Source organism: Zootoca vivipara, chromosome Z2 (genome assembly GCF_965207765.1).
Source record: "Zootoca vivipara chromosome Z2, rZooViv2.hap1.1, whole genome shotgun sequence".
NCBI classification, from domain to species: Eukaryota; Metazoa; Chordata; class Lepidosauria; order Squamata; family Lacertidae; genus Zootoca; species Zootoca vivipara.
The window spans coordinates 6,614,948-6,687,036 of record NC_142585.1 but is presented as its reverse complement, the minus strand read 5'-3'; the positions used below and the strand labels follow the sequence as shown (position 1 = coordinate 6,687,036).

At 43.9% G+C, this 72,089-nt stretch overlaps 1 pseudogene; it reads right to left on the bottom strand.

Moving 5' to 3' along the window:
- Nucleotides 1-42,426: 42,426 nt before the first annotated feature.
- LOC148686542 (uncharacterized) lies at nt 42,427-43,138 on the bottom strand (annotated as a pseudogene).
- Between the last annotated feature and the right edge of the window lie 28,951 nt (nt 43,139-72,089).

The following is a 72,089-nucleotide window of genomic DNA, read 5'->3' as shown; positions in this document are numbered from 1 at the left end:
GAGAATGCTCCCTGCACTGTTCCCAGGGCTGGAAAGCAGTTAGTTTAACCTTCAGTTTGCTAGTAAAGCAGGTTCTCCCCTTAAGGAGACCATGGGTTGCGGAAGGGTTAACAAGACCTTCCCTGGTCAGTAGGGGCGGGTCAGTTTGGATGCCCACTGAGGGATCGTTGCTGGGGAGAATGTTATGTTGCTAATTTTGATTGACAGCCACAGACTTTAAAAGGGTGCAAGCAGGTTGCGCTTTCGCTTTTGGGTGCTTGCAAATGGATCTCCCGCCTGTCCTCCCTATATTTAGTGGTGTTTTGCTGCGCTTGACGTTGCTGTGCCTCTCACGGGGTCATCCATATTCGGGGGGCTAGTAGGAATTTTGCCATCTGGCTGATTGGCTGGTGCCAGGTGGTTTTTGCCTACTACATAGCAAACTGTCACAACTTGTAAGTTTGGCGGTTAGGCATTGGTTCGAATTGGATGGTGGAGGGGTAAGGATTTGGCTGGGCCTGCCCCTCAAATTGCTGCTGCCTTTAGGGGTATTCCGTTAAAGGAATCCTGGGGCTCAACATGTTTGTCCGTACCCCTGCAAGGGGCTAGGACCGCGTATGGGTCTCGGGGAGCACCTGGGGGAGAGGTCATTGGGTGTGGTGCCCTGCCCCACCCTCTCTCAGGGGGTGCTTACCTATCCTGACATCCCCAGTTTGCTGGGGAGTCAGATCTGTCCCAGGCGGGGGACAGATGGCATGGGAACCAATGCCTAAGCAACCACTCACATTCAGTTGTATTTAAATGAAGTTGTGGCCAAAATTAATGCCAAAAAACAAAACTTAATTTCTGTGTGATGTGTGAAATTATTTGGTGGGAAGTTTTGGTACCTTGGCACACAAAACTGAATTGCTGTGTCACAAAATGATGCATGTCTAAAAAGTGTGTCAACAACATGAAAAGTTTGGAAAGTTCTGCATTAGGGTCTCAGATTTCAGTGGACCCTATGCAACGGCAAAAACCTCACCTCACTTCTCATGCTCCATTCTAACTAACAGTTGTGGTGCCCCCTGCAGCACTCCCAAGGCCCCATGCCCAGTGCAACTGAACTCTTTATATTGCCTCTGGTGGGAGACTCTCTGGGGGCCAAGGAGTCCTTATATGCGCCCCCCCCTGCAGCACCCCCAAGCATAGCTGCCAAGTTTTCCCTTTTCTCGCGAGGAAGCCTATTCAGCATAAGGGAAAATCCCTTTAAAAAAGGGATAACTTGGCAGCTATGCCCCCAAGGCCCCATGCCCAGTGCAACTGAACTCTTTATATTGCCTCTGGTGGGAGACTCTCTGGGGGCCAAGGAGTCCTTATATGCGCCCCCCCCCATTGAGCCCTTGCAGCACTGCTGCTCAGACCAACATTGAGGGAGTAGAGAATTACTCAGATGTGAATACAGAGTCTAGTACAAATGTTCTAAACCAATAAGATAAATGAAAATATACCAACAGATCTATAATTAAGAAGAATTTTAAAAAGAAATAAAAAGAATGTGACAGATTCCAGAGTCCTTTCCCAACAGGTACATTACCATTGATTTTCGGAGTTAAGCGTTTTGCGACCCAGAAGACAGAATAATCATTTATGAAATTCTTGATAAGAGAGAAGTGCCCAGTGAGACATGTTTTATACCACAAGGGGGGAGGGGAGGGGGGAGTGCAGAAGAATTGGAAAGATAACATTTTATTTACAGCTCTGTAATAGCTCAAGCAAATCTGAAATCAAATAAATGGAAGCCAAAGTGCCAGAAATTATTTGGCAGATGCACACTGGGTGAAATATTTGCCAGCATATAGAGTCAGCCAGGTGGGCATTAAAGAAAGAGAAATCCTAGCTTTGGAACATATGTTTCGTCAAATGCCACTTGGGTTTTGGTAAGAATCAATTTCCCTTATCAGCTCACCCGCCTTCTTCTCTTTCTATGCTGAGTTTCTAACCTGTCCTGTTCAACTAGCATCTCCTGAAAAAATCAGCAGCCCCAGAGAAAACTCTGCAGTAGAGCTGATATGGAAGGACCGTGAAGAACCTCAAAGACTCAAGAGAGATGTACTGAGTTTTAGCTTCAGCTAATACATTGTCTGCTGCCTATTTGGTTTAATTAATGGTGTGTGTGTGTGTGTGTGTGTGTGTGTGTGTGTGTGTGTGTTTATAGTGGTATGCAAAAATACAAGAAAAAACAGTAAAATGTTATCATTAAAAATAGAGTCAACGTAAAAACCAATATTTTTAAAAAGTGGATTTTTAAAAAACTACCCAGAAATGCAGTAATAACAGGGTCCAATCTTTTGGGTCAGGGAAAGCCTGGACAAAAGTATACAGTATACAAAATTCAACTTACGAATTTTTCGATTTACGAAGGTGCCTTCAGAACGGATTAAATTCGTAAGCCGAGGCACCACTGTGTTTAGTATTTTATTTTATTTTTTTTACATTTATATACCACCTTTCCTCCAATGACCAAGGTTATATATCATTCTTCTCTTCCCCATTTTATCCTTGCAATAGCCCTGTGAGTTAGGTTAGGCTGAAAACAATTTTTGGCTCAAGGTCATTCAGTGACGTTAATGGCTGAGAAGGGATTTGAACCTGGTCTCCCAGATGCTGGTCTAACTTTTAGGATTTTTACATATCCTCTGCTGCACAAGCAAGCAGCACATGTGTGACTGTTGTGTTTCTCACACTGAGTCTGAGATACTTCGTCAAACAGGAAGTTTATATTATGTTTTCTTCCTAGTCATGTGATGTTATTCTGTTCTTTTTCTTTGTTACTGCTCTCGATGGAGTAGGAAGCAAGATGCCTTACTCTGTTCCACTACAGCTTTGTGGACAGAGAAACTTTGTATATAGCCTGCAATAAAGTGGACTCAATTCTACTTTTTTGGCTCATTATTTCCTACTGCAAGCTAGAGAAGAATATGCATGCTTATCTCCACAGAGGAGGCAAGTCGCATATGGAGGCCTCTGGTCTACTTAAGGCATCGGCAGCCAGGGACGGCCACTTTTGGACTACAATTTCCATCTTCCCTGACCACTGGTCCTGTTAGCTAGGGATCATGGGAGTTGTAGGCCAAAACATCTGGAGGGCCGCAGTTTGGGGGTGCCTGCCCTAACTATTGGAAGCAACTGATGGGTGGTGATTCATATATGACGGGGAAAGGCATTCCGGAGTGCAGGGACAATGGTGGGAAATAAAAAAGACAGGCACTCCAAAACTTGTCCCGAATCAATTGGCCATTCAAAGCCAACCAAAGCATTAATGTCCCATACTTGGACAATTTCTGGACAGATTTTGCTGACTTGGTGAAAACAATTCCACAGATGTGGATCAGAGGTGATTCAGCCAGTGGTTGATGGGCTCTGATACCTTTCAAGTCTTGATATTTAGCCTCTTGGCGAAACCAGGCTTTGTTTCAGACATTATGTTAAGAAAATGCTTTTAGTTGTTTCCCTCTTTCAGCATCTTGTGAGAGAAAGCAATGCAGGATATGAGTTAATATCGCCCTTTGCAACAGTAATATTGTATGTCTATATTAGTCCTATTCACAAGAGCAATTTCCCTCATCCCAATAAATCTAACTGGAGAAATACAGCTGCTGTCAAGGAAATCTATTGCAGTAGAATAGTCTCTGTTACTGAAAGTGAAAAGGACCCCTTTTAAAAATGTTTATTACCCCAGTGTTGTTGTTGTGTTTTTTTAAAAAAATGTATTTTTAAATGTAAGCAGTGCCACTACTGGCATTAAATCATGCCAAGTCCGTTTTTGCTGATGGATAAGATAAGGTGCTTTACTTCAAGCTCTTTATCTGTGTTATGGGTGTTAAATATAGATTCATAGGCATTGCCTAGAGCAGGGCCAAAATCATTACACCCACTAGAAAAGGTACCCAGGCCTCTGCAAATCCATGGTTCTACAAGAGCAACCTTGAAAGTTCAGTACCATGGACAGAGGTTTTCCATTAAGGTAAATTCCAACCAGTGCTGGCACAGAGCTTTTTGTAGCACTACAAAATCTGAAACAAATGAGCATGTTCTATGGATTTAATGGTAAAGGAAGGCCATTGGTTCCAGTACAATACATGGGAGTCTTCACAGAGCAGCTGGGACTATACTTGCACAGACCTTTTTAAGAAGCAAAAAATACCACCAATAAGTCTTTTGTGTGGAAGGGGAGGGGATATAATCTAGTTCCCCTGATCCTCTCCCAAACTGCTTTGGTAAAAGAGCTGCACTCTTCCATGAACACGGTCTTAACAGTGATTCCATAAGTGACTGTGGAGGTCAATTCTGGATCCACATGTCCTTCCACAGTGGGGACATAGGTTTCTGGGTGGGAGTTGATCATGGTGAGGGTTTGCCAATTGTGCCTTCCTCTTAGCGTGTTTCTCCCTTTTGTCCTGAGTTCATGCTTCTTCAAAGTCAACACCTTTGCTAAAGGCTGTTCTCCAGCTGGAGCACTCGCAGGCCAGAGTTTCCCAGTTATCAGTGCTTATAATTTCTTTTTTCTTTTAGATTTGCCTTGAGAGCATCTTTAATAAACATCTTTGATAAACATCAGTTTGCCTATAGAAGAAATAGGTCCACAGATGATGTGACAGCTACCACCTTTCATCTTGCAGCAAGTCATTTAGAGAAACCGGAGAACTATGTCAGGATGTTGTTTATTGATTATAGCTCGGCTTTTAATACCATCCTTCTGGACATCCTCATTAAAAAGCTAACATGAACCTTTCTTCTATCATATGTGGCTGGATTAAGGACTTTCTGATAGATCGGACACAAACCATGAGGATTGGACAAGTAACATCTAATTACTTAAAAATCAGCACTGGCACTCCACAGGGATGTGTGCTAAGTCCCTACCTGTATTCATTGTATACATACGATTGTGTATCATCTGACCCATCTACGGCAATTATTAAGTTTGCAGATGACACCACCATAATGGGTTTAATAACAGGTGAAGACAAATCAGCATATAGAGGGGAGGCCCATCTACATGGTGCCTAGAGAACAACTTGCACCTTAATATCAGAAAGACAAAGGAGATGGTGTTGGACTCTTCCTCTGGAAGAGAGGAGAACTAGCCCTGATGTAAATCGGGGAGAGCTGTGTGGAGAGAGTCTCTTCCTTTAAATTCCTAGGAGTTTATCTCAGTGAAGACCTTACTTGGAAAATCAATACAACCCAGGTGGTTAAGAAAGCCCAACAGAGACTCAGTTTCCTTAAAGTATTGTGAAAGAACGATGTCAATCAACATTTGATGACCTCCTTCTACGAGTCCACAATAGAAAGTGTCCTTTCATACTGCATCACAGTGTGGTACGCTGACTTGACATCAATGGATAGGAAGTGCCTACAGAGAGTGGTGAATACAGCACAAGATATTATGGACGGGCCCGTGAATCCTCTGGATGACATTGCAGAAGACCGTTGCCTCAGGAGAGTGAGGAGAAAATTTTCCTCTCTCAGGAGATTTTGATCTCCTGCCCTCGGGCAGAAGATACAGAAGCATGATTAGTCGCACCAACAGGGTAAAGAATAGCTTCTATCCGTGGGCTGTTAGGCTGCTGAATGAAAAGATAACAACAGGGCAATTGACTTCCGGGTTTGGTGGGTGTGCGTCAGTAAACGAGGGGAATTAAGACTAAGAGAGCTGAGTGGGGGTGCTTGTGTAATCTCACTGTATACAAGTTGTACAAGTGACAATGAAGTATTTCAATATTTCAATATTACAAACTTCTTTTGTTGTCACTTCCCATTCTTAAGTTGGGAATAGAGTAATTGGTTTGAAAGATGATAATCAGGCATCCAAACAACATGACCAGTCTATCGAAGTTGATGTTGAAGAATCATTGCTTTGATACTGGTGATCTTTGCTTCCTCCAGTACACTGACATTAATTCGCCAAATGAAGTGTAATAATTTTTGGAGGCACTGTTGATAGAATCTTTCAAGAAGTTGGATAGGGCATTTATAAATGGTCCATGTTTCGCAAGGGTACAGTAAAGTTGGTAATACAAAATAGCTGTGTAAATGAGCATTTTGGTTTCCCTGTGAATGTTCTGGGCCTCAAACACTCTGCACTAAGACAGTATTGTCTACACTGATTGGCAGTGGCTTCCCAGAGTTTCAAGCAGGGTTCTTTCCTAGCCCTCCCTAAAGACACCAGGTATTAAACTTGAGGCTTTCTGCCCAGCCCTTAATTAAGGTCTCCTCCTTCCATTTGGCTGTCATTGTGCATGTTTCATTCTGGCGCCTGCATATAGATCACCTGAATCTATATAAGATCTAACCATGCAGCAAAGCAGCTGTTCTTTATATGTACAGGTATTGCTAGAATCTCCTCAGCAGATGGGCAGGACTTAATTTCTGCTCCGTTTGGCTGTGCAGGCTTGTTCCCTCTAGGGAAGTTCACACAGCCAAAGGAAGGCTTGTTAATGCAGGCTTCAAGAAGCACTGCCAGCCCTATGTTCAGCACTTCTGACAGCACTGAGCATAGGACTAGTAGTGCCATTTGTTATGATTCCCAGTTGCCCCCACCTGCCAGCCAGTTGTTGGGGGCATTAGAACCCCATACAAAGGAGTCACGCAGTTTGGGTGGCAGTGGAAAAGAGGAAGGGAGGAAATAAACAATCCTGGGGTGGGTGGAGCCCAGCACCCTGATAGGGATACAGATCTCTCCTCCCCAGTCATCATATCAATCATTTGAGTAGTGAGGGGGGGGAACCTCCCTCTTCAGTTGATCCACATGTCACACCTGAAGGGTGTTTGTTTGTTTGTGTTTGTGCCTCTGGCTCTCAGTGTACATGAGAGAGAGTGTGAGAGAGAATGTGGGCTGGTCATGCCCACTTTTTGCCCCAATCACCTGCTGACATGCAGCCCCTAGAGCAGTGATGGTGAACCTTTTAGAGACCGAGTGCCCAAACTGCAACCCAAAACCCATGGCAATTTAACCTGTATATCTCGTTTTTTTTTCTGGGTGTTTCACGTTTCTTCTTTATGACTGCTGTTGTAATAAATAATCCTTCATAAAAGTTATTCATTACTGTACATTCTTCATGAAATGATCTTTCCAATGATATATAATTTTATGGTATAACTCAGGCTCCACCACACTTTCTGTTGAGGGGTTTGCGGCTGCACGCCCCTCAAGGGAGAAGCTTAAAGGTGCCCCCATCTCTGCTGCCTTCAGGTGGTGCAGGGGCTCTCAGGTGCAGCTTCTGGGCTGCCTCCACCTGCAACCCCATGAAGGCAGCCAGGCTGAATACTTGCTGGGGTTGGGGAAGGTGAAAGTGGAGGGTCCTTTAAATTTCTCCCTTGAGGGGAGAGCAGCCAGATGCTCCTCAGTTCAGCTCAGCCTGCCCGATCCTGCTCCTACTTGCATGCAAGCAGGAGTGGAGGTGGGGAACTCTCAGCGTGAAGCCTCCACTCCACTTCTGAGAGATCCCCACCTCCACTCCTGCTTGCACAAGTCCTCATCTCCTCCTCCTCCTTTCCCACCCCCACCCCCAGCACGGAAGCTATGACCCTGCTGGGGTGACGGCACATGTGCCCACAGAGAGGGCTCTGAGTGCCCTCTCTGGCATGCGTGCCATTGGTTCGCCACCACTGCCTTAGAGGGTTGACCAAGGGTGACTGTCTCCCTCCAGGCAAAATACATTAACCATCCCTCATTTGTTGTTGTTGTTGTTGTTGTTGTTGTTGTTGTTGTTGTTGTTGTTGTTGTTGTTTTGTCATTTAGTCGTGTCCGACTCTTCGTGATCCCATGGACCAGAGCATGCCAGGCACTCCTGTCTTCCACTGCCTCCTGAAGCTTAGTCAGACTCAGCTTCGAGAACACTGTCCAACCATCTTGTCCTCTGTCATCCCCTTCTCATTGTGGCCTCCATCTTTCCCAACATCAGGGTCTTTTCCAGGGAGTCTTCTCTTCTCATGAGGTGGCCAAAGTATTGGAACTCAGCTTCATATACCCCTCATATATGCCATATTAATTCCTTATTGACCTTTTTTTTCTTTCCTGTTTCCCTCTGTGTATAGTAAATTTCTCTTCCCTTTGATAATAAAGATCTAACTAACTAACTAACTAACTAACTAACTAACTAACTGATTTTGACTTAGAGAAAACAATACAATGCAGAATGTCCCAATTGCCAGGGTATTAGTTATTATTATTTTTATGATTTTCTAATGTGGCACTTTGTATAATAACTGAATATAACAAAATAAATAGATTGGAATTTCCAGAATTGCTTGTCACAGTGGTTGTTGTATACTGAGGCTAATGGGGCTGCAACAGTGATGCATTACAACATTTCAGAGAACAACATTAGGCGTGGAACTCTTTAAGTAATCGGTCATGAAAATATAATACTCCTCTTATCCTAATGTAGAAAAACTCTCAGTATCTCTTTAATTGGTTCCTCCCAGTCACAGCACTGAGGGCAAGTGCATCACATCTAATGGAGTTTGTGGCATTAGAGAGGAGTGCCAACAACAGAACCTCTTGCAGTCTTAAAAAGGGAAAGAGTAACTCTCTATGCAAAAGCTAATGGATGGAGCAAAATAAATAAATAAGATGGTACCATTGATTTTAGAGTCATAAATATCTGAAATGCCCATTAGTGTCTACAGCAAATGAGGCTCCCCATTTTAAAAACAGTCCTGTATTGTTTGTGGCATTGTGTTAACATATAGGAGGGGGGGGTCATAATAACTTAGTGATGGAGTATATGTGCAATGTATCTGAATGCTTGAGTTCAGCATCTCAAACCAAAAAAAGAACTCAAAAATAGGAAGGGCTTGGGGGTATCTGCTGATGAATATGGAGAGCTGGGGGTGATCGGGCCAAGCTAGAGATAAAATCAATTTGCTTTCCAAAATACTCCTTTCTTAATTACAATGCTAACTATCTACCAGGTGTTCTTTGAAGCACCTTTGATAGAGGGTGACAACTTTTAAATTGGAACCAGTGAAGGCGGTGAAGGTCCTGTGTGAGTGCCTGGAGGCGGTTGGAGGATGGATGGCAGTTAACGGATTGAGGTTGAATCCTGACAAGACAGAAGTATTCTTGAGGGACAGGGGGTGAGCTGGTGTGGAGGACTCCCTGATCCTGAATGGGGTAATTGTGCCCCTGAAGGACCAGGTGCGCAGCCTGAGAGTCATTTTGGACTCGCAGCTGTCCATGGAGGCACAGGTCAGTTCTGTATCCAGGGCAGCTGTCTATCAGCTCTATCTGGTACGCAGGCTGAGACCCTACCTACCTGTGGACTGTCTCGCCATGCATGCATGCTCTAGTTATCTCCCGCTTGGACTACTGCAATGCGCTCTATGTGGGGCTACCTTTGAAGGTGACCCGGAAACTACAACTAACCCAGAATGCGGCCGTTAGACTGGTGACTGGGAGCGGCCACCGAGACCATATAACACCGGTCCTGAAAGACCTACCTTGGCTCCCAGTACATTTCTGAGCACAATTCAAAGTGCTGGTGCTGACCTTTAAAGCCCTAAATGGCCTCAATCCTGTATACCTGAAGGAGTGTCTCCACCCCCATCATTCTGCCCAGACACTGAGGTCCAGAGCTGAGGGCCTTCTGGCGGTTCCCTCTCTGCGAGAAGCCAAGTTACAGGGAACCAGGCAGAGGGCCTTCTCGGTAGTGGCACCTGCCCTGTGGAACACCCTCCCACCAGATGTCAAAGAGAAAAACAACTACTGTACCAGACTTTTAGAGGATATCTGAAGGCAGCCCTGTTTAGGGAAGCTTTTAATTTTTAAGAAATTAGTGTATTCTAATATTTCTGTTGGAAGCTGCCCAGAGCGGCTGGGGAAACCCAGCCAGATAGGTGGGGTATAAATAATAATATTATTATTATTATTATTATTATTATTATTATTATTATTATTATTATTATTATTCCACCCCACCCCCAGGCTGCATTTCAAATTCAGCAGAGGTACTGATGCAACATAGGTATTTGGGAAATGTTCAGAAATGGTTGACCAAAATGATCAAGTGGGTAGAGAAACTTCCCTATGCAGAAGGGCTAGAACATTTGCACCTTTTTAGTTTAGAAAAAAAGGCAAGTATGAGGCAACATGGTAGAAGCATACATAATTATGCATGGCATGGAGAAAGAAAAGTTTTTCTCCTTTACTCATAACACTCATAGACATTCAATGAAGCTGAATGTTGGAAGTTTCAGAACACACACACACAAAGAAAATGCCTCTGCACACCGCACATAGTTAAAACATGGAAAATGCTTCAACCAATGAATGGAGGATGGGGCAATCCATGGCTACTAAACTTGATGGCTATGTTCTACCTCCACTGTCAGAGGTTGCATGCTTCTGAATACTAGCTGCTGGAACTGCAAGAGGGGAGAGTGTTGTTATGCTCAAGTCTCATAACAAGCCACTGTGAGAACAGGATGTTGGATTTGATGGGCCACTGGCCTAATCCAGCAAGGGCATTATTATGTTTTTAAGCATGAACCAAGTGGCTTATGCTCTTGGGATAGGGTATACTAGTCTTATAAATTGGCAACGGTGCTTGATGACTCAACTGTCCAATTATATGTTTATGAAGATGAAAGAAGGCCAGAGAGACAACAAAAGGATGGAGAAGAATAGGGAAAATAAAGGGATCTTTTTCTCAAGTCTACCTCATACTGAACTAAACAGCTAGATGATCAGTTGCAGGTTTTTTCTGAAGGTTGATCAAGGACCCAAAAAGGAGGGACAAATGACTGTTTTTACAGTCCCTTCCTACAGTTCCATGTTACCTTTATATGGCAGATGTTACCCCTCAGCCACTGATATCCCATGTCATACTTGGCAGATAAGTCTGTAACCACCTTTAGGGTAGTTGAGGGGATGGCTATCTTAGTGTTAATTTTCACTAGGATTTATCGATGTTGCTGCCAGACAAAACCTATCCTGTGCTTGTGTAATTGGGAACTTGGCAGGAAATATGTGCTTGGCTCACTCTGGGAAAATAGAGGGAAAGGTCTTAAAACAGGGCATTTCTCCACACCCAGAGGCACAGAAAATAAGCATGTGTTTTAAGTGGTTGGGAGTTTTGAAACAGGCAGGATGGTGCAGTCATTATGTGTGAAATGCAAGTTCTGGGGAGTGGCCTATTGCTCAATGCAATTTAGAGTTCATTCTTACTTGCCATCCGTCCAGATGATCGAAGAGCAAATCAGCTACAGTAGATGAGATGGATGTTCCAAATGTCTTATTTCAGCATTGACTTGTGATAAACATCTAGTGGGAATAACGTCCAAGCAGAAATATTGGTCCCCGTCAATGCATTCACTTGAAACGTCTGGCAGAAAAGATATTTCTAATTCTGGAAATGACATTCTATCCAAGCTGTTCTTTAAAACCTCATGGGTAAGCAGGTATTTTGAGAGTAATGTGTGCTTGCCAGCTGGCTTATCTATGCACAAGACTTGGACCATATTGGTTTGTTATTGACTGAAATGCAATTATACATAAGGTATATCTGTGTGAACAACTCTGTAAATTAGCGAGAGAGGTTCTTAAAGTAATGGAAGCTGGAGCTTGCAATTTAATTAGTGGTATTTCTTCCAAACTGCCATTCACTGGGAATAATGATCCCATCCCATATTATTTCCACTAGGAAAGCAGCCTAGGATTTCAGTTCTTTCCAGTGTTTATTATGGAGTTCCTGATAACATTTTTAGGTATCTTCTATGAGGAGATCAGCTTCCTTGGAAGAGAGCTTGCCTTAGTCTACTAATGAATGCCCACTTCCAGAACTGGATTGAGGCCTCCTTAGAGTAGGAGGAAGGGAAAGGCCATAGCTCAGTGATAAAGTACTTTGCACGAAGAGCTCCCAGATTCAGACCCTGACATATCTAGATATTATTAATATTACTATTAATGTTAATTTAATTCCTGAACCATCCTTCATCTGAAAGGCATAGGGCTGTTTACAATATAAAAACACAAAAATACATACCAAATAACAAACAAAAAGAATACCCCTCATATACAGCTGTCTAATTAGCCTAAGGCCTGGGAGAAGAGGAATGTTTTGCCTGGCACCTAGAGATATGTAATGAAGGCATCAGGTAGGCCTCCCTGGGGGGAGCAATCCGCAAGCAGGAAGCTACCACAGAAAAGGCCCATTCTGGGTTGTCATCCTCCAGATGTCTTGTGGAATGAAGAAGCTAATGATGATTGTAGGGCCCAGATCAGTTCATATGAGGAGAGGCAGTCCTTGAGGTATCGGGGTCCAAAGCTGTGTGGGGCTTTATGGGTCAAAACTGTCACTTTGAACTGGGCCCAAAACTAATTGGCAGCCAGTGCAGTCAGACCATGATTGGCATTATATTCTCAAACTGTGCAGTGATCAACCTGGCTGCTGAATTCCACCAGCTGAAGTTTCCAAACCATTTTCTCAGGTAACCCCACATATAACACAGTGCAGTAATCCAGGCTAGAGGTTACTAGAGCATAGACAACAGAAGTTAGGATATCCCTGTCCATACAGGGGCACAGCTGGGTCACCACCCAATGCTGAGGGAAGGCACTCTGCACCACTGAGACTAACTGAGCCTCAAGTGACAGTCAAGGCTCAAGAAGTGCCCCCAAGCTGTGTACCCACTCTTTCAGAAGGAGTGTATCCCCATCAAGAGTAGGCAATCTCCCATCCAACCAGTCTAGGCAACCACCCACTAACACTGCCTTGGTCTCATTTTGAACTTCAGTTGACTGGTTCTCATCCAGTTATTACCAAGGCATACAACAGTCCAGCATATCCACTGCTACTCAGTGGTTTCATGTAGATGTCAAGCAGCATGGAGGATAAAATCGAACCCTGAGGAACCCCACATTGAAGCCCTCCATGGGGCACTCCCTAAGCATCATCCTTGGGAAACAACCATCCAAGTAGGACTAGAACCACCACAAAGCAGTGTTAGCCTTCCAATGTAAGACAGCAACTCTGGGCCAAAACCTCAAATGAAATGGAGAAAATCGGTTTCCTCCAAGATCGTCTGGAGCTAGTCTGCGACCACCCATGCAAGAACCTTGCTCAAGAAGAGGCAACTGGCCAGGAATTACTTAGATTTTCTGAGTCCAGGGAGGATTTTTGAGGAGTGGTTTTACCACTGTCTCCTTCAAGCAGGCAGGGATCACCTCTTCTCACAAGGAGGCATTAATTACCTCCCTGGCACAGACACCTGTTCCCTCTCTCCTAGTTTTTATCAGCCAAGAGGGACAAGAGTGCAAGTGGTTGCCCTGACAAATCCAAGTGCTTCGTCCACATCCTTGAGCCTTACTAATTCAAAGTAGACAGTACTCTGGGCACCTCTCAATATTTACTGTATCTGCTGTAGCAGTGGAGTCAAGATACTGGCAGATGCAAGCAATTTTACCTTCAAAACGCTTTGCAAACAAGACACCACAAGCTACCATCAGTTTTGCCACCTTCTTTGGGCCAGACTATAAAAGGCCCTACACTACCTCCTTTGCTGCCTTTACTGCTACTAGGTAGGCTCAATGATGAGTCCTCACCAGTGTTCAAATGCATTTGACTGGAGTTTTCACCTACTCACAGCTTATTTCCTTGTCCTAAGATCTGGAGTGTACCAGGGTGCCAAACACGCTCCATAAAATGGGATAGCGCACTCAGGATTGTGTCAACAGCCTGATGTCGTATGAAAGATCACATCCCAGCTCCACGTGTTCCATGGTTATTCTAGAGCAGAGGTGGCAACAAATCTAGGCTGAATACCAGAGCAGATAGCCCAGTGCAGATTTTCAGCACGCAACCACCCACCAAATCCTAGGAACTGTAGTTTGCCTTTCACAGAACTATACTGTAACTCCCAGAAGCCTTAGCAAACTGCAAATCCCATAATGGATCCATTGATGTTAATGAACATGACTACTTTAGGTTCATTAATTTCAATGGGTCTACTCTGAATAGGACTTCATTGAATACAACCCCAGGTGACTTCTCTGGGGAGACAATGCCAGGTACTCAGTGCATTTAAATTCAGGGGGTTGCTCTTAATTTCACCTGCCATTATTCTGATCTGACAGGATGCAATGGGATCAAAGCACAGACCTTTAGTGCAAAGGGACTGGTAATTACATGTGCTATGGATCATTTGTCTAGTGTTAAAACAATAGGGCACTCTGGGGGTCTGCAGTAATTATACAGGATTCAGTCACTCAGGAGCCAAACAGCAGCAGCTGCTGACCTTGAATATCTCCCAGTTCTTAGACCTGGGGGAATTAACACTGGTTTATATCTTAAAAAATAATTGGATTAAGCATAATTTCAGACACAGAAGTGTGCCTCTGTCCCTACACTGTCCTTATTTCTTGTAATTATACAAAAATTGCCTTGTGTGTTTTAAGCTTCTTTGGAGAAATGTAGATAGGCTCTGTTGCATCAAGTTGACTTCTACCAGGTCAAACTATTAAGAACCCCATTCTGCTGCATCAGGCCCATCTAGTCCAGAATCCTGTTCTCACATTGACAAACCAGATGCCTATGGGAAACCCACAAGCAGGACCCAACGACAAGAGCACACTGGCATTCAGAAGCATTACTGCCTCCAACCACCAAGGCAGAGAATAGCAATCCATAGGCAGCAGCCATTGATAGGCTTGTCCTTCGTGATAAGTGGGTGATAATTCCATGATGGCCCCCAAGTGCACCAGCTTGGACAACTCTGAACTTGGACACCCAATTTCATGTGACAGTTCCAACCTGGACTAATCAGGATGCCTCTGAAGGTATTATTGCCTAATTCAACATGAAGGTTTCTGAGGGGCAGGTGACAATTTTCATATATGCATGTTTGGGTGCTCAGGGTCATTTTGAATCAAGATGGCAAACTGAAACGTGACTTCATCCAATTTGGTGTTAAGGGTCCAAACTGCATTGAACTGTACCCCTCTGAAGATATCATCACCAGTCTGATGTGCTTTCCCCAAATTTGGTGTGACGGTTCCAACCAGTGCCAATTTGGATGGCTCTGAAGATATCGCTACTTGTTTTGGTAGGATGGCTCCAACCTGTGGCCACTTCAATGCTGCTGAGGATATCGTCATCTAACTCACCACAAGAGTTCCCAAGGTGGAAAATGTTATATTTGTCTGCGTCTGGATGCCAGATGTCATGTTGCATTAACAACATGACAAAATAAATCATAAGCAATCCACACACACAAAAATTGATTTGAGAACAGGTCAGGTATTAACTTGGTCAGGTCAGAGTCCTGGGTTGGTTTTTGCATGTGTGTGTGCTAGCACAGCCCTAATTGCTTGACCCATGAATGACATTATCCATGGTTTTTTTGAATTCCAGTGCAGCACCAGGCATGTCTCACTGAAGTTTTTTGTAACTTATTCTGCTTCTGATTGCCATGGGAAGGACCAAGGAGCTGTACTTCTGATGGACAAACTGCTGATGCAGTTTGATTCAGAATTCAGAATGGGCTCTGCTAAATTAACTGTTTATCCCCCCCTGCCACCCACCCTCATTTTCCCCCAAGACTAATTCTGATGTGCCTGCCTCATTGAATGTGTGAAGGCATCACTAGGAGATGATGATGATGATGATGATAATGATGAGTGACTTCTAACCCATCTGTTAAGTGCATAGCCCTCCTATGGCAGTATAGACCAGAAGAAGAAGAAGAAGAAGAAGAAGAAGAAGAAGAAGAAGAAGAAGAAGAAGAAGAAGAAGAAGAAGAAGAAGAAGAAGAAGAAATTGTACAACAAACCAATGGATTCGAATAAACAGGGCAAAGCATCTCACAACCCCCACATAAATCACCCAATCCTACTTCCTTTCCCACAAAACATTTTTGTTAGTGGCTGCAATTGAAAGACTTTTCATCATGGAAGTTGTATTCTTAATCAAATATTGCTCACTAACTTTCAAGCATGTCTCCAACTATGAGTACTAGTAAAACTGTTCTTTAAAAAAATAATATGAGTGGAAATTCTCATAATCTTGACATTATGCACCATATACAAATTATATGGTACAGAGATTCTTTATCAGTTCAGATTGGGAACATATTTTAATGTTCCCATCCATGCACAATGTTCATGTCCATGCACAAAGAAAGCTAGCATGTTGGGGGGGGGGATTAAACTAGAATCCTTGACATTTTAGCATTTCCAGGGACATTTTTATTTGAAAGAACATGAAAAATGTAAAATACTCCCTTTTCAAACCATTTAAACTGGCACAGTCCTTTTGATTTACAGTATCTGAATATGCAGATTGACCTTCAGTCTGCATTTGCATAGCATGAGAGTTCTGGGCTTTTAGAATGATAAATCATGGGGGAGAAAAAAGCATTAAACTTCAGTACAGAGTCCACAGGATCTTACTTTGCAATATAATTTTTGTTCTGGTGACAAAAGCCCCTTTGTTTTGCAGCCATTTATGTAATTTTTCTTATTTGTAGGAATGAAAGATAATAACATAGCTCTTAAACCCTTTATCATTATCTATTTTTCCTCTAATCCAATTATGTTTTACCTCTTTGAGCCCATTGAATTTCATAATAAACCATTGACAGGCAATGCTGCTGTCATAACAGAGCACTATTTTATAAATTACCTTAAATGCTAATTCATGACCTAAATTTTTAGTTTCATTTACTTTCGCATCCCAAATTTGTTTTCCAAGTGTGGACCTGTTGCCCTGATAATATTGTTATGAATGTCCCAGTTCTCTGAAAGATATTTCCCCTAATTTCCTAAACTGTGGAATTCCTTCTCCACAGAGGTAACAACCATTATAGAGTGCCTTCCGTATGCTGAAGATGTGCCTCTATATCCGGGCCCTTAACACAAACACACATCTGATTAAAAATTGTTTGAAACAATAGTGCAGTGGCAAATTCAGAGGTTCAGGCTCCCATCATGATAGTCATAGCCACACATTCCTCACAGACACATCCCCTTCTTAAATATATGAAATCTTTTAAGATTAAACCATAATCTTATAATTATACAATAATAATGAATAATGCATTGCAATGTTCCATGCAGATCTCTGTGTGTTGTCTTTCAGATAGATCTGCTATTTTCTGTGTGCCTACGTTGGCAACTGATTGGGAATGCTCCAAAATCTTCTTACATTAAGTCTTCCTTTCCATTGCATGTACCAGAATTTGCACACTGTTTTGAAACTGAAGCACCTTGTGTTCTCACTGTGCTCACTTAATCCTTGGGTTTGGAGCATACGGAACAAAAACATCTCAGTGTTCCTCCTGGGTGCCTCTTCCTGGGTGACCCTAGGAGCCCCTCCTCAGTGGCTGATTCACCTCCTTTCATTCTGATTGGCCCCAATCAGCACAAAGGGTGAGAAGACTTCTCTTCAGTAGCTAAAAGAAATTTGATTCAATTCACATTTAAAGCAGCAATACCTAAACCGCACTTCCCAATACGAGTCATCAAACACAGTCATCCTTCAGAATTCATTCTTAGCTGAACATTGTGGTCCAGTTTTCCAAACAATGCTTACCAAAACACATATAATGGGGTGGGGAGGTGTGCCTAAATATGTTCACGAAAATAGCATACAAAAATGCATTAAATTAGGGGAAATGGCTTGGGGAAATAAACACATTAGTCAGAACACATTCATGAAACGTGCTTATTAGGATAAATTGACACTAAAATGCAAAGCACGCTGTGGAGAGAGGGGTTGATATGTTAAACCACCCATTGAATTGTAAATCTAGAAGAGGAATAGGATCCTCCTAGCAACTCTCAGCACCCTTAACAAACTACAGTTCGCAAGATTGTTTTGGGGAAAACCATGGCTCTTCAAGTGGTATAATATGGATATAAATTGAAGGTGCAAGGTTGAGCCTCCTGCAGCACTGGTGATGGGCCAGCATCCTCCTCTGCACCTGAAGTAGGAGGCCAGGTTAGGGGAGCCAACCAGGACATGGTGTGACAACAAGAGGGAGTGACACTGTGGGGAGAGGCTCAGGAGGAACAAGGGGACTGTTGCTGCTACTGTCTAATGGCAGGGCCAGCCCTGTATGAAGCTGTTAGCTCTTACCATTACTTTTCTCTTGATGCCTCTAAATCTTAACCAAGCTCTGCAATCCTCACCTCATTCATCCCATTCTTGCCATTTTACAGATGGAAGCTGAGGTCAAGGAGTAACGGACTCATCCAAGTGCCTCTCCAAAAGTCCACAGCAGACTTTCATGTCATGATCACATCAAAGTCTTCTGTATACTACTCATCATTCATAAAGCATGTTACAACAACCAGTGGGGAGAAGGGGCAAGATTACAATGGAAATTTTCTATAACTAATAATCCAGAAAGACATAGAAAGCAATGGGCCCGTTCTGATGTGTAACTTTTGCTTCATTTAGCACAGTGAGATTACTGGCTTCCCAGCATGGGGTAATATGTTCCACATTTGGCAGCAGTGAGGAATATATGTATATATATACACACACACATGCACACATCCTGACATCTGTTAAGCATATTTGACAATGTGATTCTCTTGGTTTATCCAGCCACTTAGCAAGAAAGAAAAGGCAGCTGAGGACAGAGAAATAATGGAAGATGTCATTCAGAATGGATTCACTAGCTGCAGGGGAACATTTGATGGGAACTAACCAGGATGTCTTCCAGAAAGCAAATGAGCCTCCCAGATTAAAGAATCCAGTCATAATCCAGGAGAGTTGTTTTGCCACTCTCTTCCTTTCCTCTCTCTCTCTGTCTCTCTGATTCTCTCCCCTTCCTCCCAAATTTAGCTTGTAAGTGCTTAGGGGCAAAGGCTTTGTCATTTCCTAATGTTCTGCTGCAATGCAGATGCACAGATTTCGCATGTGATACATTTCAAGGCTGGGGTGTTAAGAGTGTTTTAGTGCAGAAGGGGTCAAGCCCTGAGATTAACACCTAGCTGCCTTATTAGATGAATTCTAAGTAGTTCTCTGCCATAGAACGGAAGCATTTGTTCAGAAATAAAATGGCACATAGTCCTCTTGGGATTTTGCCTTTCCAGAAAGCAGAAGAGGATGCACAATGGTCACTCACATACCCCTATACCCCACCTCACCCACACACACAATGTGCATAGGAGACTAGTGTATCTGTGAGAAGGTGAGCTCTTTGGCCTGTTTCATGCATTGCATGTTAGCAAATGTAGGATTGCTACTGAGTTGTAAGGTTCTTGGAGAGGTGTGTGTTTTGAACTGGATCACTAGTAGTCACCAGCACTCTGGTTCCATCAAAGGCTGGACACACTCAGCTATGTGAATCAGGGTCCCATATCAGTTTCAGTACCAGCATGCCAATTCCTGCCCACTAGGGTCTACAAAGCCCAAGCCTAAGAGCTTGCTCCTCAGTTTGCCCAATTTGCTGATGGGGTGAGGACACTGTCTAAATGCTTGCTGGTGGTTGGTTTGCATACATCAACTTTGGTACATCAACTACAGCTGTTCATGGTTCATGGTCAGGAACAGTATGGCCATAGTGATCCATGGACTTGAAATTTCTTGTCTTTTGTATGATCCTAAAAGTCAACCACCTGCCAAAATCCGCAAGACTCGAGGCACTTCCATTATATGGGGTGGTGAAACGATTGTGGAAGCCACTAGTTGCAACACACCAATAAGCAAGGATGAAAGGACAACACTCCCATATGAACAGCTGTTGTTTCATTCTGGTTTGTCTCCTGCCAAAGTCTGATTTACCTTACATTCCCTCCATCTGGCAGACTGTTAATCTGATTCTTTCTATTCAGAAATAGCTTTAGATATTGGAAACATTCATAATCTGACAATAGATTCTCCCTTCAACACAGTCGCTTTAACACATATAGTGATTGTGTAGATGTTGTTGTTTTGCAGTTTAAAAAACTATATCTTTTTAGTAGATTTTTTCCCCTTCTCTTTTCAGCATTTCTGCTGCCTGCAAAACTGTTTTGATCAGATTTGCATGCACTGCTCTGAATCAAGAGGATGGAATGATCCCAAACAGATTACTCTTTTACTTCCCTTTCTCTCCCTTTGCCTGACTTATGCATATAAGTTATTTGATTTTTAAACTCAATTACTTATTTCCCAGAGGTATCTGAAGATAGTTAATAACTTGCAAGTTAACACTGGTTTTATCAGGGTTCCTGATCATGGGATGGATTCTAAGCACGTTTATCTGAATGCATTTTAAATCCCCCTTTAGATGTGCTGAACCATGGGAAGATCTGCAGTGGAAATGGCATGAACTAAAATGTAGAGATAGAGGTTGTGCTTGCATCACTCACCAGTATAAGCCTACACACATTCATCACAAATGTATGAATAGTGCCCTAGAGGAGAAATTAATTGTGTTCCTGCATCTAACCCAGGCATGGGGAACATTTGTTGGTCCAGGGGCCATATTACCTTCTGGGGAACATTCTAAGGGCCATATACCAGTGGTGGAAGTGGCCAGAGAAAAAAGTGGGTTGAGCAAGGAATGTTACATTACAGTAGACAAGTTACTTCATACACTTACACATCCCTCTATATTGTTCATGCACACAAGCAAGAGGCATTCTCAGAGTTCAAAGGCACCTTCTGGCTAAGCAAAACCACTTGAGATGCAAAGCTAGGTAAGTGGAGGGGTGGCCTTGGGAGAGTTCTGAGGGTGAGATAGAGAGGACCACACCTGAGGGTCCCCACCCTGGATCTGACTCATTGTTCAGAGGTGGGTGGGTGGATCTGTCCATTTTTGTATCTCTGTCACTTGTCTTACCGATTTTTCTTTAAATTAACTCTCCACATTTCTGGATCAGTTTGCTTAAAAGGTCCTCATAAAATCTGTCACTATGCTTTCTATACATTTATCCTAATACATACTTTTTTCATGTACAAGCAATTGGCCCTAATATTGGCTTTTGCATTCAGGTGTGGACGATTTACTTAACCATTACCACCTGCCCAAGTCCTGATGAAAACAATGTGGACCCCCTCAACTATTATTGGTCTTCGGATAGAAGCTTCCATGTCTGCAAAAGCTAATATCAGTTTGGTTGTGGGGGGTGGGGTGGAAGGACTGTAATCAAAACTGTAGTGGTGAGGAAGGTTAATGTCCCTTCCACATACAATTTCTGATCTTGATTGCTGCTTAGTTGTTCTTTAGCAAACAAACCTAGACACACTAAATGCATTCACACATATAATGCCCCATCAAGCCTGACCCTTAACTTTAAACAGAGAAAACTCCAGGTTGCAGCCAAGGTAATAGTTTTCTGTCTAGCATATACAGAGCACAGTGGCAGCTGCTTTTGCACAGATAGATTGTCAGCTGCATGTTAGGGAGGGTGGTGGTTGATGATATGTGCAGAAAGCTCAGGTGGGTTTTGTGCATTGCAAATAAGAAAATAAACAAAAAACCCAGATGGATGATGCTACACACAGAAGCATCCTCACAAGCTACATGTAAAAGAGGGAGATCTTAGATTTGTCTAAGTTCATACATGACTTTTCAATGCACAAAAGAGGAGTTGTATATCACCGCCCCAGACTTCTATATTCAAGCTGCACCTCTTCCTTAGCCATGCGACCTATCCCAAAAGCATGCACCTCACTAGCCCTGCTAGTGCTTGTTTGGCTTTGAACTCTGACAATGCCACTTGCTATCCTAGATGCCTGGACAGAGAGCTTTGCAAGTATAGAAACTGGAATAAGCAAAATTTACAGTTGTTGTTCCACCCACTTTTGCCTATGTCCCCACCCACTACTGGCAAGTGACCATGAGAAGGATGCTGAGAAGGGAGTGCGGCCCTCTGGTTGAAAATGTTCCCCACCACTGCATTAAGAAGATTTTCAGAATCATAACTTAGGGTCAATGTAATGAGGTGGTTAGAGTATTGGGCTAGGATCGACTTCTGATTTTACTGCGACCGTGACGGACGCGCTCTGCAAAGGCTCCAAGCAGGAGCGATTGTTGGAGAGGTTTTGGGGGTGCATGTGAGGGCTACACGACCCCGAAAAAGTCCCAGGGGGTGACCCTGAGACGAAGCATCCAGTGACGTTGGGCGGGAGCCTCGGCATTCTACGTCTCATGGCGAAAGAGCAGAGGGACCCAGATGCGAGGATTAGAACGCCTCTCTTCAAGAAGCCCCGTAACCCGAGACGGTTAGCAGCGGTAAAGTTTCCAACCAACCTACCCGTACTCTTTCTAAACGTTTGGCAGGCAATTGAAGGAGGATTCAAAATAAACTCTTTGCCAAACAGAGCAAAAAGAGAACATAAACGGGGATAAAAAGAAAAAGAGCTGAAATTTTCCTTGCTGTAAGCAACCTAGCACAGAGAAAACCACAAGGCTCAGGGAGAAAGAGAAAGAGAACTTTTTGAGACATTATTGCCAATAGTCAACCCTCCTTACGAATTTTTAGATAGGGTTGCTTCGACTTACAAATTTTTGGCAAAAACAACAGGTCAAATAAGAAGACAAATGAAACAAGCAGTCAACAAGGAATGGGGAGCATTTAAAGAATATTTGAGAAACAACAACATAAAAGAAACCCCTTTGGCAGAGCTAGACTGAACCTTGTACAATGTAAATGTCTAAATACATGAATAAGTGATGAAAATACGAAATATATATATATATATATATATAACTGCAAAAACATCTTAATAATAGACAAAATACAGCAAGTTTAATTGGAAGTCATTTTTAAAATTTTGTTAATAGATTATAAGTTTAAAAGTTATAAAACAACTTGCTTTTTATATTTGTTATTTGTCATTGTAATGTACAATATATGTTTGTATGTATAATATGTGTCTGTATGAAATGTGTTTGTTTTACAATTTTTAAACAATACAGACATTTTTTTTAAAAAAAAAAAAGAGTATTGGGCTAGGATCAAGAAGGCCTGGGTCCAAACCCCTATAGAAAAATGAAGCTCACTTGGGCAGTCAGAGACCTGAAGCATTTTCAGGGGGCAATGTGAGGAAACCAGTGGGCTTTGAGGTTCTGAGCTCTGAATCTCCACTTTTGTTCAAACTGTATTTTCAAAAATAAAATCAGAGAAAAAAACATTAAGTCATCTGTGATTTCATTCCAGAGGAAATCAAGCTCCAAATAAACGCTAAAACCTCCCATCGCTCAGAGACCTGGGGTGCAAACAACACTATTAGAAAAAGATCAGCTGCCATCAGCTCCCAAAATTAAAGTTCCTTGCTAACTGAATGTACTACTCCTTATTGCCATGTCTCCTATTTCATGTTAGAAAAAAAAATCCATCCTGCAGGCCAGAGTCTAAATTCATGGGATTCCCCAGACAAAAGCTGGTAAAATTGGAGTGTATTTCAACCAGTGCTTTTCTGGAGGAAATAAAGCTGTGGTTTCCTACTCTGAGAATACAATTTAAAATCATATCTGCCACTGTAGTATGCGCTGCGCATACTGACTTTCTGAATTGTGCCTCAGAGGCTCCATGATTGCTGCTGCCACTCCTAATAGACTTCTTGTTGCTTTGAGGAAGTGAGAAGATTTGGAAGTTGTGTTTATTAGTATGAGGTGGAAGCAAATCAGACAAGAATCAGTAGCTGTTCGCAGAGCCAAAACATCTCAGGTGAAATTTCACCTTGGAAAGTTGCCTCTTTTGTAGATGAAACTCATCCTTCCACTCCAATTTGGATTCTTGTGGATATAGCCTGGAGCCAAAGGAACACACCCACAAATAAATGCTATTAATGATTTCCAAGCCTGTAACTGTCAGCAGAATTGACATAACACAGCATGCAATTGCCAATGTTTATGCAATTCCTAGGCTCTTTCTCCGACCCCCAAATGCATTCTGCACCACAAAGACCCTTTGTTTCATGACCATCACTGTTCTTAGTCGTTTTCTCTTTTAGCTGCATTGTACATTCTGATAATCAAGCAGTATACAAAATTTTAAAATAAAATAGTCTTATTCCTGTTGCCTGCTCCCACGTATGACTGGTTACTCATCAAGGAGTGCACCTTTTCAGCAGTGGCACCTTAGATCTAGAACAGTTTTCATAGAAAAGCTTGTGTGAGATCTCTTTATGGACGTTTTGGCGCCAGATGAAGGCATTTTAACAATTTAAAATCTCAGCTGTTAACTAGACTTATGCAGTTATGCAGAGAAGAAACTTTATTTGTTGACTTTTCTGTTGGTTTTTTAATCCTTATTTTGTATTCAGTGGTACCTTGGTTCTCAAACTTAATCCGTTCCGGAAGTCTGTTCTAAAACCAAAACGTTTCCAAACCAAGGCGCGCTTTCCCATAGAAAGTAATGCAAAATGGATTAATCCATTCAAGATTTTTTAAAACAACCCCTAAAACAGCGATTTAACATGAATTTTACTATATTACAAAACCATTGATCCATAAAATGAAAGCAATAAACAATGTACTGTACTAGAAAATAAATAAAATAGTATTGTAGATGATAAAAATTAAAATTAATTTTTTTCCTTACCTGCACTTATCATACTCATTTTTTGTATTTTATTCATTTCCACAGTTGCACAATCAATCAATCAATCAGTAGTTGAACTGGGATCCACACAGTCACAAAAACAAATTAACTGAAAAAGCCTCAAAACAAAAAAACACAAAATAAATAGCAAAAACAAAAGCACCAAATATAAGCTCCAAATATCACCTGAGAACACTGCAATCGGAAACGGGAGGCTTGAATTATAATGGGGGCATGCAAATTAGCAGCGCAACAGAAACATAGGGGTACTCAAAACGGAACACGTTCGACTTCTGAAAACAAGTTCGAAAACCGGAACACCTACTTCCAGTTTTGCAGCATTCAGGTTCCAAGTTGCTCGTGAATTAAGCTGTTCCAAAAGCAAGGTACCACTGTAGCAATAAAAACATGCTGGGACTTAGGAAGGACTTAGGGATCAGTAGTGGCGGAAAGTGTCTAAAACATATGTTATTATCTTACCTTCAAAAAATCAAATTAGGTCAGCCAGCTCATGTTTCTTGTTGAACAATGATTTAGGCAGGGGTGCCAACTTGAATGAAATATTGGGGGGGGCTGTTGAGCTCCACCCTGCATAATCAATCACATGACTTGGTACACACACACCATTTGAATGACAATGCCCATCAACCTTGTTGTGGTTTGGGGGGGCTGAAGACCCTTCGGCCCCTAGGAGTTGGCTCCTATGGACTCAGGAGTCAATGAGTCTGGCTACTACATTTATTGAGATGACATTCAGTGGTGGAGATGTTGACTACCAGTAGGTGACAGAGCCATGTTGTTGTTTAGTCATTTAGTCATGTCCGACTTTTTGTGACCCCATGGACCAGAGCACGCCAGGCACTCCTGTCTTCCACTGCCTCCAGCAGTTTGGTCAGACTCATGTTGGTGGCTTCGAGAACACTGTCCAACCATCTCATCCTCTGTTGTCCCCTTCTCCTTGTGCCCTCCATCTTTCCCAACATCAGGGTCTTTTCCAGGGAGTCTTCTCTTCTCATGAGGTGGCCAAAGTATTGGAGCCTCATTTGTCCTTCCAGTGAGCACTCAGGGCTGATTTCCTTCAGAAAGGATAGGTTTGATCTTATTGCAGTCCATGGGACTCTCAAGAGTCTCCTCCAGCACCATAATGCAAAAGCATCCATTCTTCGGCGATCTGCCTTCTTTATGGTCCAGCTCTCACTTCCATCCATCACTACTGGGAAAACCATAGCTTTAACTATACGTACCTTTGTCAGCAAGGTGATGTCTCTGCTTTTTAAGATGCTGTCTAGGTTTGTCATTGCTTTTCTCCCAAGAAGCAGGCGTCTTTTAATTTCGTGACTGCTGTCACCATCTGCAGTGATCATGGAACCCAAGAAAGTAAAATCTCTCACTGCCTCCATTTCTTCCCCTTCTATTTGCCAGGAGGTGATAGGAACAGTGGCCATGATCTTAGTTTTTTTTTTATGTTGAGTTTCACGCTCTCCTCTTTCACCCTCATTAAAAGGTTATTTAATTCCTCCTCACTTTCTGCCGTCAAGGTTGTGTCATCTGCATATCTGAGGTTGTTGATATTTCTTCCGGCAATCTTAATTCCGGCTTGGGATTCATCCGAGTCAGCCATAGGCTACTTTAAAAGATATGTTCAGCATATTCAAAAACTGCCTTTGAACCATGCGATAAAACGTTGCCTTCAGCTTGCTGATTCTTCTTTACATTGATTTTCCCTTTTGTATTTAAAGATAAACTTTGAGCATGTCACATCTTTAATGATGTCCTAACTGCAGACTCAGCACTGAGATTCACCACTGGAATAGTTCACCTAATTAGCACTGGGGCTCCCAACTCAGAAGTGCAACCTGCTGGAATCTCAAGGAAGTTTTTCTTTTTTCCCATTTTGTTTGTTTATTTCTTTCAGAACAAACTAATAGTCCCACCTGTCCAGTGTTTTCCTAGGCCAGCCAAATCAACTGCTAGTGAAGTTATTTCCATCTGTCCCTTGGTAGCCAGGATATATATTTGGGGGAAGTGGGGCAGTGTGTGTGTGTGTGTGTGTGTGTGTGTGTGTCTGTGTGTGTGTGTGTGTGTGTGTGTGTGTATTCTGCTTGAGACAAAGTAGAAGATGACATCCCCCCCCACACTCCAGTTTCATGGAGGGAAGCTAACTGCTGGCAGTTGAAATCTTGTTTCCATACTTGCAAAGGGATAGGAAAATCGAAACATAGCATATACCTAGTCAGACCATAGGGCCATCTAGTTTAGTATTGTCTACACAAGGCTTCCTCAACCTCAGCCCTCCCAGATGTTTTAAGACTACAATTCCCAGCATTCCTGACCACTGGTCCTGCTAGCTAGGGATCATGGGAGTAGGCCAAAACATCTGGAGGGCCGAGGTTGAGGAAGCCTGGTCTACACTGACTTGATAGCAGCTTTCTGGGGCTCAAGACAAAAGACATTCCCAGCCCTACATGGAGACCCTGGGGGTTGAACCTGGCTTTTTGCAGCAGAATCACAGCAGATTGACCTGATCCAGCATTCTGCTTGCACATTGCAATGCAACTTCCAGGTGGATTATGCAGGTAGGTAGCCATTTTGGTCTGCCATAGTCGAAACGACATTTTTTAAAAAATCCTTCCAGTAGCACCTTAGAGACCAACTAAGTTTGTTATTGGTATGAGCTTTCGTGTGCATGCACACTTCTTCAGATTATGCAGTTAGCGGGATTTTGCAATGCAGTTTCAGTGTTAAAAAGTGCATTCAGGCTCAGCATTGTCATGACCGCCTCAGCATAGCTTTGTTCTTGCTTGTATTGAGGTAACAGATAACTTTCTTGTCTGCAACTATGGATCATTGGCATTCTCTCCCACCAAATCTATCATCCTTTGGAAGAGGTGCCATTTCTTTCTGAGAATTATATTGTTGTTCTACATTATCTAGAACAGGGGTGGGGGACCTTTCAGGGGCCAAGAGCCACATTCCCTCATGAACAACTTCCATGGGGCTGCATACTAGGGGTAAGTGGGGCCAGAGGCAAAAGTGGGCAGGGTAATGGATGCACAGCAGCCATGCAAAAGTCAGAGGCTCCTACACCACCCCACATCTCTCCATTCAGGCAAGCAAGAGGCATTATGACCATTGAATGACACATTTCAGTATGACAAACACACTGCACTGAAGGAGGGTGTGAGGCACCACTGGGGGTGGCCTGGGGAGAGCCCTGAGAGCCAGGTACAGGTGGTCCTGAGGTTCCCCACACTTGACCTAGCATATCATCTGATCCCTTGGCTTCTCCACTTTTATGTTCCATGAATGAGTCAGATTAATGCCTACCAGAGTCAATCCATTAGGAATCTTCGAAAAAAAAGGGATGTGCAATGGTTGATAAGCTGCAACATTGTTGTTGTTGTTGTTGTTGTTGTTGTTGTTGTTGTTGTTGTTGTTGTTTAAAAACAACAACCCCAAAACCTCAGTCTAGGGCAGAAAGATGCTAAATGGAGACAGCACTTGTGAGTCACAGGAGTAAAAATAACTACAGCACTGGAGGGAAGATTGAGAGTTAGCTGAGTTCTCTGAAAGGGGAAATATATATGTGGCTTTCATAATTGGGTTGGCCGGGGAGCAGAGAGATTTTGGGAGGAATTCAATGTAGAACTAAGGAGTTCGCTTGATTAGCACAAGTATTTCTGTGTGTCTGACGTTGCAGTCCCCAATTCCCCCCCCCCAAAAAACAGACTGTTGTGGGGTTCTCCTGACTTCCCAATAACCACTTTTGGAGGATTGGAGGAAAGGGAAGAGATAATCCCCATTATACTAGTGGAAGCTTTTGCACAGGCTTCCACTAATGGAACCCATTAGTTGAATGGGACCCAAAATGTCTTAAACCTGAAAGAGGGCAAAAGAGATGCAGGCATATATAAGAGAAGGCATATACATGCATATATGTTATATGCATAATTAATTATGTAAATCACATAAATTACATTGCCCATTAAGTTATTCCACCCCATAAATTTCAGTTCACAGGAAACACAAGGCAAATAGGCGGAAATGCAATCGATTATATATAATTTGCAGACTGAAAGCAGTAACAGTGAATGATGATTGTATTTGCTGGATTGATTTCTGTTCTGGACATAGGACAAATAAGCAGACACAGAAAAATTCTCTGCTCCCATTTCCATTTTCATCCGAATCCTCTGACATCCCTAATAACAAGACTCTCTGAAAAGAAAGATGTGCCTAAGTTAGTGCAGGCTAATTTAGTACACTCTCTGTGGTCTGCATGTGTGAATATTTATGTGTTTGGGGTTTCGTGCTGAAACTCCTTTATGACCCAACAAATTTAGAATGTACGAAAGATGTCAGCATGAAAGTCTTGTTGACAGATTCTGTGCTATTCATAATTTTATAAACCTTATAAAATTAGAGCAGGCATAGGCAAACTCGGCCCTCCATATGTTTTGGGACTACAATTCCCATCATCCCTAACCACTCGTCCTATTAGCTAGGAGTCATTGGAGTTGTAGTCCCAAAACATCTGGAGGGCTGAGTTTGCCTATGCCTGAATTAGAGGAAGAAAGGGGAACTGGATTTAGTATCACCAACCTTGATTGCTTCTCTTCTAAGAGCACACACATATACACACACAACTACATGTCAGGGGTCAGGGCCATTTATAGAGAACCAAACCAGTTAGTGGGTGCACCTTTTATAGAAAAAGACATTCTGAAGCAAAGCAATAAACTTCAGAAAAACAGGAGTTCACAGCAAAAGGTTAAGAGTCTCAGGATGATGTTGTGACTCTGATAATAAGAGAAAAGAAGCCACTGACCTAGACAAGTGAAGTCGCGGCTTCCTTCAGATCCCCGTTGGTTTTTGATTCAATGCTTTCTTCTGCTTTGGATGAGAAAGCACCAGTTTCATTTTATCTTTTCACTTTTTTAAAGAAACTCACATTGATCTTCAACAGACTACTTATGGACCTTTGACCATCAAAAGTTCTTCTGAAGCCCTGGAAGATGAACCTTACAGAAGCAGAAACATGTTGTTATAGATAATTTGGCAACCTTTCCTATGTCTATCTTGGTCAGAATGATGCAAGCCTTATTTACATGATCCCATATGGATTACTGTGGCTGTAACATGCTCTGTATGGGGCCTTTGGAAAGTGGTCAGAAATTTCAGTGGTTTAGTTCAATATTCTGCAGCCTGATTGCTGACTAGAGTCAGCTACAGGGATAGAATCTCCCTTGTTATAACATATAGAGACATCGGACTCTTATCTCATTATGCATGATCAAGCTTTCTTTAGCACCTCAGCCCTTGCTCCCCCCCCAGGACTAATTGCAGCCATCAGCAGCCATTAACAGCCATCTACAGGTTTACCACTCCCATCACCCATTCCCACCCGCCCCCACCACCCTCTGTATATATATAGGGTCTGACACTTCTGTTTCTAGTGTATCTGAAGAAGTGTGCATGCACACGAAAGCTCATACCAAAATATAAACTTAGTTGGTCTTTAAGGTGCTACTGAAGGAATTTTTTTTATTTTCCTTGTTATAACAGTTCCACTGGTTACCAGTCCATTTTCAGGCATAATACAGGGTGCTGGTTATGGCTGGCAGAGCCCAATATGGCTTGGGTCTAAACTTTCTGAATGACCATTTCTTCGTAGATGGGCCTGTGTGGGCTTTGAGTTCTTCTGGGGAGGCCTTTCTCTCAGTCCTGCCATCTTCACAGGCACATGAACCAGTGCTGGAGAGTGCAAGACATTGTATGGATATTTTTGATGTTTTAATTCTGTATTAAAGAAAGTTCTGCCAGTAAAAGCTTAAATGTTTCATTTCCAAAGGAGTCAGTTCTTATGCTTCCACAAAACACTTTCTTTAAAAAAAAAACCCAACCACTTTCTTTAAAAAAGAGAATTGGCCCTGTCCAGTGCTTTGTTTTTGGGGGGACGCAGGAGGACGAATATCCCTAAACATTTTATGAATCTTTGTACTTTTGTCCACACTGTATTTATTTTTCCCAATTTGAACTATAAAATGGTGATTTTCTTGAGTCAAAAGAGCCTAACCACAGTGCAGACCTTCCCTTGCTGGTGTGGAGGTGCTGCTGGCCGCTTTGTTTTGTTTTTTGAAAAATGGTAAGGGCAGCACCCCCTTAGCCTTAACCCAGTGACCCTTAGCAATACCCTTTTTAACTACATATACAAACCTCCTTTTCAACAATATCATTATTATTTTCTACCCATTTTTTTCACTTTCTCACACCCTCTTACACACTCACACAAACAAGCAAATTCACTACAGCCAACCAAAGACAACCAACCAAACCCTAGGCTACCACCAACATCATCTCTCACCACCAAGGAAATATAACAAAGAAATGGAAGGAGAACCCACACAAGTGACACTGACACAAACCCCACACACATACTCTAAGTAGAAAAATAGAAGCATTACCACCTGACCCCACCCCTCTCACCATTCCCCCCTCTTTTCTTACCAACCTTATACTACATGCAACACTAAAGTCTCACAACAAACATAACTGATCTGTAGAAAACGCAACTTGAAAAAAGAGACAATGCACATTTTTAAAAAACTAATAAATCTTTAATAAAAATTATGTTTTAAAAAATGTGCCATTAGAATCATGGGCCACCCCGTCCAACTATCTTCTTGATGAGGACATCCAGAGCTAGAGTATCTCCAACAGAGAGCTTCCAAGCCTCTCGCACCCCTACCATACCTTTGAAGCATGTGGCTTCCCAAAAAGAATCCTGGGAACCCATCTACAATTTCTAGCGCCTGTAACAAGCTACAGTTTTCCAGATTCTTTGGGGGAAGCCACATGCTTTAAATGTATTGTATGGGCATGGCCTCTTTTAAAACCTTCAGTGAGGGAGTTTACCACCCCTCAGGTAATTGGCTCTGTTGAAGAACTATTCTGATTGTTCAGAGGGTTTCTCGCCATGTTCAACTGGGATCTGCCCTCCTGTTCTTTAAGCCAAGGTTTCCCAAAAAATGCTTTTGTAATGCCTCACCCAGTTTGTCTGTGAACTTAAATGTCCCTGTGAAATATTCATAATTGATTTTTAATTCTCTTTTTATTGCTTCCTTTACTTCTTATATCATATTGCAACTTGAATTTTATGGAATGCGCATCGTAATGCAATAACATGCAGTATAAGAAATAAAATAAGCAATAAGTATACAATTAAAAATCATATGGCAGTGCCTTGCAATTGCTACAGCAGGAGAAAAATCATCAGGTTGTCTACCAAGGCCCTCAGCAAAGAAAAAAAGAAAAAGGTGTATACCTCTGAGTCATAGATGTTTGGGAAATTGAAGCTACCTTTCCTGCATCCATTAGATTTTTTTTAAAAAAACCAAGTTTTCTGAAGTACAGTGATACCTCGGGTTAAGAACTTAATTCGTTCCAGAGGTCCGTTCTTAACCTGAAACGATTCTTAACCTGAGGTACCACTTTAGCTAATGGGGCCTCCTGCTGCCTCTGTGCCACTGGCGCACGATTTCCATTCTTATCCTGGGGCAAATTTCTTAACCTGGAGCAATCACTTCCTGGTTAGTGGAGTTGGTAACCCAAAGCGTCTGTAACCTGAAGCGTCTGTAACCCGAGGTACCACCAAGGGTGGATGAATCCAACAACTTGAGTTTCACACCGTTTCTCATTTTTTCCAACCTTAAATTCACTTCTCCACATTTCCACAGCAATTTCTGATTTGTTTTATTTTAAAATGTCCTCATGAAAATTCATCAGCATTTTAGTGCCAAATCCTCATAACAAACATATGTTAATGCAGTTTTAACATTTGTCCACGTTTTCCCAAGCAATTCCACAAACGTTATCCGTTTTGAATGTTATTCTCACTGAGATAAACATTTTTGTGCACATTTGACTGAGCTACTGCATTGTACAATTCAGTGGGGGGAGTGAATTCAAAATTATAGTATTATTTCTGTTCACATCTTGGTTTAAAAAATGTAAATTAGGTAGTTTTTTTTTAATTAAAATGCAAACATAATTGAATGGTCCATCCCCATTTTTACTACCAGGTTCCATTCCCGTGTCTTAGGCTTTGCATTTTGCAACAAACAAACGCCCCACTGTCAGCAGCAGAGCAAACCGATCGGGCGCCTGGGGCAGCACATGTGCCCTGCGCCCAGGGGCAGAACCAGCTGCCCACAGGGCAGGGCGAGTCAGGGCAGGATGCTCTGCGGGGCCTTTGAGGAGTCTGCCTGCCTCCCTACAGCTGAGGGGGAGGCGGCGGGCAGACCGTTTGGGGCAGTGTGGAGCTTGTGCGCATAAGCCACCGCGTCACTCCCAGGAGAGACGCGTGGCTCAGGCACACTGCAGGCCCCGTGGTGAGTGCCGCCCAGCATTTTGTCACACACCCCTCAGTGGTGACACCTGGTGCAGACCACCCCACCGCTGCCCACTGTCAGCCTATGATGCGCAAATGGCACTCTTTCCTCCAAATCACTCCCAACTGTGTGCCAAGAAAGAAAGAAAGAAATCTTTGTTGATGAGAGCTCATCTCTGTGGCTTTTCACAAATACAGCCCAGCGGGTATGATGGCACCACTTGGAGGTATGCCTGTTTTTAAGGCCGTGTGCCATACCCAAACCATCGAACAAACACCGCACGGCAGATGGATCCTCATTGCAGGCTCGGAAAGGTACAGCGCAGCAAGTAGCGGAGATTGATACCTCCATGCAGAGCTTCAATTTGGGCGCTGAAAACAGCAGGTCGCTGCAGATATTTCAGCATATTTATTGGAGCATTAAAGGGGATTCGTGGTTCTGCTAACTAATATATACACAGGCCTATGTGTGTGAAAAACCTGAGTATATTAAGCTTTCCTCCTCAATGCTGAATTATACTGAGTAGCTTAAAACACAATAAAGTCTAAGTAATACCCACTTTAAGGCTGGGCCATAAATTGACTGCCTCGCAAATTTGACGGGATTTTGCACTTCACAAATGTCACTGTTATTTGCTGCCGAGGAACATCAGTCCCACTTGCCTCTCCTAGCCGACTGTGTCAAAACTCCCCATCAGCTTTAATGGGAGCAGAAACTACCCTGCAGGTGCTTTTATGTCATTTTGGAGGTGCTTGGTTACACAGCCACTCAGGTATAAATATTCTCCCCTGTCTCATAAGTTCCTATGCTCCAACTGTCCCTATTTACCACCGTGCAGCCCCTGTCCCTGGTAAATTACTACCCTTTTCTCGCCTCAGGAGGCAATGCCTTGTTAAAATGTCCTTTGGTGTGAGTTGCTAGCATTGCCATTCCCTGGGGTTTCACTCCCCTTTCAAGGTCTCTAGAAATTCAATCTCAGACTGGAACATGGGTGCATCCTACAGCTAGTGCACTAATTGTTTGTTTGTTTGTTTGTTTGTTTTATATACCATCCTATGCCCGTAGATCTCAGGGAAGTTCACAACATAAAATCACAACATAAAAAACAGAAAATACATAATAAAAACAAAACAAAGGCAACCCCATAATCCCCCCTTCCACAACACATTTTAAAAGGGTGTCGGATGTCAATCAGTCAAAGGCCTGGTTAAAGAGGAACATTTTCTAGTAATAACACATTCTAGTAATCTAACCTAGAGGTTACTAGAGCATAGACATTGGTAGTTAGGCTGTCCCTGTCCTGATAAGGGCACAGCTGGGCTACTAGGCAAAGCTGATTGAAAGCACTTGGTGCCGCTGAGGTCACCTGAGCCTCAAATGACAGTAAAAAATCCTGGAGTACCCCCAAGCTATGTACCTGCTCCAGAGGGAGTGTTGGTACACATGTCAGCAGACACTGAGGCACAATTAGGGGTGGGCAAATTATGGAGGAAAGTAGTCAGGATACTAGTCAGGGTGGCTTTGCTTTGTCTCCACAGTCAGAGGCAGGGATGCTTTTGGATACCATCTTCTGGAAGCTGCATGAGAGGAGAGTGCTCTTGTGCTTGTAAGCTTGCAGGCTTACTAGTAGGCATCTGGGTGGCCACTGTTAGGGCAGGATGCTGGATTTGATGATCCAGAAGGCTCTTCCCATATTCAGCTCCAGTTTCTTGTTGTTGCTTCTTTTCTCCATATTTCCACATCAGATTGCAAATTCTGTTTATTAAAAAAGTATTCATGAATTTTTTCCCAGCATTTCAGTGCAAATGTTTCCTACTATACATGCCCATCCATGTATGCAGATTTCCCTCATATAATCATCCATCGTCCAATAGCATGGGTCTTAGGTGGTTCCTTAGCCCTGATTTACTGACTCCTTTTGACAGTTTATTTATTTATTTAGTTACTTATTTATTGGACAGCTGTTCCTTAAGTAGAGTGATATATAAATTTATACATTTATCCAAAGCTTCAACAACAGGAAAACACCCCCAAGGTGTGTAGGTGTGTGATACTCCCTTACAGTAGGCATTGCAGCTAGCTGCAAAACAAGCAATTATAGGCACCAAAACTATGTTACTGCACTTCTAGACTTGCCGGTGTGTGTGCATTGTTGATGATGCTGATGCTATTTTAAATCACATAGGTCACATCCCCACAAGATACTTATTTTCTCTCATAATCCACTTGGGTAACTAAGACCTCATCTGCACAATATATCTAAAGCAATATCATACCACTTTAAACAGGTGTTTAAATAATCATAGGACCTGTTGTTTGCTAATGTCAGGTCATCCCTATTTCTCTCTCAGCACTACAATTCCCAGATTTTCCTGGGAAGAGGGATTGACTTCTAAACCATTTGGGAATTGTTACTCTGTGAGGGGTAAAGAGATCTCCTAACAACTCTCAGCATCCTTAATGAAGTACAGTTCTCAGGATCTTTGGGGCAAGACATGACTGTTGAATATAGTATGATACAGCTTTCAATGTATAGTGCAGATAGAGCCTGAGGCAAGCTTCCATTGCAGAAATAGCAGTTTAGTTAAGAACATTTCATCAGTATGCAGATTCTTGCAATGAAAAAAAGTAGGAGGAAGTTTGCACAATCACCACTCTGGAGTTGTAATTAAGCCTTACATTTTCAGAGTTCAGCTTAATTCTTGTCACATCGCACTTGCATTTTTTTTTATGTTGCTATTGTTGTTCTAGCTGTATGATGCAAAGAGAGTTGGATGTCACAAAGGAGCAACTGTGCTGCCTGCATTTTCAAACAGCTTTGTTGGTACTTGGTAAATGGACACACATAAACAAGAGAACATGCCAGAAGTGGTCAAAAAGTCAGGATCAAAGCATCACCAAGGATCTAGGAACTCACAAGATCTCATGAAGACCTTGTTTCTGAAACAAGACACAGAGGCTGCCTTAGCCAATCTGCAGTCCCATGGACTGCAATAAGATCAAACCTATCTATTCTGAAGGAAATCAGCCCTGAGTGCTCACTGGAAGGACAGATCCTGAAGCTGAGGCTCCAATACTTTGGCCACCTCATGAGAAGAGAAGACTCCCTGGAAAAGACCCTGATGTTAGGAAAGATGGAGGGCACAAGGAGAAGGGGACGACAAAGGGTGAGATGGCTGGACAGTGTTCTTGAAGCTATATGAGTTTGACCAAACTGCGGGAGGCAGTGGAAGACAGGAGTGCTATGGTCCATGGGGTCATGAAGAGTCGGACATGACTAAACAACAAACAACAAACCCTTTTACACTTTACTTAACAACCATCACTTAGATATGTTGTCAAATAAACCCAAATATTTCATTCTGGGTGGTTGAATATATTTTTGCTATCACAGGCATACCCTGATCTACCAGGCATTGCCCGCCATCCTTTCCAAAACCCACCAGTCCTTTAAGGATATCACAAAGTGTGGTGATTAAGCATCCTCCATATAATCCTGCCTTTTTTGTTTTCTTTTTTGCTCTTTTCTGCACTGTATCTCTCGAGCAGAACATGAAAGCTCTGATATGATAAACAGCAAAGCTTGTTCCGGAAAAAAGTTCTAGTTACAAAGCCCAAGCACCGTATCCCCAGTAAAGCTTCTTACAAAATACTTCTTTGCTAAGACATAGGAGAGGTGTGTTCATAGGAAGATCTAAATCCAAATGCTCTTTATACTCAGGAAGAAGCACCTTCAGAGAGGGAGAAATGTGGCACAGTTGCACCTCTGAGACTATGATACCAAAGGCAAAATTGGCTGGCTTTAGCCTTCCTGCACAGCACTTAATCTAACTGAAGACTCACTCAGGAGTCACACTGAACAAGTGGAAGTCTTTGAAAAGGAGAAGAATAAATAAATCCCCTAGCTAACTAGTTTTTCCCCCTTTTTTGTCTGTGTGCTGCTCCCCTCCTCCCACTTTACAAATACCCACTAATTTCCACTGAATTAATGCCATTATTCAGTTTTACATTTGCATTTTTATTTGAGTTTTCAGAATTTATAAAAGGGAATACAGATCTTCACGTTTCAAAACAAACAGAGAAAGAGAGAGAGAAATGAAAAAGAAAATGAAGTAGCATTGTCTCCAGGAATTATTTATTCTGAATTTCTTAAAAATTAATAAATAAGAAGTGAAAATAAGAGTAGGGGGAAGGGGGAAAACATTCATTTATTTCACACTCAATTAAAAGGGTTATCAAAGCATTATTAGTAATTCTTTAAGCATTTAAATGTTGGTTTGAAAAATTGCACTATTTGAACCAATGGATCCAGCCCACAGATCTGTTTGACATGAAATGAATACATTTAGCTCATTTAAAAGCCTAAAGCATCCCCCAAACTTTTTCATCCATTAATCAATCAAAGGAGGTGCTTTCTATAGCTAATTCCCTGGCATTATAATCTTAGTTGATGATAAGGAATAAAATACGCAACTTCCACTGGGATCTGTTTCCAAAGCCTACAAAAAATCCAGTCATAATTGTTACTAGTGGTAGAACAATATCCGGTACATTTCTAATAAGACCTATTCAGACAACCAATCAGTGCACAATGAACATATGAAATGGAGATTGAAGCCACACCTTCTGTCCCCACGCTCTGAACACCAAGACTTTAATCAAGCCCACCTAGAGTGATTTAAGGCTATCAGAATGTGGGGAGGGGTCTGGTAGGAAGGAGAGGCAGGAAGAAGGAAAGACAAAGCCTGGGGCTCTCCTTAGCCGCCCCCCCTGCAATTGTGTGTGCAAGGCCCCTCAAATCAGTTCAAACCCCATATCTGGGTCAGCTGCACATCAATCCAGCTTGTATTGAGGCTGCTCAAATCAGGTGCCAGAATGGTTGTGGGAGGCGGGGAGCACACACAGCCCTAGACTATATGCACATTACTGACTCAGCCAGTGCTTTTTTCTGGGGGTACGCTTACACCCTAAACATTTTGTAAATCTAGGTTTGGCCTTCTTAAGGGACGGTATTTCAATATGAGTAGGAAAATGAGAGTACCCCTAAATATATATATATTAAGGGGAAAAAGCACTGGACTCAGCTACATTAGTCAAAAACCAGCATTTTGAATGCATTATAAACATGCAACACAAGATGAAGCTGGAGAGCAAAAGAAAATTTATGTGATTTTCCATAGTGTCCCCCCTTTTTGTTATAACAAATTAATTTCTGACTTATTTATAGCGGGAGGTGGGTTTCCTGTGTGTAGGCCCACGCTGGCTCTGCACATATGTATGAACATATTATCTGGATCAACTGCAAAGATCTTTAGCCAGACTTTGTCATGGGATCCTTCCCCATGATACTTTATTGTGGACTCAGTGCTGCTCACATATGCATGTTTTGCAAAAATTTCCATATGGCCTCAACATCATCAAAATACCACCCCGTATCTTTCCCCTTCCCCATTTAATCCAGGGGAAAATGTCAAACAGGGGACAGCATAAAAGAAACAACTAGATGACTGCAGCTGATATTGTCCACACATTGCCCAGGTGAAGGTCACAGCAAATGGAAATAGGGGCAGCCCTACCATTTGACAGACTGCCTCAGGTGACAATGTCCTGATGGATACATGCAGTGCTTCCCCACCCCCTTTAAAAAATGTTTAGAGGTACTCTCATTTTGGCTTATCCCCTCCCCCTCACCCCCTTCCTCCCTCCCAACCCCCTCCCAACTCCCGGACAAGGGACTCAAGGCTGGTGGCACTGAAAGGATGGGAAGGCCCCTGGAGACAGCAGTCGGCTTGAGCAAGGAGGGGTGAGCGCTTGCCAGCTGGCTCTAGCCCAACAAGAGGAAAAGGAGGAGGTGGGGGGAGGAGAAAGAGGAGGAGGACCGTTGCCTCCACCATAGCCACCCCAGACTCTGGCCTGTCAGTCCATCGGTCGGTTGATACATCGGGGCAACACAAAATGTTTAGGGTTACGTGTACCCCTGCCTACCCCCAGTAAAAAAAAGCATTTGATATGTGAGGGAACATCTTCTGTACAAAGTGAGGAATTCCCACCATACAGAATTACATCTAGTGTTATCACTGTATAGCTTCCACCATATTTTGGAGATGTACCTCTGTACCTGGCCCTTCAGTCTCAATATATATAAGCTTTGCAACTTCTCTGTCTGAATCCCACATTCTGAACTGAATTAACCTAGGATTTTGCCAGAGCACCAGGCAAAAACATTCCTCTTCTCCTTGGCCTTTGGCTGATTAAACAATCTATGACCTTTTAAACTGTGTGTGGTGAAACATTATTTGTTTGCTACTACATTGTGTATTTTTGTGTTTTTATATCTTGTAAACCACCCTGTGATCCTCAGATGAAAGGCAGTATGTAAATTTAATAATAATAATAATAATATCCATCCTCCCAACTGCATGCTTATTTGAAAACCCTGATTTAACAACATGGAAGACCCTGAATTTCATTGAGGACCCACATCCAGGCAGTTTGTCCCTGGGTCATCTCAGATTATCTCACAGCTGCTCTGAAGCACCAAATCAGGCTCTGAATTGGATCCAGTGGGGAAGGGAGTACATGCACTGCCCTGCATGAATTTCTGGTTGGAAACTGCTGTGACTGATTTTTAATATTGTATTTGTATAATGTTGCAACCCACTCAGGGATCTTATGGGGAAGAATGGGGAAGAAATCCAATTATTATCATATTATTATTTTCTTTTGTGGGGGCTCATCTGGCTGCCCCTTCCATCAGAAGTAAGGTGTGATGGGGGCCTTTTTGTAGTGGTATCTCGTTCCCCCCTCCAGCTAACCAAATAAAAATAGATAAAAATTATCCAGGCTTTTCATCTTGAATGGGATTTAACTTTGTTTAAGTGGTTTATAGCTGCTGCCTTTGAAAGTTCTTATTGTGCTATGAGATGTTGGTTCTGTATTGTTCTCTGATATGTCATAAACTGCCCTGGGGATTTTCTTTTAATGGAAGGGTGGTATAGAAATATTTTAAATTGAATCAGTGATTGTGGAAACTATCAAGGCATCTGTCTATTAGCTGCGGCCGGCAAAATTCTTGCGAGGATCTTAGCAAACTGTCTGGTAACAATATCTGAGGTAACCCTTCCTGAATCCCAGAATGGTTTTTTGGCCTTCTAGGGGGACAGTGGACATGATTTTCACCGCTTGACAGCTTCAAGAAAAATGCAGAGAGCAAAACCAAACCCTGTATATGGTGTTTAGTGACCTGACTAAGGCTTTCGACACTGTAAATCGTAATGTCTTGTGGACTGTCCTTCTGAAAATTGGCTGCCCAGATAAATTTGTAAACATCATTTGGCTCCTCCATAACAATATAACAGCAACAATCTCAAATAACAATGGCTCTCAAAGTGAAACATTCACAGTGGGATCAGGTGTTAAACAGGGTTGTGTTATTGCCCCAACTCTATTCATTATTTTCATTGCCATGATCCTACACTTTGTCGATGGGAAACTCCCCACCAGAGTAGAAATCATATATAGAACAGATGGAAAATGTTGATCACTTCTCCTACCTAGGCAGTTACCTTTCCACAAGGGCCAACATTGATGCCGAAATCCAGCATCACCTGAGCTCTGCAAGTGAGGCTTTCTCCCGATTGAAGTGCAGAGTGTTTGAGGACCAGGACATTTGCAGGGAAACCAATGTGCTTGTTTACAAAGCTATTGTACTACTAACCTTACTATATGCTTGTGAAAAATGGACCACTTATAAACGCCATCTCCAACTCCTTGAAAGATTCCATCAATGGTGTCTCTGAAAAATTTTACACATCACTTGGGATGACAGGCAAACTAATATCAGTGTACTGGAAGAAGCAAAGATCACCAGTGTTGAAGCAATAATTCTTCAACATCAACTTTGTTGGACTGGTCATGTTGTACAGATGCCTGATGATCGTCTTCCAAAGCAACTACCCTATTCCAAACTTAAAAATTGAAAGCGTAATGCTGGTGGTCAACAAAAGAGGTTTAAAAACTGTCTCAAGGCAAATCTTTTAAAATGTAGTATAAACACTGACAGCTGGGAAACCCTTGGCCTGCGAGCGCTCCAGTTGGAGAACAGCCTTTATCAAAGGTGTCATGGGTTTTGAAGAAACTCAATCTCAGGACGCAAGGGAGAAACGTGCTAAGAGGAAGGCACGCTTGGCAAATCCACACCGTGATCAACTCCTGCCTGGAAACCAATGTCCCCACTGTGAAAGGACGTGTGGATCCAGAATTGGCCTACACAGTCACTTACGAACCCATTGTTAAAACCATGTTTTTGGAAGACAATCTTACTCGGCTACGAGTGATCGCCAAAGAAGAAGAAGAATGTAGATGTTAAACAACTTCGGGATAGGATTGAGCCCTGTGGAACCCCACATTGAAGCACCCTCTGGGAATGACCATCCAAGTAGGACTAGAACCAGCACAAAGTGGTGCCACTCACCCCTAGTTCAGAGAGTTGCTTCAGAAGGATGCCATGGTTGATTATATCGAAAGCCGCTGAGAGGTTGAGAAGAATTAACAGGGAGATGTTCCTCTTGTCTCTCTCTCAACAGAGGTCATCATACAGGGTGACCAAAGCAGTTTTTGTGCCTAAACCAGGCCTAAACCCCGATTGAAATGGATCCAGAAAATCAGTTTCTTCCAAAAGCACCTGGATCTGGTCTGCAATCACTTGCTCCAGAAGCTTGCTCAGGAAAGGAAGGTTAGCAACTGGCTGGTAGTTAGTTAGGTTTTCTAAATCCAGGGAAGGTTTCTTAAGAAGGTTTTACCACTACCTCCTTCAAACAGAGAGAGACCACCCCCCTCTCATAAAGAAGCATTTATCACCTCCCTGGCCCAGACAGCTGTTCTCTCCCTGCTGGTTTTTATCAGCTAAGAGGGGCAAGGGTGCAAGTGGTCCTTGTCCACATCCTCAACACTTACCAACTGAAACTCATCCAACACAACAGGACAAGACTGTGCTCTGGACACCCCATGAGATTCATCTGCTATAACAGCAGAGTCAAGGTTTTGGCGGATACAAGCAATTATATCCTCAAAATGCTTTGCAAACAAGTCACAGCAAGCTACCATTGGTGCCTTCACCTTGTTTGGGCATACAACCCAGAGAAGCTCTGCCAGATGACATAATAAGGATGCAGCCTTCTTTGCTGCCTTTGCTGCTAGGTAGGCTCGATAACTGCCCACCTAGCAGTTCGAAAGAACGTCAAAGTGCAAGTAGATGAATAGGCACCACTCTGGCGGGAAGGTAAACAGTGTTTCCGTGCGCTGCTCTGGTTCACCAGAAGCAGCATAGTCATGCTGGCCACATGATCCGGAAGCTGTACACCAGCTCCCTCGGCCAGTAAGCCAAGATGAGTGTCACAACCCCAGTCGTTCGTGACTGGACCTAATGGTCAGGGAGCCAATCAGGTTCCACGAAGTGGGAGAAGGCGCTCAGGGGCAATTGTTTCAATGGCCCAAGCCATTCAGATATTACAGAGGTCGGCCAGGGCTTCAACAGGGGCACCAGTCATACCAACCCAGAGCTGTTTGGAATCCCACTGGATCCATCAACCTCCAAGGGCGGACCTTCCTAGTAGGTCCCCTGCCTGTGGAGGAGGAAAGGTACTGACAGCCTAAATCTCAACATGAAGTGATCTGAACATGACAAGAGAGTGGTGTCAATGTCCCCCACCTTCAAATCACTCTCTTCCTGCCCAGTCTAGAAAACAAGGCCCAGAGTGTGGCCTGCCATGTTTGTTGGGTTGGTGACATGTTGGGACAGCCCCATGGTCCTAAGCCAGCTGTCTGGGCATAGATGTTGAAGTCTCCCAGAACCAGCATTCTGGAGTCCTCAACACAGCCTCCGAGACCAACTCTGTCAGCTCAGGCGGGGAGACTGCTGGACAGCAAACCAGAAGAATCCCTAATCTGTCCCGATTGCCCAAAGCCAGGAACACACACCCTAGATTCCTTCCTCCAACTGGAGGGAATCTGGAGAGAGCCTGGAGAGCTCTATAAACCACAACAACTCCCCCTCCCCAACCCTTGAGTCTTGACTGTGCTGCACTGAGTACCCAGACGGGCACAGCTGGGTGAGACCAACTCCACCCTGTTCACCCACCCAAGTTTTAGTGATACATGCCAGATCAGCCTCCTCATCCATAATCAGATCATGGATGAGGGAGATTTTATTCTGGGTCGACCCAGCATTCAACAGCAGCAGTCACAGACCCAAGGGCTGGCTGATATGACAACCACAATTCTCCAGGTTGGAGGAGTGGCTGCCACACAGCACAATCACTAACTGCCTGTGTTGTGTGCCCCTTACCCACCCTGCCTCCCCATGCTCTTCCCCCTCTTCTCCTCCCAGGCTCATCCCACCCAGTGTCCTTACAGCCCAGTTATAAACCATTAAAATGTTTTTTTTAAAAAAATTAAGGATATAAAAACAATTTGAAATAAGAAACCCTCTCTGCTGAGCAGCAGCAATCCTTATAAAACCTGTCAGGCCCCTCCCTGGGCCCAGTGGAAAGAGGCAGGAGCAGGGCCCTCAGGCTTTCAGCAGGATGGTCCCTCCTGGGCAGCAAGCAGCAGTCCTTATGTTTCCTACTGCACACTATGTTGATGTTTTCACTGACTACCTCCCATGACCCCATGTCCTCTTTCCTGGTCATTTACTGTTTGATCGTGTACCATGAACATACACATGAAATTACTTTTTTTTTGTCCCAGTGTGCATCACATTGTATTTCCATATATGGAATTACATTTGCCATTCTAATGCCCATTCCCACATTCTGGAGCAATGGAAATCCTCTCAATTGCCCCTTTTGGAACTCATCAGTCATCAGCACATTTGGCTCCCTCACTACTCGCTTCCAACTCTACATCAGTTGTGGATAAGTTATAAAGTACTGGTCCCATGTTCTACACCCCTCCCTTGAAGGCTGGCCTATTAGGGCAAAGGGGGCACTGTCCCACCAGTCTCAGTCTCATCTCAGCCAGCCTACACTTCCTAGGTCTCTTACTTACATCAAGAACAGGGTGTAGCAAATGGCGAAGGACCCCAATACCTCAAGGACCTCCTCTCTCCATATGGAGCTACCCAGACCCTGAGATCATCATCTGAGGCCCTTCTTTGTGTGCCTCCTCCATGGGAGGCCCAAAAGATGGCAACATGGGAACAGACCTTTTCTGTAGTGGCTTCCTGTTTGTAGACTGCTCTCTCGAGGGAAGTTCACCTGGTGTTTTTATTACATATCATTAGACACCAGGAGAAGACATTCCTCTTCTCTCAGACCTTTGGCTAATTAAACAATCTATTACCTTTTAAACTGAGTGGTGTGCATGTGTTGATTAGTTTGCTACTATGTTTGCTTTTATGGCAGACCACACCTGGAATACTATGTCTAATTCTCAGTGCAACAGTTTAAGAAGGATGTTGACAAGCTGGAACGTGTGCAGAGGAGGGCAACCAAGATGATCAAGGGTCTGGAAACCAAACCTTACAAGGAGCACTTAAAGGAGCTGAGTATGTTTAGCCTGGAAAAGAGGAGACTGAGAGGAGATATGAGAGCCATCTTCAGATATATGAAGGGCTGTCACATGGAAGAGGGAACAAGCTTGTTTTCTCTTTCTCTGGTGGGTAGGACTTGAACCAATGGCTTCAAGTTACAAGAAAAGAGATTCTGACTAAACAAACGAAAAAAACTTTCTGACAGGAAGAGCTGTTTGGCAGTGGAACAGACTCTGACAAGAGATGGTGGACTCTACTTCCTTGGAGATTTTTAAGCAGAGGTTGGGTGGCCGTCTGTTGTGGATGCTTTAGCTGAGATTCCTGCATTGCAGGGGGCTGGATTGATGACCCTTGGGGTCCCTTCCCACTCTACGATTCTATGTTATAGGCTTTTGTGTTTTCATAATGTTAACTGCCCTGTGATCCTCAGATGAATATTATATTAATAATAATAATATTGTATTAATATCATATATAATATTAATATCACCATCACCGTTATCAATTTTAATAATAGTGGATGTCAGCTTCTTCCTCCTTACTGTCAGTGCTGCCCTTGTAGAAATCAGCAGAAAGAAGAATAGGGGCAAAACTTGTCATTGGCTCGGACCCCCTTCTGCGCCAGTCACCATGGAATCACTCCAGTATAGGAAGTGTCCACTTCTTCTTACTCTCTGCTTCGACCAGTTACTGGTCTCCTCTTTGACCTGTTACTGTGAGAACAGGATATTAGACAAAGGATGGACAAGGCAAATATTGTTGTCTGAATGGAGGGAGGGTGCTGTTTACAGCTCCACTTCAGACAGCAAAATTTCTTGGGTCTTACAAAGCAGGACATTACATGGCATGCAAGAAAGATGGATGTTCCTTTATATGAATGAGTGTGTGGAAGTGATTCCATGCAGAAAGCACAGTGGGGTAATTATTGGATCATTTCACTGCACACAACTCAATCCGCCTGCACGCTATCAATGTAACACTGTAGTCTGAGTGGAGAAATATGAGTGTATGCAACCTACCGTGGAGATTGTCTTTTCCTTCTTTCGATGCAAAATAGAAGCAAAATCCTGTAGAGGTGAAAGGAACAAACACTGTCGGGCCTCTTGGCTTCTGATCAGCTTCCCAAGGAGTAGTGTCTGAGACGAAATCTTGTCAAGGCAAACATCAAATGGCATCAGTGCCACCTTGTGGTACCTGGTTTATCAAGCAGTTTATCCAGCTTTCTTTTTCTTAAACATCCAGCTGCTAAATAGCCAGCCTGAGTGCTACCTAAGCAGAGACTGCGGAGGGATCTGCAGAACTTGGATTCTAAAGTGAGTCCCCTGATACAATCCAGATGGATCATGAATTAGATTGGATCATGAACCACTTCAGGGAAAATTGTGAAGTTATCCTACCTGTGAAGAGGGCACTTAAGCTGTTGCAAAACGTTAAAACTCACCTGTCTGCTAGCACAAGCGCTCTTGTGTTAGTGGACAGAGAGCATTGGGTTCTGCCCTACAAATTCATTTGAACAGCCGTCCTCAACCTGGTGCCCTCCAGATGTTGTTGGACTCGAAATTCCCATGCTGACCAAAGATCAGCAGTCCAAAATGTTTGAAGGGCATCAGTCTGTGGGATGCTGCATTAGAACATGAACTCAAATTATGGCCACATTCTTTGCACAACAACAAAAGGCAATCAGCACAGATAAGAAAACTAATTAACTGAAAAATAAAAGTCAAAGGTACATCCCAAAATGACATCAATGGTTTTTCTTCAGTTTCTCCATTAAGCACTTCATAATATGCAGCGAAACTGAAATCAATCTCTCAATGGGACAAATTGTCTTAATTTCAGATAAAGTTTTGTTTCCTTTTTGTGCTATGTATTTACAGATAAAGGCTCACAGCTTTGTCGGCCATGAGCAATCCCCATTTTTGTTGCAAATTAAATCTTCATGATTATTAAATGCTGGTCAGACATTTTAGTTCCTTTGTACTCATTGGTCAGTAAAAACAACAACAACATTGGGACATTTTAAGGTGGGAGAAGCTGATTCATGCTGGGCTGCTGGGTGGAGCAGCAACTGCATGATTTTCTTTTTCATTCTTTTCATTCTTCTTTTACAGTGCAAGTTGAATATCCAGGTTAAAGCTTTTTACTTTTCTGCAATGGCTCCCCATTATGGAATGCTCTCCCTGGGGAGGTTCTCCTGGCCCCTTCATTATACATATTTAGGCACCAGGAAAAAACATTCCTCTTCTCTCAAGTCCTTGACTGATTTAATATTCTACAACCCTTAAACATATCTCTGGGAAGGAGAGGTTATTGTTGTGTTGTTTTTGTTTTAATTATTTTGTGTGTGTTTTTATCTTGTGTTTTATTCTGTGAACTGCCCTGAGAGTTTGTGATGAAAGGTAGTATATAAATTAAATAAATAAATTAAATAAATAAATAAAGTCACTTTGGTGGCACAATCCATGAAATGCACACACATGTCTGCTTAGGACCTCATAAATTATAGGTGGTGGTGAAGATCGTGGTGGATCCGCTCTCACTAATTTGGGCCAGGTATACAATGTTCCTGAGAGAATCAAGCTCAGGACTAACCAGCTGCTCCTCTGTGATCATCACATTGGCCAGCCAATTAGCAATCAACACAGCTAATTACAAATCTACCAATTACTAATCTACCAATAGTTTTCCAGAAAATCCCTGTGGATTCATGGTTAAGAACATGTGTGTCAGAGAAGCATGTACAGTAGTACCTCGGGTTAAGAACTTAATTTGTTCTGACGGTCCGTTCTTAACCTGAAACTGTTCTTAACCTGAGGTACCACTTTAGCTAATGGGGCCTCCCTCTGCCACCACACCACCATGGCACGGTTTCTGTTTTCATCCTGAAGCAAAGTTCTTAACCTGATGTACTATTTCTGGGTTAGCGGAGTCTGTAACCTGAAGCATCTGTAACCCAAGGTACCATTGTATGGGTAAAGGCTGTTAGCAGTTCGGATTTCGGAATTGTTATATATTTGTAGGTGGGGTTAGAGTAGAAATATTTTATATCTTTAATATCAGGTCTTTCAAATGGGCAAATGGGCTTGCATATTTTACTTAAGTTTGTGTTTTAAATACGTTGCACATTGCTTCGATACCTTTTTGTGTAACAAGCAACTAGCAAACATTATTGTCATAATCACCATCAGAAAAGCATACTGGATTAAGCCAGTGACCCACCCACTCCAGCACCCTGTCCTCACAATATCTAGCCAGAAGCCTATAGGAAGCCAGCAAGCAGGACCCAAACACAAGAGCTCTCTCCCCTCCTCCGGTTTCCAGCAACTGGCATTCAGAAGATGGGGTTGTGTAGCAATGTCCCTCCCTCCCCAGGGAATAAAACACAGGAGAAATAAAACACCGGACACAATGAATTAGATTTAAGTGGGCGAAAAGGGCCACAACTTTATTGGTTTCGGATGTTGAGCGGTATTGGCTTAGGCATTGGAACCTAACAGACTATATCCGACTGTAACCCGTGTGTTACAGTCTGGGAGAAATTAGCCACCAGGAAGGAGCCCCAATGATGCAAATCCACTGAGACACCCCCTGTGGCCACCGTTGGGGGGTGCCATCAGGCCCTGACCTCCGTAGGCCCAGGACAAAGCAACCGCCCCCGGAACCCCTTTAACGGGGTTAAATCTCCAAATTGCGGGCAGATGATGACGCAATCTGCCCCCCCCAAATCCCTTATGCAAATTTCCAATGCCTAACCGCAAAACCAAGTTGTGACGAATTGCCATGAGGTAGGCGAAAAAACCAGTTTGGCTAGTCCAAGTGGAAAAAGTCCTACCCGGCCCCCCGGCCAACCGAGGCGACCGACCGAAATCCACAGCAGCGTCGGCCTAACCTGCCTGACCTGCCTAGCCTAAAGGGCGGGAGGGTGGGTGAACCTTTCTCTGTGGGATCCGGGGCGAAAGAGGAAGTGTTCCCGCCCCGTCCCGGTTTAAATAGAAGGAAGCCCCGCCCCGGCTGACCCGATTGGTCAGCCTGCTTATGACGTGGCGGGGATTCCCCTTTCTCGCGAGAGGGCTGAATCTCAGCCCCGTCGCGAGAGTTCAGTCGGGCCAGGCCCACAACCCCACCTCCGTGTCAGCGGAAGTGGTTTTGTGTAGCAATGTCCCTCCCTCCCCAGGGAATAAAACACAGGAGAAATAAAACACCGGACACAATGAATTAGATTTAAGTGGGCGAAAAGGGCCACAACTTTATTGGTTTCGGATGTTGAGCGGTATTGGCTTAGGCATTGGAACCTAACAGACTATATCCGACTGTAACCCGTGTGTTACAGTCTGGGAGAAATTAGCCACCAGGAAGGAGCCCCAATGATGCAAATCCACTGAGACACCCCCTGTGGCCACCGTTGGGGGGTGCCATCAGGCCCTGACCTCCGTAGGCCCAGGACAAAGCAACCGCCCCCGGAACCCCTTTAACGGGGTTAAATCTCCAAATTGCGGGCAGATGATGACGCAATCTGCCCCCCCCAAATCCCTTATGCAAATTTCCAATGCCTAACCGCCAATCGAGCCCCAAAGGCTCGCCGCCAATACCCTCACACCCGCAACCAATGCTCTAAGCCCCTAACTAGGTCCCCCAACCAAATATCGTTTCCCATTGGTGATAAATGTACCCCGTCCTCTCGATAAAGGGCTGCTTCAGTGCGTATCAATCTCGGGTGATCAATTATCTGACCGTTAAGGTCCAACACCCTGCGCATCACAAGCGAATTCAGAAGCCTCCTGGATTTGTTCAAAGCTTTAGGGCAGTGCCCGTCACGCCAAACACGTCTCTGCAACAGGCAGGACCACAGCAGCGTCATCCCAGGGAAGGAAGCCAGCAACCTATCAAAGTCCTTAAGAATGCTCAATTTCAAGTCCACGGCGTTCCTGTATGCCAAATCATTCTCCCCCAGCTGTATGACCAGCGCGTTGGGGGGCCCAACTGAAGCAGCCCTGGCCTGGATTGCTGGCAAAAGTTCGCTCCATCGCATCCCCCTCCGGGAAATCCACGAAACTTTCACATTTCCTGGGAGGCCAAGACCGCTCCCCAGGCCCGTTTCAACCGCCCTTTTCTGCGCCCAATGGACGATGCTGTGACCCGCTATCCACACCGAGGTGTGGTGCCCACCTGAAAAGGAAAATGACAGGCGGGGATCAGTTTGGGGAGAAGGCTAAGGGGCGGGGCGCAGGTAGCCCTTGTAAGCGTTCGATTTCCACCTCCCCAGGTCCTGAATCCTTTCAGACGACAAACCCATGTGCATAGCGGAGGTGGCTGCCCCGATACGAAAGGAATGTGCAGAGAATTGGCTGGGTTCCAGGCCGCAAGCTGTTATGGCTTTACGTAGAACCCGAGTGAACTGGGCACGCGTGAGTTTGGACTTGTCTTCATGAACCAACAGAGGGTCGGTGCCAGCTGGCCTCAGGGAAAGGAAACGCCTTAGATCTAGCACCGGACATGGGCCGCGACCGCCAGTTGCTGGTAGGCGAATGGTGGCGCCCAATCCCCGCTGGTCAGTCTTTGATCGTCGAATGTGGACGACCGCTAAGGAATTGGACAAGGATACATCCTGCATCCTGATCCCCCGGGAGAGACCATTGGGGTGGTCTTCGCACACTACCTCTCCTACCCTTAGGGCTCCGAAAAATGCTAAGGAAAAGGCTGCTGCAAAGAGGCTAGACTCGTATTCGGACCAGCATAGGGCGCGCAGGTGGGTGTGAATTTGACACAGCAGATCAAACGTGATGGGCCTTCTTGAGTCGCGAGCCGGCGGTTGCAACCTGCGCCATCCTTCCATGGCCCTGCGAAGATGGAAATTATCGCAGGGGTCCCTGGAGTATAGCGACTTGCAAAAGAATGATATGGCTGCCGTGTGCAAATTTAGTGTTTTTGCTGCGCGACCCAGCTCCCTGAGGTGAACCACATATTGCATGACCTCCCTTTCTGAAGGGGGGTCAAGCGGTGCGGGAACGGGACCTTTACGTCTGAAACTTAAAAATTCGTTCCACGCGCGCCTATATGAGCTCAACGTGGAGGGGGCAACAGACGCAAATACTCCCTTCAAGATTTCTCGCTCCCAAGGCTCCATAGGGACTCCGGGAATGGCTCTGGCAACTGCTGTGCCTCCGGTGCCAGCGAGCGGAAGCGGTCCATCTGGAAACGAGATAATGCATCCGCGATATCGTTATTTACCCCTGGAACGAACTTTGCTGTGAAATGCATGTTCAATTCTAAGCTGCGCAGGACAAAAGCCCGAAGAAGAGCAGAGACTCTGCCGGAACGGGATGATTGCCGTGTAAGGACACTAACTACCGCCTGGTTGTCGGTTCTAAAGCAGACCCGGCGGTTCCTGAATTCCTCAGCCCACAAGTGCACCGCGGCAACTATTGGAAAGAATTCTAAGAAAGTTAGATCACGTGTGATGTCTGAGTCGTGCCAACTAGCTGGCCAAGGCTGAGCGCACCATCTGCCCTTAAAGTAAACCCCAAAACCCAGGGAACCTGCTGCGTCCGACTGCACTTGGAAGTCAGAACTCAAGCTCAGATTGCCCTGCCAAAGGGACACCCCGTTGAAATGGTCCAGAAAGGTCAGCCAGGTGTCAAGGTCGGCTCTTACCCCCTTGGGCAAGCGGACTCTATGGTATGGCCTTTTGAGACCTACAGTCAGCCTGGCTAGACGACGACAGAAAGGGCGTCCCGGCGAAATGACCCTGCATGCGAAGTTAAGGTGGCCAAGCAGGGATTGAATTTGTTTAAGGGTAACCTTTTTGAGGAGGATGAGCTGCGAGATTAGTTCCTTAAGGGCAGTGAGCTTATCCATGGGTAAGCGCGAAGTTTGCGCCACGGTGTCCAATTCTATCCCTAAATAAGTTAATCTGACCACTGGCCCTTCGGTTTTATCAGCCGCCAGGGGCACCCCAAGTTCCTGAGTAAGGGCAGCAAAGGCCTGCATAAGGCCTGCGCAGTCCGCGTTATCTCCCTTACCCACGAAGAGGAAATCGTCCAAGTAATGTGTGACGCCCGCTAATCCTGTTCTATAGCGGAGGGCCCAGTCCAGAAACGTGCTGAAAGCCTCAAATGCTGCGCACGCAACCGAACAGCCCATGGGCATGGCTTTGTCTATGAAATACGCCCCCTCAAACCGGAAGCCCAACCATTTGAAGTCCTGAGGGTGCACTGGCAGAAGGCGAAAGGCCGACTCTATATCGCATTTGGCCATCAAGGCCCCTTTTCCAAATTGTCTTACCAACTTAACGGCTTGGTCAAAGGAAGCGTATTTCACGGTACAAAGCTCCTGCGGGATTCCATCGTTTACCGATTTACCAATAGGGAAAGAGAGGTTGTGAATGAGCCTGAATTCACCCGGTGTCTTTTTTGGGACAATACCTAGGGGGGAAATGTGAAGTCCAGGGATGGGTGGTGCTTCAAAGGGGCCCGCCACCCGACCAGCAGCTATTTCCTTATTGATTTTCTTTACCGCTATGTCCGGCCTCTCCCGCAGAGACTTTTGGTTGGGCGGGTCGCCTGACAAAGGCGGGGAAAGTACCGGGATTCTGAAGCCTTGAGAAAAACCCTCCCAGATGTAGGTGGACGCACTGCTGTTGGGGTAGATGTCAAGGAGTGAACGCAGGGGGGGGAGCTTTATGGGGGAGCGTGCTAACGTTAGGGATGTGTTAGTATCTATTTTGGCCCGGAGCTGGTCCTTGCGCGGCTCCCTGAGGGTTCCTGGAACCCTGGTTGGAGCCGCCGCCTCTTCCCCCCCGAAAGGGCTGCCTCCCCTTGAAGCAAGATACCCCAGGGTGCTGCCCGAGACACTTTTCGCACTCATGCGCGTACTTACAATTGGGCCTCTGGCAAAGGCCCCTGTTAAATTCCCAGCAGACCCTACGACGGGGGTCCTTCCTGGGTTCCAACCTGAGAGACTTTTGAGGCTCCGCCTGTTTCTTTTCAACATAGGGGACCACGTGGTTGCTCCAGAAATGTTGATTCCTCTGGTCCCAGCGAGTCTTTGAGTTTTGAGAGGCGTTTCTACGAAAATCTTCATCATAGTTTAGTGCCGCCGCCTCCCCAGCCATTGAATAGGCCAACCTGACGTCCGCTATGTAAGCCATCAAATGCATGGCCCTCTTGGGGTACGCTGCCGAAATCACAGCCACCCAGATATGTATGCCCTCGTGCCAGTTTTCAAAAGTACGCTCAGCGCGCGGGGTTCTAAACTTGCGCCTGCCATACTGCTTCCTCTTCTCCCCCTTGCCCAACATGTGCGACAAGGGTAGGAGAGTGAAGACATCTATGAAGTCCCCGTTCAGTATCTTTTCCCGCTTACGGTTTGAAAGGTGGGACCCCAGAACAATATCAGTGTCCGAACAGGTGGAGACCTTCACTTCGGGAACCACAGCACCTCCCCGACACTCTATCGTACCATTAAAGGACTTCCGATGGGAGCTAGCCCTCCTCCTATGCACCCAGGCCGGGAGGCCCATCTGGTCCTCAGCCACCCCCCAATAATCCTCCATGGGAATGTCCGCGTCTGAGTCGGAAGACGTACCTGATTCATCATCGGAGTCGTCCTTCCGGCTGCGCTTCCGCTTGTCGGTCTTCTTCTTTGCTTTCCCGCCTTGATGTCCCTCCTCAGTGGCTGGGGCCACACTGGCGGTCCCGGGCCCCGTGGCACTGGCCTCTGGTGCCAAGCTTGAACCTGCAGCCGCCTGAGACCTGAGGAGATCTGAAACAGATTGAGCAGACAGGAGGGGGGACAGTGGGGGACGACCTAAGTCCTGTGAGGAGTCACGTGGACCTTGGTGGGAGATGTGAGCACCTGCTTGCGCTGCCTGCGCCGCGTTGGCAACCTGCTGAGAATTAAGGATGAAGGAAGGTGAACCCTGGGAGACACCAACCTGCTGAGGAGGCTGCACTAAGAGCTGGATCTGATGCGGGTTAGCCATGAAGGAGGCTCCCTGAGCCTGCCGCGAAGGCTGCGCTGTAGCCTGAACCTGGAGAGGGTTAGGCATGAAGGAGGCAGCTGCAGCCTGGACCTGATGAGAATTGAGCATGCCGGAGGCCGATGAGCCTCCTCGTACCTCCGTGTCCTGCCGCTGACTAGGGAACAAAGCGGCAGACCCGCTGATAGCATCCGCACCACTGGCCTGAGCACTAAGTTGGGAAAGGTTATTCGCGAAAGACGCAGAAGTGCCTGGGCGGGCATCGTCGTCCTGTTGCGTGCTGGTCAGCAAGGGGCCAGGAGCTCCCCCACTGCTAGTCTGAGAACTAAGAAGGGAGAGATTAGAGGAGCTAGATGCCTGACTACTTTCCAGGGGGGTCTCGAGGACACAGGCCTGGGAGCTGGCAACACTATTCTGTGACGCCCTGTTCGCAGAGGCGAGAGAGACACACAAAGGGGCCAAAGTACTGCACAATGGGCCTAGCTGATTACAGATATTCTGCAAATTAGAAGCCACCTGGGCCAAGGCCTCGGGGTTGAAAGCCGGGGCATTGTTGGCAGGGGGGGCAGCGCCCTTAGATTTGTTGCGCAGGCTGCGGCCAGCCATGGTCCTGTTAGATATAGTTGGCCCAACTAAAGCGCTATACGTATGCGCGCAGCAACGCCTTCCCAGCTAGCACCCTTCCCAAAGCAGCAGTCAACTGCAGTCAAATGACGGCAAGGCAAAAGATAAATGCTGAGATAGAGGGTATATAGCTCAGGAAAACCCGCTAATACAGACTGAGCCCAGATGCGACACCCCAAGCTTGAATAGGGGGATGACTGCCAGAGGTAATAGTAATAGGCGGAGTCGGAAATCGGCAGTAAGAAAATCGGCAGTAAGAAAATAATGTGGAAGGCGCAAAACAAATAGGTATTGGCTTACTGCGTGCGTTAATTAACACCCACGCAGCCCCCAAAAACGTTTAGGCAAGGCCCAGATGTTAGCAGGGTCCCCCAAGCAAGGTTATTATGCTAAGATCCCTGAATCAGCTCCGTATTGACGCAAATCAGAACAGTAATTATTAATAAGGCAATGCTAGTGAGCAATATGCTGCCGCAAAGGGAAGAGTGAGCAGAAAAGGACACTCAAAATGGCCGCTCCACTTGGACACGTGGGCCCCCCAAGATGGCCGCTGGGCCTGCAACTGATGCAAATCAAGGAACAGTAAATATTAACAAGGTAAGGCTAGTGAAAATTATGCTGCCGGTAAGGGAAGAGTGAGCGGGAACAAAGGACACCCAAAATGGCCGCCCCACCCAGACACGTGGGCCTTCTAAAATGGCCGCTGGGCCTGCAACTGATGGGCCCTTCCCAAAATGGCCGCACGGGAAGTACACGTGGCCACACTCTTAATGGCGACCAAGCGGCAGCAATTAACCAGACGCCCACCGGGGAATCGCCAACAAAGCGGTTTGCTCGTACTCACTGCGACCCACAAACAAGCCTGGAAGGGGCCCCCGGCCAGCTCTGAAGCGGAGCGGGGCGATCAGCTGTGCGGCGGTGCGACCTCAGATCAAGAGCGACCCGGAGACGGCTGCGGCGGTGAGAGCGCTACCAGCTACCAGCTTCGCGGAAGGAGGATCAGCTGGGGTGCTCTCCTTACCGCCTAGAAGACACAGATGAGGACGCTGCAAGAGCCGCAGGCCCGCCAAAGGCGCCGTCGACGGCTGCAGCAGCAGGTCAAGGAGCCGGCGAAGGAGAGCTCGCCCGTTGCGCGCACCGCGGGAGCCTGCCGGGGATGTCGGGGGCGGCGGCGATGCTAGTGGGCGTCCGGAGGCGTCTGCGGCGGCGGCGGCGGCGGCGGCGGAGGTAGCCGCAGCGGCGGATCGCGCGCTAGTGGGCGTCCGGCGGCGATCGTGCGGTCCAGGAAGCCCGGCGGTCCAGGGGCTCGTGCACGACGAGGTCCAACGACGAGGTCCAAGGTAGAACTGGAGAGGGAGGATTAACCGATCCACGACGAGGTCCAATGACGAGGTCCGAAGGTAGAACCTTTCTCTGTGGGATCCGGGGCGAAAGAGGAAGTGTTCCCGCCCCGTCCCGGTTTAAATAGAAGGAAGCCCCGCCCCGGCTGACCCGATTGGTCAGCCTGCTTATGACGTGGCGGGGATTCCCCTTTCTCGCGAGAGGGCTGAATCTCAGCCCCGTCGCGAGAGTTCAGTCGGGCCAGGCCCACAACCCCACCTCCGTGTCAGCGGAAGTGGTTTTGCCATAAAGTGGTACCGCAGGTTAAGAACTTAATTCATTCTGGAGGTCCGTTCTTAACCTGAAACACCACTTCAGCTAATGGGGCCTCCTGCTGCCACTGCACTGGCACCATGCGATTTCTGTTCTCATCCTGAAGCAAAGTGCTTAACCTGAGGCACTATTTCTGGGTTAGCGGAGTCTGTAACCTGAAGCGTCTGTAACCTGAAGCGTCTGTAACCCGAGGTACCACTGTATTTTGAAAACCAAAAAATAGGACACATTTGCTGACTTCTAAACCACAGAGCCTAGGGCTTGCCGATCAGAAGGTTGGCGGTTCGAATCCCCGCGACGGGGTGAGCTCCCGTTGCTCAGTCCTTGCTCCTGCCAACCTAGCAGTTCGAAAGCACGTCAGAGTGCAAGTAGATAAATTCTGGCAGGAAGGTAAACGGCGTTTCCGTGCTCTGCTCTGGTTCACCAGAAGCAGCTTAGTCATGCGGGCCACATGACCCGGAAGCTGTCTGCAGACAAACGCTGGCTCCCTTGGCCAGTAAAGTGAGATGAGCGCCACAACCCCAGAGTCATCCAGGACTGGACCTAATGGTCAGGGGTTCCTTTACCTTTACCTTTTACTTTTAACTATGGATCGCTATGACAACTCTCATTTTACATACCCATGAAAAAGAGGGCATGTCCTGGAAAAAGAGGACATATGGCAACCCTTCAAGAAGCATTACCACCTCCAGTAGTAGTGTTTGAACATAGTCTTCAAGGTTAGTAGCCACTGATAGCTTTACCCGCTTCTGTGAATTTGTCTAATCTTCTTTTGGAACCAGCCAAGTGGGCATCATTGCCTCTTGTGGGAGCAAATTCCTTTGTTTATGCGCTATGGAAAGAAGTACCGTACTTCCTTTTGGCTGTTTCCAAATCTGTTGTTCTCATTTTTGGATTCTAATGGAAATCCTGAAATCCTTGATGCAAAAGAAGAGCCATCCCAACCTACTAGCCCATGTGGGCACCCAGGCCCTTCAAACAGTAGCTGCAGACAGAAGAAATTTACTAAGGGCAGGCCCCAGTGATCTGGAGGGAACAGAGATAACCACGCTTCTGTCATGCAAGAGCAGACTGACAGGTTAAGGCACAGCCTAAAACTTACTCATTAGGCTACCTGGGGCTGGAGCTGTCACAGAGCTTAGCTTTAACAGAAGAGGGAAGAGATTAACTAGCGTCACTCAAGAAGCAGCCACTCTCATCCCCGCTGGCAGGTCACCATCCCTGCCAGTAGCCAGAAGAAAAAAGAAAAGACAAAAAGAAAATTGTCATACATTCCTCACTGACAGGGTGAAAGAGCATGCATTTTCATCCATAATTTGACCCACTGTCTATCAATCTTCACAATAAAGAAACATATAGAAATGGTTAGTTGCATCCCATTATAGTACTCCTCAGAGTAGACCCATTAAAATTAATCCGCCTTTCTTAGCAATGTGGATTAATTTACATGGATCTACTCCAGTTACGACTAACACCATATGCAACTTAATATCTCAATTATATCAATAAAGAGGATTATCAACATGAATATTATTGCAAGCACATACAAAATCCTAGGGACTATAGGGTGCTAAGGGGAGGAGTAATATCTCTGTTGGAGGACACATCATGCCCCTTCTGGGGTAGTTTCTTCATCTTTGGTCCTCACTCTGCACTTAGCTCTCACCTGTGACTCCTAGAAGCTGTCTGCATGCAACAGTGGCCACACTCTGGGTACAGCTTTGATTGGCTGACAAAACCAGGTGGAGGTAGTTGATGCATCTCAAACTCTCAGTGAGTTAGGGACTTCACCAGAATGTAAAGGCAGGATCCAGTGGATTGAGTGGACGAGACCAATAGTGGTCAAGAAGGTGGTTTTTGCATGTGATATAGAGGGAAGTGAGTGGCAGGTGTCAACCTGGGAAGGTAGCCCATCTAGAAGAAGGAAAACTCTAGTCCTAACCCTCCGCTGCCTTGTGTGAAATCTTCAGGAGAAGAAAAGGCTAAGGAATAAACCCCACACAAATCTGGAGTGGAGTCCCTACTAAGGTGGTTGGGTGGTGCCTTGTATGATGGTTGCCAGCAGTGAACACTGAACACTGAAGTACACAGTGTTGCCAAATGAAATTATGTACTCAGAGCAGTTCGAAAGCACGTCAAAGTGCAAGTAGATAAATAGGGACCGCTACAGCGGGAAGGTAAACAGCGTTTCCGTGTGCTGCTCTGGTTCGCCCGAAGCGGCTTTGTCATGCTGGCCACATGACCTGGAAGCTGTAGGCCGCCTCCCTTGGCCAATAATGTGAGATGAGTGCGCAACCCCAGAGTCTGTCACGACTGGACCTAATGGTCAGGGGTCCCTTTACCTTTACCTTTACCTTGAAATTAGCAAAGACTGACTATTTTAATTTCGGGGCATTTTGTGCTCTGGTGATATCAGTTGCTGTAGAGGGCAAACAGCAATTTGTTTTCTCTATGCCCTGCTGTGGACTTCCCAGAAAGATCTATCTAGTTGTAATAGGATATAGATGGAGCCTTTGTCTAATCCAGTAGAAGTCTTCTTATGTAACAAACAAACAATGCCTGAGTTTGCTTTTTTCCTCCTCCCTCCCAGTCATTTTTCCTTTGAGATTGCAATCCTGAGTGCAGGGACTATGTTATTATTGAGCTCTGGAAGCTACTATGGGAGTCCTTTTCAGCTGAAAATCAGGTTTCAATACTTGAAAATTTTAAAAAGCCCAAAATGTTTCCAATTGCACATTAATGCCCTTCTTTGCATTGTCCTGTTGCATAGGTTCTGTTTCTTTGCCATTTTCAACCATGAATGATGGGTTGGAATCTTGCAAACCATTTTCTCTTTAAACAGTTGCTTCCATAAACAGCCAGCTTCACACATGGGTACCTTTTCAGAAGGAAGAAATCAAAAGTTGCTGAACTCATGTAAAAAGATGAGCCTCTTTTTTTCCACATAGCCAAGAAACCACAGAATTGCTTTATTTCAGCACACTCTATTAAACCCCGCTCTGTTTGTTGGTTGCAACCTGAAAAGGGGTATTTATTGTAATATACCAAGCCTATAAAATTTACAGCAGAAGGGCAGAATATAACTCTATTCTTCAAATGAAATCTTTGTGCAATAATTTTTCTATTAGCTTCCTAATCATTCTCTACTTATCCTAGTTATTTTTACAGCAGTGTCCTGCTTCAGTATTGAAGGTTATATTTATATACTGATTAGAAAATATCAATTGTGGGAAGGCAAACTGTGTGCAGGATGGATTTTTATATATATACTGTACACAGAATACACCTGCACACAGGATATATCTGCACAGTGGTACACAGGCCCAGAATAAAAATAGAATTCTATTAGATAAGAGGCTGGAAAAGTTTTTCAATGCACAGACCATATTCGATGATGGGCCACCTTCCCAGGCTCGTTTGCTGTGGATGGATGTGATCAGAGGCAAAAGCGAGTGGCGCATAAGATGAGGTCAGCCACGCAAAGGCCAGAGGTTTCTGCATTCACCTGCATCTCTTAATCCTCCATCCAGGCAGGCAAGAGGCATTATTACAGTTCAAGAACAGTTTCATGAATATGCATTCTGCGAAGGACTTTCTTTTGTCTGGCCTGAAATCTTCCAACTTTCAGATTCATGAATGTACACAATTTTTAGGGTTATGAGGTGAAAAAACTTTTCTCTGTCTACTTTCTCCACACCATCTATCATGTTGCCTCTTACTTGCCTACAGGGGAGTTTCACGACTCCCTTGATGATTTTAGCCAGGAAAAGGAACATGGGGAGAGGTGGGCCTGATTATTTGAGATCCTTTGGCTGGGGAGAGGAGGTGTATCATGTAGCTGGGAAAAGACTTGGCCATTGGTGTTAGTGAGAGCCAGAAGATTGCACTCAACTCCTTGGGCCTCCATTATATCCATCCCTACCAGGTGACTAGTCATCTATGAGAACTGGAATAAAGCTTGCAAAGTTCCAAGCCTGAACTATGCCTACTTGCCATGTATCATGAGTTCTCCTATTCTCAGTAAACCTCCTATATTTTTCCTGCACACTTTGAACTGAAAAAATTGGAAGAGCATAGCTGTTGTTCTCAATACAAGATGTCCCATTGGTTGCTAAGTGAATTGGAGCCTGAGAGGATAAATAGCTATTTTCTGGTACACAATGATCTGAGCTACATTCAGACTACTCACTGCCCTGCCTACATTTGAGCATATTTCAGAGAGGCAGCAATTTATGTGGACTTCTATGGACTTCAGGAGAGCTTATATTAGTTTATATGTTTAACGTAAGATTGGTATGCTGATGGTTATTGTATCACAATGTTAGTTGAACATCGTCTAATGTTATTATTACAGTGGTACCTTGGTTCTCAAACGCCTTGGCATTCGAACATTTTTGCTCCCGAATGCCGAAAATCAGGAAGTAAGTGTTCCTGTTTTCGAATGTTTTTTCAGAAGTCGAACATCTGGCACAGCTTCCAATTGAGTGCAGAAAGCTCCTGCAGCCAATCGGACTTGGTTTTTGAACGTTTTAGAAGTTGAACAGACTTCCAGAATGGATTACGTTTGAGAACCAAGGTACGACTGTATTAGTATTTGTTTGTTTCTTCTCTCTTTTTCAATTTAAATCCATTTTTCCCCTTCTCTATTTCTGGCTAAATTTGCAAATATGTAAATAATAATTCAAAACAACAACAACATGTCCCATTTTTAAGTAGAGTAGTGCATCTCAATTTACACATTTCAAAATGCATCTTCTTCGAAACTACCGATACAACTTTTTGTGCACTTTGCATGAGGGCTAGTAAGAGGTGTAGTCTAGAAAGGAGGAGAGTCCTGATGGCCTTATAGAGAGTGTTGAAAGGTCACATTTGCACCTGAGGCCAGAGGTCCCCCACCATTGTTTGTGCTGGGTAAATGGGTGATTTTGAGCTGGATTAGGGATGGGGGGGGAATTTGATTCAGTTTATAGTTAAGGCAAACCGACCTAATTTACACTTTCTCAAACAGTATGTGAGCAAAAACAGTCATACTTGGAAATCCACTCCAAATTTTGCAATGCAGTTCTTCAGCTGAGTCATGTATACAAAATGCATATGCACAGGTAAAGTGTGCCTAAAAATGCATATGTTAATGAAAATAACATACAAAATTGTGTATTGTAGGAGAAATTTGTACATTCTATACAGATGGATTTTTAAATATTGCATATATTGCAAACTGAAAATAAGCAATAGAACAAAAGAACAATATCTCCTTGTCTCTCCCCTCCCCTCCTTTCCCCCAAACTGCAAAATGTCTATGACAAAAGTGTCTCTTACCAAACGTAAACAAACTGTGAAAAAGATTCTGAATTGTAAGTGGAGACAATAGATATACTTTTTCCCTGCTTATCTCTTTGCTTTGTAACGAAAAAAAACCTTAATAAAAACTAATTTTATCTATATAAATAAAAATGTAAATGTTCATTTGTTCAAAATCTTAAATCTCTGAAAGTTCTTTACCAATTGCTTTGAAATTTTGACACAATGTTGCATTCGAATACGCATGTGTTTTTATATACCTATATTATATAGATGCCACACCTGTGACAGGTAAAAACATGCTTTTTGGAAAAACATCGCCATTGGTTGGACGTCAAAGCAACACACACTGTACTAAATATTTTACTCCCAGGACGCCTTGTGGTGTCCTTCTGGCCCGAGCACGTAGAGGCTGCTGGGAGCGGCTGGCCGGCGGCTCCTTCTGGGAGGGTGGGGGCTGGATCCTGCCCCTTCGCCGCTGCTGCCTCTCCACTCCCCGGCACCCTCGCCATGTCTGCCTTGGAGAAGCAACTGCAGCTGGGCCGCCTGCCCCCTCACCCACTGGGATCTGCCAGTGGAAGCGGCCAGGACCTCCCCAAGATGGGGTATACGAGGGGGAGAGAGAGAGAGGTCGGGATGGCAGGTGACACCATGTGTGAGGAAGATGACGGCACATGGCGGGGAACCAGAGAGAGGGGTGTCATGACGTCATGTGGCTGGGGTGAGGGACGGGGGCGCTATGTAGAGGAGGGGCGTGGCTTTGGGGAGGGTGAATGGGGCAGGGCGGGGTTTGCTGACGGTTTATTGAGGGGTGGGGGGATTTTCCAGAACACGCATGGGTGGAGGAGTCTGCAAAATGAAGGGGGGCCCTGAAGGTAGGGGGAGGGGCACTCTCTGCTTTCAATGGAAGCCTGGTGTGTGGGTCTTATCTATCAACAAAGCTCAGGGCCAATCTTTGGAATTGTACGGTTTACATCTAGACAGGGATTACTTCTCACATGGACAATTCTATGTTGCATGTTCTAGAGTCGGCAAACCAGACAATCTCTATATCTCCACAGACAATGGAACAACAAAAAATATTGTATACCCACAACCATTGTGAAATTAAACGTATTAGAAATGTACACTTTCTCTTTTCTTTCTTTTCCATCTAACAGACTGAGCCACAGCAATGCGTGGCCAGGTACAGCTTGTGTGTGTGTGTGTGTGTGTGTGTGTGTGTGTATTGCAAACTGATGTAGAAATTTGGAGATCTGAATTCAAGCACGGAAAAATTCAAAATGGGGAGAAATGGAAATTGATAGATTTGCCCATCCCTAGACTGGACTCAACCTCATATTATTTGGCTCCTCCCTAATTTCTGTTTCTAAATACCATGCACATGGAAGAATATCTTATTTCATGGCCACTTGTATTGTCTTTGGGAATAAGAAGAATCTTGATCCATATAGCTGTTTTGCAATAAAAAAAAAATTCCCCAGTGATTCATAAGAACAATCTTCTGAAGGGTCAACATGCTCAATACAGTTCATTTATAAAGAAAAGAACACTTAAAGATGTTCTTATATAACTGGGATGCCCAATCAAGGTTCATGGGAAGGGAAAGCCCTCTTTGAACTGAGCTTCTAACATTTACACAAGATGAAAAGAGGGGCATGCATATGAGGCAGCTATTGCTATTCCAAAGATCACTGCTGGAGCCTTGATCCCTGAAATATATTTCTGAAGGTTCTGCACTGTTTGCTATCTCCTCTGCTGGCTTGAAAGCCAAGATGGGATTTTATCTCACTGATCATAAGAAGGAAATAATAACTGACTGACAACATGGACCTCAGCAGGCTACACTGTGTGAAACGGTATTCACACACACACACACACACACACACACAAACACACACACAAAAAAATGTTTTTATGCATGTGCACATGACAAAATGCAGCTGCTGTCAGCAACCTGCTCCACTCTAGCAAGGGAACTGAGCCACTGAGGAACGGGCCATGACTCAGTGGCAGAGCATCTGCTTTGCATGCAGAAGGCTCCAGTTTCAGTCTTTGAAATCTCCAGGCAGGCCTGGGAGTGAACCCGAATCCGAAACACTGGAGAGCTGCTGCCAGTCAGTGTCAACAGCACTGAGCGAGATGAACAAGTGGTCTGACCCAGTATACTAAATGGTTATAGCCCAGAGGGGTATATGGGTTGTTAGTGGTTGTTAGGGGACTTCCCCTGCATGTCAATAATGTGGGAAGGTTTACTTTAGCAGAGTTAAACAATCCCCTTTATAAGTTTATGCAGCGAACAGCTTGTTGCTGGCTCATCTGAGTTCTACTAATAAAGACGCCTTCCTGGTTAAAAATCCCTTTGAATCCCTCTTAAAGAATATACACACAAATCTTTTTTTTTAAAAATAATAATTTTTATTAGAATTTTCACAAATGGCACACACAGAAGGAAAAAACAAATCAAAACAATACAAAAAGAATAGAAGAAAAAGGAAAAAAAATAAACACAGAATCAAATTACATATTCCTTTTTCCCTTCACATTGTCTATAGGGACCCCTTCGGGCTTCCCTCCCTTTGGTTCTTTAACACATTTGTTATTTAGCAACTTCTATATCATTATTAATCACCTTATATCACTTATTTCTAATTATCTTATCGCATATTACTAATTTCCACAGTTTATTTACAACTTAATTTCCATTCTAAAATATTACTTTGGCATGTTTTTTAAGATATAATTTAAAATCTTTCCACTCTTCTTCCATCGCTTCTTCTCCCTGGTTGCGGATTCTTCCGGTCATCTCAGCCAGTTCCATAAACTCCATCATCTTCATCTGCCAATCATCGATGGTTGGTAATGTTTGTAATTTCAAGTTCTTAGCAATCAAAAGTCTCACTGCCGTCGTAGCGTACATAAAAAAAGACACATTTTTCTTTGGAATCTCTTTCCCTACAATGCCCACTAGGAATGCCTCTGGTTTTTTAACAAATGTGTTTTTCAACACCTTCTTAAGTTCATTATAAATCTTATTCCAGAAGTCACTTACTAGTGGGCACGTCCACCACATGTGGTAAAAGGATCCTATTTCTTTCTTGCATCTCCAACATTTGTTATCGTGGTTGTGGTATATTTTTGCCAATTTTACTGGTGTAAGATACCATCTGTACATCATCTTCATTAAATTTTCTTTTAGTAAACTACATGCAGTAAACTTAATATTCACATTCCACAATTTCTCCCATTCCTCAATCATAATATTATGACCAACATCCTTTGTCCAACAAAATCATAACATTCTTTGTTTGTTCATCTTTAGTATGCCACTCAAGCAACAGTTTATACATTCTAGAAAGTATTTTTGTCTTAGGTTCTAACAATTCTGTTTCCACCTTTGACCTCTCTGATTGAAAGCCAAGTAATCTATCTGTTTTGAAAACTTCATTTATCTGGTGGTATTGGAGCCAATCATCTAATTTACGTTTCAACTCCTCATAAGTCTTTAACTTAAATTGGTCTCCTTCTTGAATCAACAAATCTCTATATTTCGGCCAACTGGTTTCCATGTTTACTCTTTTACGAACCTTGGCCTCCAATGGTGATAGCCATTTAGGTGTTTTTCTTTCTAGCAGATCTTTGTACCTGGACCAAACACTATACAATGATTTTCTAATTATATGCGTTTTGAAGCCTCTGTGGGCCTTTACTTTGTCATACCACAAATATGCATGCCAACCATAAACATTATCATAACCTTCTAAATCTAGAATATCTGTATTTTCCAACAAAAACCAATCCTTCATCCAGCAAAAGGCAGCTGCTTCATAGTATATCCTTAGATCTGGCAGGGAGAAGCCTCCTCTTTGTTTATCATCAGTAAGTATCTTATATTTAATTCTTGGCTTTTTCTCTTGCCATATGAATTTCGATAAGACCTTTTGCCATTCTTTAAAACACTCCAACTTTTCAATTATTGGTAACGATTGGAATAAAAACAACATCTTTGGCAATACATTCATTTTCACAGTAGCTATACGGCCCAACAGAGACAATTTCAGATTAGTCCAGGTTTCTAAATCTTTCTTAACTTCATTCCACATTTTAACATAATTGTCCTTAAAAAGATTCAATTTTTTTAAAGTCATATTTATACCAAGGTATTTTACTTTCTTAACAAAAGGCAAACCAGTTGCTTCTTGTAATTTTTCTCTTTCCTTACTATCCAAATTTTTATCTAACACTTTGGTTTTTGATTTATTCAATTTAAAACCTGCTACCTTTCCAAATTCTTGAATTACCTCCAGAGCCCTTAAGACACTGGAGTCTGGGTCTTGTAGTGTCAAAACCAGATCATCTGCAAAGGCTTTAAGTTTGTATTGTTTCTTCCCTACAGTCACTCCTTTTATTTCTTTATCCTTTCTAATCCTATCGAGTAAAACTTCCAGAACCGATATAAAAAGCAAAGGGGAGAGGGGACACCCTTGTCTTGTACCCTTTTCGATTATAATGTCTTCTGAAACCATATTGTTAACAATTATCTTTGCTCTTTGCTCGGAATAGATCGCATTTACTCCATTCAGGAAATTTTGGCCCACCTCCATTTTTTCTAGGTTCTTTTTTAGAAAAAGCCAAGAAATATTATCAAAGGCCTTCTCTGCATCAATAAACATCAGCACGGCTTTCTTATTTATTTTCTGCTCTAACATCTCCAAAATATCCACCACATTCCTTATATTGTCCTTCATATGCCTTCCTGGCAGAAAGTCGGCCTGATCTTGATGGATAACGTCTCTTAGGGCCTTTTTCAATCTAAAAGCCAAAATAGTGGCAAATATTTTATAGTCCACGTTCAACAAGGAGATTGGGCGATAGTTCTTTACTTGCGATCTATCTGTGTCCGGTTTAGGTATCAGTGTAATATAGGCCTCTTTCCAAGACTCGGGGGCCTCTCCTCCGTTCAAAATTTCATTGCACAAGTCTTTCAAAGGTTGGACTATCCAGTCCTTCATTGTCTTATAGTACGTAGCCGTAAGTCCATCCGGTCCTGGGGTCTTGCCCAGTTGCATTTGTTGTATAGCTTGTTCCACTTCTTGTGTAGATATCTGTTGCGAAAGTAGGGGTTTCTTGTCTTCCGGGATTTTTTGCAGTCTGTGATTGTCCAAGAATTGCTCCACCTCATCTTTGTCTTGTCTTTCTTGCTTGTACAATTGTTTAAAATATTTCTGGAAACATTTTCTAATCTCAGTCGGGTGCAAAAAGTTTGGTCTTTTTCCAAGGGATTTTTCAATCTCCAAGTGTCGATCAGATCAAAGTTCTCAGTTAATTCGAAGAAAGACTTTGGGAGCCTTCCTTCTTTGGTATCTTTCTGTCTTTGTGATCTGTCCATTAATGTTGAGACCACTCCGTTTAAATCTCCCAACAAGCACAATTTGTAATCCAGATAGTCCAAGAGTTTCTCGTGCAATCTTTTAAAAAAGTCCGATTTTCCTTCATTTGGTGCATAAATTCCCAGAATTAAAAAATGTTCACCTTGCGATGTTATTTCAATTGCAACATATCTTCCCTCTTCATCTTTAAATATTAATTTAGGACTTAGCTTCTCTTTTGCATAAATCACTACTCCTCGTTTCTTAACATCATCTGATGAGATAAATTCTTCTCCCAATTTTTTGTTTTGTAAAATTCTTCGATGTGCTCTTGTGACATGTGTCTCCTGTAGGCATATTATATCCAATCTTTGTTTTGTCAAAATGTGGTACACCTGATTCCTTTTCTGTTTTGAATTCAATCCATTCAAATTCCAAGAAAGAACCCTCAGCGACATCTTAGATTGCAGCAGCTGCGCCTTCTAGATAAGAATCGGAGTCTAACTCAATTGGTTCATCGATTCCTGGAGTTGGAATTGGAAGTCCTGTTCGTAACAGCTCTCTCTCGTGTTTCTGAAGAAATTCTTTCTTTTGGTCCACTGACTTGATTTTGTATTTCTTCTGTCGAATTTGAAAATTCAAGCCTTCCGGAAATTCCCACTTAAAATTGATCCCTTTTCTTTTCAGGATGGTTGCCAAGTCCGAATATTGAGATCTCAGGTCCAAAAAGAATTTGGGAAGGTCTTTGAAAAGTATGATCAAGAATATACACACAAATCTGATTCATGTTAATATAAAACTATTTTACTCTCAGATTCATTCAAGTTTACAGAACTGTATCTGAAGGCAGATTTAGGTTACATTTTGTCGTTGTTGTTTAGTCGTTTAGTTGTGTCCAACTCTTCGTGACCCCATGGACCATAGCACGCCAGGCACTCCTGTCTTGCACTTCCTCCCGCAGTTTGGTCAACTATACCAGAGGGAAGTTGCTCCTGAGGTGACTGCAACTGAGCAGCTATTTTTCAAAACTACTAGCAATCGACAAACTGGTTGTCACAGCAACTGGTTAGAACATGGAGGCCGTTAGTCCTCTGTCAGAATGTTGCACTTGACTGCACCTTTACATCCCACAAATAAAGGCACTGGTGGGCTGAGCAGTCGAGTGGGTCCAACAGTCAAGAAGGTGGTTTCTGTACATGCTGTAGAGGAAAGTGAGGGGCAGGTGGAGCTTGTCAACCTGGGAAAGTAGCCCAACTAGGAGAAGGAAAACTGATCCTAAGCCTTCCCTGCCTCCAGTGACGGATGCCAACAACAACCAACAACATACATTCAGCAGGCTTTGCATCTAGAAGGTCCAAAGTTCAATCAGTAGTGCATCCACGTAGGGCTGGGAGAGACTACTACGGTATCTAAAACCTGGAGAGCCAGAGCTAGTCAGATTCGACAAGACTGTGCTAGATGGACAAATAATTTGAGTCAGAATAAGGAAGCTTCTGTAGTGGACCCACCACTTAATACCATCAATTAATAATGCAGCAGATCCATTCCTGCTAACTGGCCCCAATTAATTATAGCGCACTCACCTCACAGTACACCCATTACACAAATTTCTACAATTTACTACAGATCTAGTGTGGGACTTGTGTGAGGGAAAACTTAATGATTAGAGTCTCTCACAGGAGTTGATTCAACAAACAAGAAAACTTTTGTTAAACAAAAGGGGATTTATGAAACAGAGGGAGTCGGGAAATGCGCTCTTTCAGGTAGAAGTTAACTTGTTTACTTTAACTAACTCTAAGATGTTTCAAGCTTAAACCAGTCACAGCTTCCTATGATAATATTCCTATGAATAGCACTTGAGCATCTCACACTAGCAAAATGTTATCAAGGCATTCCCCAAAGTGAAGAAACAGGGACTGTTTTGTTTTTGTTTAATAGAGGGGAATTGATTTACTATGATGTGTAAAAGAACTGATAAATAAATAGGGGTTTCCATGGAAAATAAAATAAATTAAATATTAAATTATGGTCATTTTATGTTTTGCAGTTAGGGTTTTAACTGATGAGAATAATTTTATCTTGATTTTAATGCTCATTTATGTAATTATAAGATTGGTAGATAGACACAAGGATAGATGGAGAGATAAAACCTGTTTTGGGGTGATAACCAACCAAATCATACTCAGAAGAAACCCACTGAAATAAATGAACTTTGGTTTTAGTCTCCGCTCTTTATGACTGAAGGCAGCCCTGTATAGGGACGTTTTTAATGTTTAATGCTTTATTGAGTTTTTAGTATTTTGTTGGGAGCCTTCATTAAGGGTGGCTTCATTAAGGGTGGCCTAAATATGTTTTGAATAAGTAAGGTAGAAAGTTGGGAATTTGGAGCACACGTTTAAATGTGAGGTTATCGGAGGCATAGTGATGAGGAGCATGAGCTGCAAATCTAGAAATATTTGCATCAAATTTCAAGGTGTGGTTTCAAACTACCCACATTGTCTCCACCTCAATCTTTCCCCATCTGCATTAGGGGGATAAAATACAGGCCTCTTGTAGATAAGTTACATGAAGCACTTTGAACCTTTATACTATATATATATGCCAAATCCCACATACTAATAGCAAACTCATGCTCATGGCTTACTGTTGGGGACAGGTGGAATGGCAAATAGTTTTACTGACTAGCTGGGAGCCTGAACAAAAGAACTCCATACTGCAGTGGTGGGAAACCTCTTTCCTGGGACTGAATTTGGCTCTCCAACCCTCTCCATCTGGCCCTCAAGACTCTCTGCAGCCCACACCTCTACTCAGCTACTACCACCACAGCAGGCCATGCTTCAAATGCTCTTTGGGTGTTTTTTTGCCAAGTTGGAATATATCCTTGAACTCTGATAATGCCTCCTGTTTCATTAGAATCATGGAATGAAGGGGAATGTATGTGGGGGGGGAGGGGGAACTAGCCTACGGTACAAAGGTAAAGCATCAATTGGCTTGCCCACTTTTGCATCTTGTTCCCCCACCAAATTCCCCCTGGAATGTTGCCCAAATGAGAATGCAGTGCCTGCCACGGTGGAAGATTTTGTTGCAAACTTTGCTTATGTAATAACATAATTAAGAAGCAGCATCAACAACAAATCCAACTGGGAGCAAGCAAATGGAATAGATGTCATCTTTATGAAAGCAACCTATGGCTTGATATTATCCATTAATTAAAAAGTCACAGACCGAGCCTTGGCAGGCATATTTTTGTACCTGCAGCACTGTAACTGGGCCTCATTTGAATTTTCAATGCTCCTCAATACCTAGTGAAAGAGGCAATGCTTTCTTGCCATTGTGTTGGAATCTTGGCATTATTAATGGGTAACCTTTTCAATGTGCATTACTGGATGATGGCTTTGTTTGCTATTTATTCACAGGAAGAAATTGCTTGATACCAAAAGCCCAGACCAAGAAAGCCTGAGAATCAATAAGCAAGGTACTTGCAACATTAAATTTTTATTAGTGTTGTGTTTATTAGCTGACATCAGAGATGGGCAATGAATGGCCTGCAATCTGGAAATTCCATCTTCCACCTGAGAACTGTTCCTAAAAAATGTGTCATGGGATTCAGGGAAGGAAAAGGAATTGCTCTCAGGACCAACTAGAAACACTTGCCCAAGAGGAACCAGTTGTGCCAATATTTCTGATTCCCCATGGCTCCAGTTCAGAAGCCCTAGTGGAGCCACTTTCTCCTTCATTCCTGCAGAATCAACAACTGGTGAAGCCGAATGGACCCCTTTAAATGGACCCCTCCTGTTATTGCAGGCCAGCATCCAAGAAAGACTTGTAGCTCCTTTTCAATGTGCAATCTAAGGATGGATGGTTTGTTTTGTTTTTTTGGCATTTGTCTGCCTTGAGAGACAATGGAGTGTACTTCTGGGGATAAAGTCAAACTGGTGGAGAATCACAGTGCATGCTGTGGCTGCAGAAACCAGTAACTCATAAATGCTGCTTTCCATGTTCTTTTTGTTGTGTTATCAGTACCAAAGTGATCTCTCTGGGGCACAAACCTAGAAGGTTCTGGGCTGCCCAAATGGCAAGACCACCACCCCTTCGGCCTTGCTGATGTGGTCCAGAGGAAAGGAAAGCAATACGTTTGGAACCAGCTTGACTGCAAAAGTTGCCAGAAGGAGGCGTACAACTGTTTCAGGGACTCTGCTCCAGATTTGTGTAAAGTTTACTCTTTAGAATTTTCTTCTCCTGAACATGTCCCTCAAGGCAATGGGTCTGGATTTTTCCTTGAGGTTTACTCCTGAAGCGTTTCTCATGAATGACTATAATTGCAAGGCAATGGAGCTTTAGGATCAGAGTTTTCCTTCTCCTAAATGGGCTATCTTCCCATCAGGTTGACAATCTCCTTCTGCCCCTCACTTCCCTCTATAGCACATGCAGAAACCACCTTCTTGACTGTTAGACACACTATTGGTCATGTCCACTCAATCCACTGGAGACTGTTGTCACATTCAGGATTTGAGACCCATTGGTGGGTGGGTGTTTATTAAGACTTTCCATAAATAACAAGAGTATATTCAGTGTCTCTGTTTTCAAATCGTAGAGTCTTTCATACAGTTCAGTTACGGTCAATTTGAGACATTTTTTGTTGTAAGCAATGTGGGATTGAGGAGGAAAAAGAAGAGGGGGAATAGAGAGGGGGAATAGAGAAGGAGAAGGAGATGAGAGAGACAGTAAACTTTCATTCTTTACAGGGTATATGAGTGGTGCTTTTTTGTCAGCTTTGCATGGATAGGTGTCTTATTTTTTGCTGGCAGAGTGAGAGATTAGAGAGCATGGTAGGTTGTTGTGTGTTTTGACTGTGTGTGTGTGTGTGTGTGTGTGTGTGTGTGTGTGTGTGTTGAATTAGGTTAGCCATATTGATGTGTATGTTGTCAAGAACCATTGGCTATTCTCACCTTGTTTAGCTCACCAGTCAAAGCCATTCCCGGGTGTGGCTGCTGTTGCATTCTGATAGCCTCTAGGAGCCACAGGTGAGAGGTGAGTACAGGCTGGGGACCAAAGGCAGACAAACTACCCCTGAAGGAGCACAAGGTACTATCCTTCCCCTAACACCCCACACACCCCTGAAGATGATACAGTGGTACCTCAGGTTACAAACACCTCGGGTTACAAGCACTTCGGGTTACAGACTCTGCTAATCCGGAAGTAGTACCTCGGGTTAATAACTTTACCTCAGGATGAGAACAGAAATCATGTGGCGGTGGGACGGTGGCAGCGGGAGGCCCCTTTAGCTAAAGTGGTACCTCAGGTTAAGAACAGTTTCAGGTTAAGAATGGACCTCCAGAATGAATTAAGTTCTTAACCTGAGGTACCACTGTGCTGCTGAAATAACATCTGAGGTCTTCTCTTAAGGAGCCTCTGAGTCCTGTGTGGAACTGTCCAAGGTACCATTGAACTACGTGCCTCTGTACGGCTGACGCCACTGCTTAAAGCAGAACAAAACATTTTCAAGATGGTGAGAAATGGAGTGTCCACGTGGCATGTGTTTAGTGTATACTTTTAAGACTTTCAAACAATAGCAAAGGTGAAGCAGGATTAGAAACATGAGGGATAAAGCAAGTATATTTCTCCACTTCTAACAACTGATCCTACGTCTATATCACTAGTTGGTTGTTCCACCCACCTTTTAACTTTTGGTTGCTCTTTGGTTATCATCCATGGAAATCCATCCTGAAGTCAT